Below are 69,264 nucleotides of genomic sequence, written 5' to 3'. Positions count from 1 at the left end.
AGGCATCCTAGGTGAGCCCCAGTCATAGCCAGTATTCTCCAGTGGCTGTGGCATTGAGGGGTGGAGGAGTGCTGGGTGGAGTACCCTAGCTCTGTGGTGTATGGGGAGTTGACAAGCTTTGAGCCTAGTGATGCCCTGGGTTTAGAGGGGAGAGGCGCGATGAGTGCAGGCAGAAGACAGGAATAGGGGGCACAGGCACATGGGCAGGTGGCAGGCCCTGTGGGTGGTCTGGCATTGATTCATCCCACTCGTGTCCTGGCCCTGGAGACGCAGTGGCTGGAGGAACAGGGCAGGGATGGGGCAGGCCCAGGTGCGGAGCACAGAGGAGCTTCCGATTGGGCATGGGGGGTTGCAAGGTGAGTGGAGGACAGGATGCTCGGAGCAGGGGGAAAGAAGGGTAGATGAGGGGCCCTGGGAGCTGGGCACGGGAGCACTGAGGTGGGAGCAGAGCTGCGGAAGGAGGCAGGCGGGAGCAGGGTGCCCCGTCAAGGGGGTTGAATTTTCTCCCAGTGCCGGTAGAGAGCCCTGGATGACTGGCAAAGCCAGGGAATGATGTGGTAACATTTGGAATGTCCGTCAGTGAGGCTATGGTTGAAAACACTGAGCCCCAAGTGTGGCTGCCTTTATGGGTTACTGGGGTTTGGGGGCTGGCCGAGAGTGTCGGCCTCACTGAGCATGTCATTCCCACAGCGGGCGAGTCCACAGAGGAACTGTAGGTTCCTGAGCATCTGCCCACCGTGTCCTTGGGAGGCTCCCGGCATTCTGCCCTGCTGAACACATGCACGATGCTTCTGGGGTCAGGAGAAGCCTTTGTGTGCAGAGCAGTGCCTGACTTTGGGGGGACACACACTGGACTGGAATGAGCCCCCTTAGGAAATCACTTGCCCTCAGTGGTAGTGGAGGAGGAGGAGGATGGCTTCTGCATTTGGGGACTGAGGATCTTAGGCAGAAACACCAAGTCCCTCATGTTCCTGGAGTCTTCTCTGAAGCAGCCCGGGGCGCCTGTCCTGTGGATTCTGACTCCCGCCAGCCATCAGGCCAGGACGTTCATGTAGAATCTGTTTTCCCAGGGGATCTAGCCAGGGCAGGGTTGGAACCTCCCGCTTGTTCTGGGCCACCCCCATTCCTGGGGTGGGGAATTGACCTTGAGCTAACCAGGAGGAAGGGTGACTTCAAAGCCAGGCTGGGCTTCAGGGGTCCCGCACTCTGACAGGCCTAGTGGAGGGCATGCCGTGTGAAGAGCTGGCAGCCCCTGGCCTCTCTGAGGGCCTCCAAGAGCCCACCTGCACATCCCTCCCAGGCCCCTGCAGCCCGGACTGCCAGGTGCTTTGATTCCGCTCCTCACTCACGGCCTCTGCTCAGAAAGGGGAGCTGGAAGGGAGCACACAAGCCCGGATGTGGGAGTCCCGCCACACCGCCATTGCTCACCAACATTTGGAACTCATCTTCTCGAGTTTGCTGGTGGTTTTCCACTTGATCCTTCAAGGAGCTCTTCCTCTCGGTGTTTCCTCAAGCACTGACTCAAGACTAAGGGGTTCTCTTTCCTTTCATTGTCTTTAGCCAGAAGTGGATTCCCCCATCCCACCAGGCAGGGGCAGGAGTCAGGAGTCGATGCAGAGCCAGCCCCAAGAGCCCGTCAGCATGCCCCAGACGCTGACCAGCACGCTGGAGCACATTGTAGGCCAGCTGGACGTCCTCACGCAGGTAGGCCGTGACGTGAATTCACCCCATCGTCTGCACTTGGCCTGGCATTTGGACCATTTGAAGTTGGCCAGCGGGTGCTGGTTTGTTTTTTTTTTTTTTTAATCTGTCAAAACTTTCAGTATTTCGTCTTTTTTTTTCTCTCTCTCTCTCTCCTTATCCTAACCACATTACTGTCATCACACCCAACAAGGTTAATGATAATTCCTCAATACCATCCAATATTCTCAGGGGTCACTTTTAACGGGTTCAGGACACACAGAGGGAGAAAGAACTATGAAGGTAAGGACCGAGGGGATGCAGGTGGCACATTAAAGAGCCGAGGTGACGTCGCTCCCGGCTGCGGCCCTGGATCAGGTGCCCAGCTCCCCGGGCCTCCCCGTCCCTGCTGTCATTAACTGCGCCAGGCCAGGTCGAGGCCCGCTCGGAGCCGTGAGCTCCTCGCCTCCTGGCTCCCAGGCGGCGACCCCAGCAGGCCCGGTGCAGCTGAACAACCCACTGTCCCCAGATACCGGCGAGTTCCTGGAGGGGAAAAGATTGACACAGCTGCCTGCACTGCGCCCCGGCCCTCCCCCACAGTACCTGCATCTCCTGGCAGGGCTGGGAGCTGCAACTGGCTTCCGAGCCCAGCCCACCCGGGTCCCCCGCAACCGCTCTTCCTGATGCCTGTTCCCGCACCGAGCTCTCAGCACCGTGACCTCCGGGTGCTGGATTTTTTAAAAATATAATTATAATATACCTATTTTCCAGCCCAAATTAATGAAATAGCAGTGCCTGCCCTGGGATCCTGGCTTTCAGAGCCATCCAATCCCTGGCCAAGCCACTGGACCCCAAAATCACCAACACTGAATCCTGCCAGGGAGTGCCCACCCAGTGCTGGCCTGGGCCACAACAGAGCTTTGAAAGAAACGCTGTCCGTTCATTTGACTCTTCGCTGGGTGGGCACTCGAGGGATATGCCAGGGAACAGCGTGCAGTGAGTCAAGGCATCCGAGAGCCCAGGCTCTGGGTTCGAGCTGGTGCTGCTTCTTATCCTCTGAGCGACCTTGGAGACATCCCTTCGGCTCTCCAAGCCCTGGTGTGTTTATCTGTGATGAGCCTGCCATGTTTGTGGTCAGGATTAAAGGAGATGAATCTGCAGGAAGTTTGACCTGTGCCTGGCCCTAGATAGCTGCTCAGTAGATGTTAGCTGTGGCACTGACCACCCTCATCAGGGAGATCAACATGGCCCCATCACCACCAGGAGCGTAAGTGCATCTGGCAGCTCATAACACAGACTTGCACTGCAGCAATTCCAGTGAGAGCAAAGCGCCCTGACGAGAGGTGGCAGCCAGCACTGTGGGCATGCCCAGTGGGGCATCTTCTCCTGGGGTGGAAGAGCAGTGCTGCAGAGGGAACAGCCTGCCTGCAGGTCTGGAGGGGTCATGGGCATATCCAGGCAACAAGCAGAGCCCAGCACAGCTGACATGGGGCATGTAGGTGGTGGTGGCAGCTGGGCCGAGGCAGGATTTAAAGGTCCTCAGGCCCCTTCCCTCCTGGGCTCTGGGTGCAGACCCCCCGCCCCCGTCTGTGCTGGCTCACGGCTAGAGGGGGGAATGCAGGAGGGAGGCCAAGGACCCTTGGGTCTCTGACAGAGATGGAGCTGAAGTGGCGTGGCGTCCCTTCCCTACCTCTGGATCTCGGGCTAAGTGTGAAAACCTCCCCAACATTGTGTCCCATGGTCCACGGCATGTCACAGCATCCCAGCTGGTACTGCACACCCTGGACCCACTGAAGGAAGGACATTTGAGGGGAAAGGTCAGGCATCGGTGACTAGGGGATGGTGGGACTATGCGCACATCATACAGACATTGCCGAGAGCCTCTTAGCCCTGGAGGAGGAGGCGTGTGCTGAGAGGGAGATGAGCAAAGACAGAAAACTTCTCCCACCTCAGAGCCGTCAGAAACTGCCAAGCCTGCCTCATGTTCTTCACAGCCTCGTCAAGTGAGAGTTCAGGGGAGGTGGAATGAATTAGAACTTTATAGGATAAAATTGGAAATTAAGTCTGAGAAGGTAGTTAAAAATAGCCTCATTGGATCCAGAGGAGTATAACACTAGAAACATTTCCTGTCACTGTGTTTTAAGGGTGTACATGGAAGGTTTTGTTATGTGTTAGCAGTCAGGAGTCTGGTAGTAACTTTGTAAGAAACTGGCATCACAGGGAATAAGTGAAACCTTGGCCTGTGGCCGGGGTCACACCGCTCAGCCCCTTTGCAAATCCAGACAGCACTGCCCCCCCACCAACGGCCAAGCCCATCAACCAGTCACCCGCTTTGCCAGACAGTGTGCGTTCCTGAAGGCCACAAAGTGTGGCGTGTTCCTGATGGAGTCAACATATTTTGAGGCAACTTGGGACCCACAGATGAAGCCCCCAGCTGAGACCTTAGAGTGCAACCTGTTTTCAAAATGGTGTGGGGAGGCGTCTGCACGAATTTGCACGCTACCTCGGGCTTGGTCGCCAGTTATTTTCTGGGCCCACATCCCCTCCTGGAGTTGGGGCCCTAGCTGAGGTGTTTAGCTCCAGCCAGAGCTACCCCTCCCGTTGGGACCAGCCTGGCTGCGGGCAGCCCCCTCTCTGGAGGCTCCCCTGAGGCCTAGAGCCGGGTGACCACCGCCGTCCTTCTCCCCATGCGGGTAGCTCAGCTGGGGCTCTGCGCCTACTTGGCCCGTGGGCGTTGGCCTCGGATGCTTTCCCCTCAGCGGCACGCCTCACTCTCCTGGCGCGCGCGCCTCTGCTTTGGAGGAGCAGGGGGTGTCGCGGCCACCCCGACACTGGCACCGACCTCGGACTTCTCTGTCTGAATCATGCTGTTCTCCGCCGTCCCGCCCCATCACTGCCCTTTCCCTCCCCAACAAGGAAGTCTATTTCTGAGAGGCCTCTGAGAGGGACACTGCCTTCTAGGTCCTGTGGGCCTCCCTCCTGAAGAGCATCCTTCAGGGAAGAAGCCCAGGGCTGCAGTGGGCAGCGGCCAGGATGTTTACTGAGCGAGTCACAGAGCCTCCAGTCCCGAGTGACAGAAGGCGCTCCGCTGTGGAGGTTAACTGTCTTCAGAGCCTGCCTTCCCGCTCAGCAGGCTGGATGCGGCCCAATGGTCGAACCCTCTCTGGAGGTGTGTGGCTCATTTGGCACCCGTCTGAAGGCTAAGGACCCGGCCTCAGTCCTCGTCCGTGGACGCTCTGTGCAAACCAGAGGCCCAGAGGTCAGGCGGCTGAGCGGGCCTGGAGGAAAATGTGGCTCAGAGCTTGTTTGGGTGCAAGTCCTGGCTTTCCCACTTCTAGCTCAGTGACCTTGGGCAAGTCACTTAACCTCTTCATGCCTCAGTTTCCAGATCTGGGACACAGAGCTGATAATTGCATCCACTTCACGGGCCTCTTGTGCGGATGGGGTGTGTCAGCCAGTGTGCAGCTCTTTGAACGGTGCCCAGCAACGCCATGTGCTGCTGATGTGCTCAGTGCTGCTCCTGCTGCTGACCTTGTCACTGTTCAGGGCCTGGCTGGCATGGGTGCAGGGGATCCTCACGACGGCACCAGAAATAGCTCCCCAGTTCCCCCTGCCTCCCTGCCCAGGAGATCCTTTCCCCCGCCCTCACAGCAGGTGTGGAGGGTCCCCTCCGTGCGCACACGTTCGCTGAGCCTTTTCTGTGTGTGGGGCCCTGAGCGAGACCCAGTCCCACCCTTAGGAGGGCCCAGGACTGAATCTGCTGATGTCAGAGCCAGGCCTCCTAGGAGGAGCAGGCAACCAGGACCGTGGGAGACAGCTGGGCAGAGTGCGCCAGACGGGAGTCCTGTGGGCCCGGTGGAGAGGGCCACAAGTCCTTTGGCCTGGGCTAAAAGAAGCAACGTAGGCATTTGCGCTGCTGGTGCGGCCACTGAGCAAGGCAGAGTCGGGCCACACCCATGCTGAGGGTCTGGCATGGAGTAGGGACAGGGACACAGAGAGGTTGGGACCTGGGCGGGGGGTGGAGCTGTCAGGGCCCTTCCCCCAGGAGGCGAGTTCTGCAGCTGCCCTGGCTCAGGTTCACCGCAGGAGGGAGGAAGGGGGTGAGGAGATGGGCAGGGCAGCACAGCAGTCAGCCCCTGCGATGCCGCTGGGCTCCCGAGGGAGTGAGGCGCTTCCTTTAGCCCCCATTGGAAAGCAGACTGCCCCAGGGACATGTGCGGCATCTGAATCCAGCCCTTTAACTCCTGAATTGGGGTTGTGTGGTTTTATTTTTTTAGGAATACCTTTTTAGTAAAGTGCATACATTGTTTTTCAGAGGTGTATTTATTCAGGGAAATAGGATGGGATGGCCTTGCAAGGTACACAGCCCTTCGTGCATCTCACGCCTGAACAGGTTCACTCTTCGGGCTGCCCCAGGCTGTCGGGTCCTCCCACAGTGTTGTTTTAGATGGGAAGTCCTCAGAGTGTGGGGATCACATCCTCATCATAATTTTCCTCCTGATGTTTATCGGAGGCCTGCAACTTTCCAAGGGCTTTCCTCTGCAGCCCTGTGTTATCCTCCTGCCTGGTGCTCACAGGTCACCTCATGCCCGGTGCAGATAGGGTGTTGTGCCTAGATACGGCTTGTGCCTGGACCAGCTCTGTGGTCCACTCAGCCTGGGGCTTCTCCAGGATGCCAGGTGATCCTGAGCTCGACCTGCTGTAGGTCAGAGCTTCCCCAGCTTCCCTTGCTAACCATTTCTATGTAGTTAGGTATGGCTTCATTGAGAAGTTTATCTGCAAACCAAACTTGACCTTTCTGAAAGTTAAGGCCAGAAGCTCTTGCTCAGCGCTCTGTGATCACAGAGCCCAGCAGGCCCGGCCCCTGAGGTCACCAGCCAGAGAGCACACCCCCTTGCCCTGGCCCTTCTTTGTGTGGGGGAAACCCCCCCTTGCCCCTGTGAGATTGCTGTTTGGGGCCTCACTGAGCTCCTCAGTACCATGATCCCAGCTGGACACTGTGTCCTGAGCTGCCAGGGGGTGTTTGGCCTTACACGTCCCTGTCAGCTGTGGGGAACAGAGGTACCTCCCTTGGGTGTCAGGGCTGCTCTGCTCAGCCCAGTGAGCCACTGCCCATTAGCCTGGGCATACTTGCCCTCCTGGTCTTGAGGGCCAACTCCACCGCTCATCACCTGGGTGACCTTGGGCAGGTGATGTTACTCCCCAGAGCCTCAGCTTCCTCGCATGTAAAGTGGGGACAGCCAAGCCTGCTCGTGTCCTCTGAGCACTATGGTGAAGCTCTGGGTTACCTGGGTGTGCTAGGTCGATGTTCTCCAAGGGTCAGTGTGGGAAAACACCAGGGTGGTCAGGTGACACAAGAGTGGACATTCCACGCGTGTCTGTAACTGCTGGAGTGCCAGGAATGCTTTTGAGCTGCCAGTGAGATCTAGTGGTCTGACTAGGCATTAGGATGGGAGGGAGACAAAGAGGAGGTCTTTCCCCATGTCCAGGAAGGAGGAGGGCCCAGGAGGTGACGAGAGGGACTGGGTGCCTGGGGACTGTTGAAAATCAGGGGTGGGTCGTGGGGCCCATTAGCTGCGGTCCTTGAACCCAGACCCAGGCATTGGGGCCAAGATTAAAGCTCTTCAAAGATGTATATATATATCTTGTGACAGCCATCCTCTGAATTGAGTTACCGTAATGGTTGTGGGGGAAATAGATGTCCTCACGATGGGATTTAGGTTTTCCTTTGGGTGACTTTTTGGTTTTTCAAAACCTCTCATGGGAATTCTCAAAAGCAACTAGGGCTGAGGTCACAAGTATGGGTGCTGGGAGCCGTGTGTGTGCCCCCCCCTTCCTCTCGGGAGCCTGTCCTGGGCTTCTCCCCTCCCCGTCTGGGGAGAACACACACCTGTCCTGTGGCCACCCTGGTCACTGTCCTGCTGGGCCTGCCCCAGTCTTCTCTTCCTGAGATAGATGGCTCAGTCCCAGAGGCCTGCAGGAGTCAGAGCAAAGCTCAGACCAGGAGTTAGAAGCCGCAGATGCTCTGGCACAGCCTTGCCTTTTTCTGAGGAAGCCATGGTTTCCTCCTCCACTGAGGGGAAACTTGAGGCCCTGCCCATCTGTCTGCCCTCTGGGGTGGGCAGCAGAGGTCGGCGTCTCAGGTGGGGCCAGGACTGCTCTCAGGGCCTTCTTTCCATGAGTCGCCCCTCCCCTCCACCCCTGGCCGGGCCTCTGCCCTTGCGGCCACCCCAAGAGGAGGGGCTCCAGAGTGGACCCCTGCCAGGCCTGCCTGCTTGGTGATGGGCATTCAGAGGCCCTGACCTTTCCCCTGGTGTTCTTCTGGGGGTTCTGCCAAGTGATTTAGGGTCCCTCTTGCGGGTGCTGGGACGCTCACCAGTGAGCAGGGAGAGGCTGTTTTCACAGCCAGAGTCCCCTGGGAGCTCACCTGCCACCTTGGCTCCCTTCACTTCCTTCACGGGCTCCTGAGTGACAGAGGTTGGGTGGTGTCTGGAAGTTGCAGGGGCCCTGGGTCTTCCTCAAGGGCGAGGGCCTGGGCGTGGGCGTGGGGCACAGCTCGGCAATGTGGGCGGTACCCGGGAGCTAGGGAGGCTGCAGTGAGGGGCCTGAGCCCTGCAGGCGGCCGGTGGTTTCGCCTCAGAAGCCCACAGCAAAGTTATTTTTGACTCCGATTTCACGTCTTGCTGCTTTTTAAAAATACCAAGCCATGAAATTCCTGCTCCAACTGTTTTCTCATGGCAGCTGTGCTTGAGGCTGGCCACAGCAAGGCTGTGATGTCACACATTCAGGTTCCTGTGACTCACTGGGGGCCGCTGGGCTCGGGGACCGGAACATGTGCGCCGTGGGAGCAGCCGCGGGCAGGCCACCCAGCCCTATGGTTTAAAGGTCCAGGTTGTTGCTTGCAACGCTGCTGACCAAACTCAACAAGGATAAGGATTTTGGCCTGTTCGCTCTGGGGAGTTGAATAGAGTGACTCATTGCTTCAAGACACCCTGCCCCTGCCCCCCAAGGTCCTGGCAGTTTCCTATCTGATGGGCTGCTCGGGTGAGGCATCCCACACAGGGAAGGTGGGAACACTGGGCAGGCCCGGTGTGGGCTGAGCTGCCTGACCACTCTCAGGGGCTCTCGGGGTCCCTCTTTCCCGGACGGACCAGCTGTTGTTTGTGGAAAGAGACTCCAGACTTTAGAGCAGTTCTGCCATTTTCCCTGGGGGCGGGTCCTCCCAGGTGTGCCCAGATGGAACTTGTCAGGCAGGTGTGCAGTGAAAGCACCTCCCCGCCCCCACCCCCAAGTAATCCCCTTTTGTGAGGTGTGTGCAGCCCTCCCGACGGCGGCGCTCGCACACCCAGGCAGGGCTGCAGGGGTGATTGTTGCTGGTTTCCGCAAGAGCGGGCCCTCCCTCCACAGCAGCCTATCTCGCCACTTAGCCTTGACCGTGTATAATGTATAATCCCAAGTGGGTTTAGCCAGCCTCCTCTTCCTGGATATTTAAGGGCTGCCCTTGGGCCAGAGTCGACTTCAGGACAGCCGGACCTCCTGCCACTTGGGGTTTGGAGACTTGTTTTTCCTCTGTTAAGAGCCTGCTTCCTGGGGACAAGGGACTGAAGACACTCTGGTCTGTTAGACACTTGGGGTCTGACTCTAGCCAGTTGCAGAGGGGCTGGGCCCTGGCCCTTCCCCAGCCCTGTTGCTCATTTTGACAGTTTATCCAGAGGCTTCTCTGGCTTTGCAAATGCAGAGGCATGGGGAGTACCAAGTCAGGGCCAGTGTGCTGGCAGCAGTCAAAGACGGGGCGAGCTTGTGCTTATTATTGCGTGAGGGGCTGGATGGCAGCTCCATCTTCTATCCTGTCTGCGGTTATGGCAGAAAGCACCCCCTCCCCAAAGAAGCTGCAGATGGAAGGCCCCTGCCCACCAGATGGGCTTGGGATGGCTGTGGTTACCTCTGGGGCCTGGGAACATTCACGGTCTTATGAGATTTCCCCTGTGAGGCCCAGAGCAGGCCTGGAGCTGGGGGCTGGGGAGCAGGGGCTGGAGCGGGAGATCTAGGAGAGCTAGGCCCATGCAGGGACATCTCATTCAGACTGACTCTGGATGATTCTGAGAGGAGGGAGGAAGGGGACCCAGGCGATTTGCTCTCACTGCTCTGAGGACCCAAGGGCCCTCCAAAGAAGGGTCAAGCACAGGCCACAAGAAGGGGCCTACGAGTCTTCTGGTTGTGACAGGCAGCCCCAAACGGGCCTACATGGCTCTGAGATTAACCAAGCCCCAGCTGCCCCATGGCCACTTGGCGCCCTCCTGCATGAAGCGCCGTGAGAGATGGGTCGGGAAAGACTGCAGTCGGGCCTGCCATTTCCCTCCGCCCGCTCTGCAGAGGGCCCTGTCTGGGCCTGGACTGTTGGTACAGACCCTCACTGTACCCATAGTAGCCTCAGCTCTGGGGGAGGAGAAAAAACGGAAAGGAGCTTTGAACTCAGCAGAGCGTGGCATTTGGGGGAGCGATTCTGTTCCCCCCGTTCTGATCTGGGCCTAGGTGGTAGCTCCAGAAAACCAGCCAGAATGAGAGACTGGGTCTCCCACTGTGACTCACCAGGCACTCCACAGGGCAGGGGGAGCCTGTGAGCCTTCGTCCCTGAGGTGGGCCTGTTGGACAGGGGCCACAGCCTGACTTGCCAGGCTGCACTGAGTTTTTCCAGGCCTCCAACAAGCTACCAAGCAGTCTCTCTGACTTGTGATGGTTGTGTTTTATTGGGTGCTGGCAAATTAACTATTTTATATGGATTGCTGAAAAAGTGAGCATCTGAAGAAAGGGGATACTGAAGGTGGTCAAGGCCAAGGTTCATGCCCCACTGTCAGCCCTGTTTGGACTTACCCTGGAGCCAGAGTACAGCTCAGCAGTGACTGGCATCCTGCACCTTGGGGCCTGTCCCTATCAGACACTTGCCTTCCCTGGTGGCATGCCCATGGCTGGCAGAGAGATGAGCTTGAACCCAGGCCAGGGTCAGCATGGTGGGGGGTGTGGCTCAGGTCTTCCTCCTGGTGTGGGTAGCACCCCACGGGTCCCCGCAGCATCCGGTTTTAATGGATGGTGGTGAGTGACCCCACTTTTAATAGCTTCTCCTTTGGGGGTAAGCAGTAATATGGAAAAGCCTGCGTTTATTTAAAAGGAGTTGCTATAAAGCCATAAGGTAAGTGAATTAGCCAAGATTCCTTAATGTCATAGCTAATCCACCAATAGAAAATAGTGTCTCATGCGCTTCCGGAAGAGAGCTAATCCTCGTTAGAGGTGGGGGCTGGGGGATGCAGAAACGCCCAAGAAATCCTATATCCCTGAGACAATGTGAAGCAGAAACATGGACCTCTGGGCTCAAGGGACAAAAGCTCATTTTGTGTTGTTGGCAGCAGACTGTGGGGTGACGAGAGGTGGTTAAAAAGACAGTTACTGAGCCCAGAGAGGTTGCGAGGAATTTCTGTAGAAACTTGTTTTTCTGTGCATCAGCTGTGTGTGATGCTGGACAAGTTAACATGTCAGACGTCAGCATGAGCGGGAATCTCCACTCCTCCCCCTCTAAAGTTTAGGCCCCGAAACTTTTAGTCCTCGTCAAATCGGCATGAGGTGGGGAGGGGAGGAACTGGGCTGCTTCCTGGATTCCTACCCCACTTTGCACACCCCTACTTCCTGCTGAGGCCAGGAGGCTTCCTCCCTCCCAAGGCCATCTGGCGGTGGCCCTTCGGGCTCCAGCCTGCCCACCCTCCTCTCCCTCCTCCGCCAGCCCCTCAAGCCCACCAGGTCCAAGGCCCAAGCTGGGGGGAATGTTCCTCACCAGCCAGACAGGCTCATCCCCAGTGCCCCAGACCCGGGGGACCTGGACTGGCTGGTGCAGGACCGGCCTCCTCTGCATTCCCATGGCACTCAGGGTCTGGCCTGTGTCCATCCAGCACTCAGTGTGCACATGTGATGCGCCAGCAGCTGGGCCTGGGAGCAGGAAGAGAGTGGTGAGCGAGAATAGACAGAAATCCCTGTCCTCGTGGGGCTGGCACTCTGATGGCTGTCAACAGGCCGCTCGAGGGCCAGCGTTTACAACTCTGACTCGAAGGCCCCTGTGCCACAGACCTTCAGGCGCTGGGCCGAGGCTGGGGCTGAGAGGCAGGGCCTTTGGTGGTAGGAAGAGCTGGGCCCAGACCAGCAACCCCAGGGAGATGGGCTGGCCCCTCCGGCCCCCATTCACCCCTGACATGTGGCAACGGGCTGGCCAGGGCATCATCAGCAAGCCAGGGCCCCGCGTGTGTGCACATACACGTGCACGAACACCGAGAGCCAGAGCCAGAGCCAGAGCTGCCAGGAGACCAGGCAGAGCCAGGCAGGCGCTGAGCCCAGCAGCCCCACTTTGTTTTGATAGCTCACAAGACCCCACAGCAAAGAGATTCCCCTTTTGTTGCATCTGTTTTAGATCTTTAGAATCTGAGTTAAGTCAAAACCCTTCTACAAGGGAGATTAATTCCACACTGTTCGATCTTTGCAGTGAAACCATAGGAAAGTTAGATATTCTGTGCGTCACTGTAGAGACAGGGGCGTTGAGCCAATGGCCAGCCCCTGGATGTTTCCTACAGCCTGGCACAAGTGCCCCCAGCGGCATGGCTGGGTGACTGTGCCCTCGCCCTGAGACCCAGGGCACCTGGGACCCCCTACCCCCCAGGAATCTGGCTCCTGTGTTGGGGGAAGGGCGCTGGGGTGCCCCAGCCCCTCTGGGGAGACCGCCTGGAGGAGCCAGAATCAACCATAAGCCTGGAAATGATTAAAAAGAACTTTCCATCACAGGAGAACTTTAAGAAGCAGCCAGACCACCACGTGCCCTGATGGCTCAGGCCCTACGAGGCCTGACCACAGGCCACCTTCTTTGGAGCCTCATCAAGCCCCATCTGTGTCTAGGGCCGCCCCCTCAAACAGCCCAGAGCTCAGCCATGGCCCCTTGCGAGCTAGGGTAGCCATGTTGCCCACGGTGTACCCCCTGCCCAGAGCACGTGCCATGTAAATAGTAGCTATTAATAAAGTGTTGGGTTGGCCAAAAAGTTCGTTTGGGTTTTTCCGTAAGATGTTATGGAAAAACCCGAACGATCTTTTTTTTTTCGCCAACCCTATTACGATGGCTCTACAAGAGATGCAGGGCACAGATGAGGAATCCGAACCCCTGGTCAGGTAACTTGCCCAAGACCACTCAACAAGTTAGTGATCAAGTTCAGATTTGAGCCCAGGCAGTACAGCTCCAGAGCCTGTGCTCTTATCACCTGGGACAAAGGTGGGGACCAGGAGTCACTCTGACAGCATTTTCTAAGGCCCACACCTGTGTCACAGCCATGACATGGTGAGAGAGGAGGAGGGCAGGGACCTGAGCACTGGGGGGTGGGGAGGGAGGGATGAGGAGGACTTCTTGGGGGAGCAGGGCCAGAGCGGGGCTTCGAGTAGGTGGGCTTTGGGCAGGGAGAGCAGTAGTGACGGGCAACGCAGGCCTTGAGTGCCATGCGAATGCCACATCCAAGAGTCTGGCCTTTCTTCCTGAGCTCTTGAACAGAAAAGGAATATAACAGAAGCAGCGTGGAGGGCAAGCGGGTGAGGAGTCACCAGGAAGCTGAGGCAAAAGGATGGGGACTGAGAAGAGGCAGTCACCAAGTGGGACATGCCTGGGGTCCTCAGCACTAACTGTATATTGTGGGCCCTGGGGTCCTGGGTCAGGCGAGGAGACTCCTTGGACAGAGCCCTGATGCGACCACTGCTCCCAGCCCGACACAGCAGCCAGAGCGGGCTTGGACATTCCCTGCACCCTCGTCAGCCCTTCCTGTGGCCTCCCCGACCTGCTCCAGTGCCCTTCCGTGCTCACCATTCCCACTGCCCTCCCCCGGCCTTCTCCCAGGTGCTGCCTCTGCCCTACACGCGTCCCTTCTTTCAGCCTGACCTTCTCCCCATGCTGTAGCAGGTGTGTGCTTGTGTGGCACTCCTACCCCCAACCGTTTCAGCCCTCTTGCCCCACTGACCCTTTTGCCCCATTTGGACACTGAGGTCCCAGTCTCCTGGCTTCCTGAGACTGCCATCCCAGAGCAGTTTTAGTTCCCCCTTGCCACAAGGCAGAGTGCTAGAGGAGGCACGTGGTTGGATGTCAGCTCTCTGCTTCCATCGTCAGTCTCTCTGGCCCAGTCACCCTGTTCACCTCTGTGCCACCTGTCTTCCATGTTCCAGGGAGGCCCAGGAGGGCCTTACAACCATAGAAACCAATACCACTCACCTAAGAGGGGCCCCATGCACCCTGTGGGGCTCTGCTTAGAGCAGGAAGTGGCCGTGGAAGTGCCCTGGCTTGGGGAGTGGGGTCTGCTGGGAAAAAGGGTTGCCCGCAGATCTGGACAGCGTTGGGGAGTGTGGTGGGAAGGCCTGGAGTGAGTGAGGCCTGCACACGTGGCAGCATTTCATAAGGAACTAGCCCAAGAGCTGAGAAATGTGGAGAGAACGGCTGGCTGGTCACCCTCATTCTTTTCCCTTCCTCCACAATGTTATTCACTATCAATCGTGGCAGCTTTGCCAAAAGCCCGCCCAGATAGGACTGGTACTGCATCCCCTCAGTGCCTGGAAGCCCCTCAGAGCCAGAGTCTCTCGCTGCTGCATGTGATGGGCACCTGACAAGTGTGAGAGTGGATGATGATGGCAGGAGGGCTCGTGAGGGTTCTGTGGCCCCTCAGAGCTTTGTAGAAGTTATGGCTCCAGTTTTCCTGCTACATTTGCACACCAGTATGTGCAAGAGACCTTCAGTAAAGGTGGCGGCAGCAGTGGCTCTGGAAGGAGCAGCAGCTGCCGGAAGGGACCTGGCTCCGGGGGTGAGCCTTGGTCCGTTTCTGAAGTGCCACTTCACTCCCTCTGGTTTCACCACCTGTTGTGAAACTAGGCAGCCATGATCAGTTCCCAGGCTGAGCCCCTTCTCCCAGAGTCCACTCTGGATCCAGTGCTTGGAAAAGTGGCCACGGGCGTGCAGGAGCACCATCATCCCTGGCTGTACCTCCTCGGATCTGTGAATCTGGTGAGGCAGTGCTAGGGAGTGGAGGCGTCCCATTCCTGGGTAAGGGCCCTGGGACCCCTCCTCCACCTTCCTTGTGACCACCATACTCTCTTCCCTGTTCAGTCACTCCAAACCAACCACACTGGCCTCCCGACAGTGCCAAGAGTGTGCTGTGTTCTTCTCTGTCTCAGGGCCTTTGCACCTTGTGCTTGGAACCCACTTTCTTTGGCCTGTCCTGTGCTATCTCCTCACAGAGGCCCTCTGGGCCTCCTGTCAGGGTTGGAACTCTCCTTCCCAGGTCTGCCAGCCCCAGAACACGTGAGCCGAGTCAGGGGCCTGGACTCCACGCGGAGCTCAGTCCCTGTGGGCCAGACCGACACACCCTGCTGCTTTTCTCTTTGCCTTCTCCCTAAACACAAAGTGAAAAGGGGATGAAAAGGGGGCAGAAATGAGTACTGGGGGGGAAAGAGCTGAGGAAAAATGGAGGACAGGCCCACCTCAAGAGGAAACCAGGCTGAGGAGAAAAAAGGTTGGCAGGGCTGAAAGGAGGGGAGGACACACCATGAGGAAGTGGGGGCCTGGGAAGTGGGCGGTCAACAGGAGAAAGCGGGGAGCAAAGGAAGGGCCCACAGAGCCCAGGGAGAGCATGTGGGCCTGAAAGAACTGCGCTGCTCCACAGGGCTGTGGGCAACTTGCACCGCCCCCTTCTGCTCTGTTCCACCCGTTCCGAGGGCGGGGGATTTATTCTCCCGGGGAGCCCTGGACTCCTGCCGCCTCCGTGCATTGCCCGCAGAACTCTTCCCTGGACCTGCGTGGAGCCCACGGGAGTATCGCGGCCCGGCCCCTCGCGGCTGTAGAGTCAGGCGGAGGCCCCGTGGACCCACTTTGCCTTCTCCCAGCGTCACAGATGCGTGAGGCCCCGTCACAGGACTCAGGGGTGGAGGCTCTCCCCTTGGCCACCTCGGAGGCCAGTGGAGATACACAAACCCAGGCTCTGTCCCGCGCAGGCCACTTTGGGCCCCGTGGGGTGCAGACACCTGATGACTCGATGCCAGTAGAGAAGAGGCAGCGAAGTTTGGACCCGTGGCTCTGTCAGAATGTCCCCTGTGCTGTGTTCCCTCCCACTTGGAGTTGGGGGCCCCAGGTACCAGACTTATCACTAAGGACAGGCATTTTGGTGCCACTTCTCCGTGCAGCACTACAATTCAGAGGAGACTAAAAATAAAAGCCTGTCACTTTAAAATTGGTTATTTTTACACCACTCAGAAGGCCCTTCAGGATGTTTCATAAAACGTCTTACACTGTTGAACTGTGAGGGGGAGAAGCCTCTCGCCCTGTTAATGTTGCCCCAGTAGGAGACAGATCACAATGTCTTCTCCCCCCTCGGCAGAAAAGTCAGGATCTGAATGAGATGCCCTTGCTGAGCCTCTCCCAGGGGGATTTTCCTCAGAGAGCTTCAGTGGCGAGTCATGCTGGGAACCCCGCCCCCTAGCCCGAGCTGGCCTCTTCCATGCTCTTGGGTTTGTTCCCCAATGCCTCCAGCATCCTCCTCCCTATTGGGTCCCTGGGTTGGGCCATCCCTCCATCAGTGCCCACTGAGGGGCCAGGATGCTTTCCAGGGGGGTTCAGCAGCATCACTGACATGGTCCTGAGCCCTGGCCAGAGCTCCCAGTTCACCCGCACCGGATTCTCCTCTCCAGTATCCAGGGGCTTGTGGATTCACTGCCCTCTCCCTCTCCCTGTCTTCCCCCAGCCCCCTCTCCCCCTGTTAATGAGGATGATCTGAGAAATGCAGAATAACCAGGCTTTTTCCGCCACCACCTCATGCCTGCCTGACCCTCCCACCCCCCTCAGAGGGGCCTCAGCCTGTCCAGTGTGGTGCCCTCGGCCTCTCCTGCAGGGCCCATCCTCAGCCTGTGTTCTCGGCCTCAGGAGCGTGTTCTCTCTTGTCCCCCATCTGACTCACCACCAGATGGTGGTGGTTCATACCTCATGGATATCTGATTTTGCCCACTTTCCTCCTTAGCCCCCTCCCCCAGTCCAAGCCACCATCATCCCCTCTCATTCTCTCTTGACTCCATCATGCCTAGTCACAGCCACACAGCCACTCCCCGGGCCATCCCCATGGAGCAATCAGAGGGGTGTCATCCCCGCTTGGCCTCGAACCCCCAGCACCTTCCTGCTGCTCTGCGGCTGAAGATGAGGCCGCCAGGTGTGGCCTGCAGGGCCCGGCCCCATCTCCTGCCTCCTCTGAGGCCCCCTCCTGCTCGTTGCCTTCCCTCCCACCTCGGGGCCTTCCTGCCCCTCTCTCCTGGTGAACTCCTCCTCAGTCTTAGCTCACTCCCTTCCTAGGGCTACCTCCCCTGGCTCTCACCAAGCAGCGCCTTCCATTTTCCCAGCGCACCCCGCTGGTCTGCTTAGCGCTTGCCTCTTCAACCCGCTGCACACCCTGCGGGCCCAGCTGAGTCTGTCTGCTCTGCGCCATTGTCACCCCAGCCCTGGCACAGGCCAGTACGGCGTGGTGCCTGGGGAGGATCTGAGTGAGTGAAGAGTCTAGGGCCAAGGTTGGCAAACTTTTTCTTAATGATAAATATTCTAGGCTCTGGGGGCCATAAGAGTCTGTCACAACTACTCAACCTGCCACTGTAGCCAGGAAGCAGCCATAGACAATATGTAAGCAAATGGGCACAGCAATAAAACCTTATTTACTAGAACAGGCAGCAGGCTGAGTGTGCCAACCCTTGGTCTAGAGAAACAACAGAATTCATTCAACAGCAAATGGGAGTGTTTCTAAGGAAACAATTTTCCATGAGAAAGGGCTGTGGCTTCCTGGAAATCACTGGTAACAGCAGGAGAAGGTGGTTCTGAAACAAGCCCCCAGGTGACCCTCCCAACAGGTGTGACTTTGAAGGTGAAACTTCTGGATCCCCTATGACCTTGCCCCAAGAGGCTCCCACATGGCTTGCAGGTGAAGGCCATGACCCTGGGAGGCAGACATTGTTGGGCGAGGGGTAACAGTGTCCAGGCGTGGAGTCTGAATTCTGCTTCCTGTTGCTCCCATTCAGGGAGGGAGGTGCCTTGTTTGAAGTCAAGCCCAGTCTTGGGAGGGGTGGGGCGCCAGCAGTGACTGGGGCGAGTACCAGAGCGTGTCTGGGGGCTGATCTCTTATGCTGTAGCAGCATAAGCACCCCAGTGAGAGAAGGCATCTGAAATTAAGGTGTTAGGGTCGTTTCTCATTGCATATCTACTAAAAGGTTCTTGTCGGTATGTCCCTTTTAACCCTATAATATTGCCTTTTCATAGCTCAGAATTGTGACTTCTGTGATAATTCCAAACCTAAATGTTTAGCCAGATAAAGAGACTCTACTTCATGGGCATTGGAGGTGTCTGAGGCCTGGGAACTGCCTTGGAGAGTGGCCTGATGGTGTGAGGGTGCTGCTGGGTGACCCTGAGGGATGACCCTTCCACTCCTGCTCATTTAATCCAGAGCCACCAGACCAAGTGGCTTGGACAGGACAGAAGGTGGCTGCCGCTGCGTGAGCACAGAGGTCCAGGAGCATGTTCTCAGGCTGCTTGAGCTTGGCCACAGGGTGGGGGACAAGCAGGTCTGCTGGGTCACAGGGCCAGTAGCCCTCGGGTGATGCCAGAGCGAGCGGGGGGGTGCGGCGGGGGAAGGAGTAGGTTAGGCCTCTCCTCATCCGTGGTGGATGGAGACAGAGCACAGGTGCACAGTTCCCGGTGCCTTAGCCAGCACTCTGAAGCCAGGCCACCAGGGTTCACAGTCCACGTTTGTCATGTATATGCTGTGTGACTTTTGGCAAGTTAGTATCACTTGGTCGGTGCCTTGGTTTCCTCATCGGAAAAAATGGGGGTGATACAGGCTCCCACACTGAGGGGTCATTGTATGGAATAGAATACTTGGCATACTGTGAGCACTCCGTGAGTGTCAGCTGTCAAGAGCAGCCCCTGGAGCAGAGTGTGTCAGGAATCAGAATGGCCCCCAGACCCCAGTCCTGGGTCTTCCCTCGAGTCTGGGCTTCACACCCAGTTACAAATGGGACCTCGTGTCTGGATGGCACAGGGCCAGGGAGAGGGCATGAGCTGCCTGGTTTCTCCAAGGTCAACAGACAGGAGGGCCCTCTGTGGAAGTTTGGACCCCATAATGAAGGAGTTCAGGCTAATGGCCGTCTTTCCCAGACACGTTGCCCAGACAGGTCTGCCCAGCAGCCAGAACCCTAGACTCCTCAGCCCCTTCTCCAGTTTCCCTTTGCCCTACTTAAAATTAAGTCAGAGGCCCACGGACACCCATGTCGGGCAGGGCTATTTCCTTTTTTGACACCTGCCACCACACGCAGCTTTCAACTCCTTGGGGGCTTTGTGAGAGGCTGGGACCAGGTCATTCGCCCTTGAATAAAAGGAAAGCAAGGTGACTGGGCTGGGAGCGAGGGCTTAGAGGGACTGCGGAGGTGTCTGCCTTTCCAGTGCTTCTCCTCACCTTCCAGGGCAGGCGGGCCTTGTCTCCGGGCCTGGGGAGCATGGGCACCATGTGGCAGGAGGAGAATTCCCAGGGCCGGGCCAGAGCGCAAGGTGGGGTGAGCCACAAGCTGCCTGCTTGGCGTGGCCCTGAGCCTCAGGAGGGCACAGCTGCGGGCTCTGCCCTGCCCTCTGGGTGCTGAGGCAGCACATACTCACGGAGGCTTGCTGTGCCCCTGACACTTGGTTGTGGGGATATTGCTCTGAACCAACAGGTAAAGGTCACACTGTAAACACAGCCACGTGACATGGCCTGGAATCGGTCCCTGCTAGCGATGCTGCTCCCTCCTCGCATGGGGCCCCAGCAGCTGGGGAAGCACGGTGGTGGTGGTGGCGCGCTGTGGTGGCCTGGCTGACTCCCTGCAGGTGGCCGGCCTGCCTGCCTTCTCACTGTGTGCATCGCCAGCCCTGAGCGTGTCTGACCTCTGCTACTTGGCTTCCCTGATCGGAGCCTTTTCATCACTGGGGAAGCCCTTTCCTGGTGGAGGGAAGGCATATCAGCAAATCGGAGATCAGGGTTTCCAGGCTTTACTTTATCAGGAGGGATACCGTTTCCCATGGAAATGAGGTCCCGTGCTTTAGTGGAATGGGATTATTAAGACAAATTTGTGAAGCAGAGACTGTTGTAATGCACAGAAATTCAAAGTGTCCGTCCTCCTCTCCCTGGCCCATCCTTCCAGTTCAAAAGGGGTTTGGGCGGGATCATATGTGATGGGGAAGAGCTGGGTGGACTTAATCTCTGGATGGTGGCTGCCACCGAGCATCTTGGCGGAGTAGGCTGGGGGCGCAGGGAGTAGGGAAAGTGGACACCAAACGCAGAGATGACGTGACTCTTCCAGAAGCTTGCCTGGGAAAGGGGAGAAGCTACAGGTTTGAGAAGGGTGGACATTTTTTCAGCCTGTTTGTCTCTAACGTGCTATGAAGCATCCCCTCATAGCTCCCAAAGGAAGGACCCCCCAACACCCTCCCTCCATTCAGGGGGCTGGTGGTGAAATAAGCGATGCTTTTCTATTCAAAGAAATTTAACATCATCAGATTTAATGCCATATTTCTACTGAGCTGAAGTATGGGCCCCCCATGGAACTAAGTAGAGGCCTCTACTTAGAAGTGAAATGCGTGGCACCCCTGGTATTGACATTGGCCCAGCACCCACTGCGTCCACATTTGGAAATTCTGTCCCTGTGAAGAAAAAAAAAGTTTTAAGTGTGTGTGTGTGTGTGTGTGTGTGTGTGTGTGTGTGTGTGTTGGGAGGGGGGATGGTGCTGGGCAGAAGAGGAAAAGCTGGCTGGCTCCCCCACTGGGGCCTGGAGTCCAGAGCCATCGGAAAAAGTCTGGATGAGGAATGATTTTGGAGCTTGGCTCAGTGTGAGTTTTGCAGCAGCCAGTGGAAACTTCCAGGAATGCTGCTCTAGGCCAGCCGGGGGCTGTTTCCGCCGCCACTTTTATGAGCTGCAGACCCCCTCCATGGCTGACCGGCCAGCAGAGGGGAATGTGACCGTCTCTTTCAGCTCAGCTCTACCTCTCAGGGTGCAGTTCATATTCCACAGGCAGCAACTTTTCAGGCTCTGTCCTGTGCCCCAGGGCTCGGAGCCTTTGCAGCCCAGCCAACTCATCTAGAAGGGGCCAGCCGCCAGGAGGAGCAGCCTCCATGAGCGGCTAACATCCATGCGGGATGCTGCAAAAATTTATAGCAGTCTTAGAGGGGAAACTCCCTCCCAAAATGTTTCAATGTTTTATTAAATATGTGAAAGGAAAGTTTCCTTTCTACTGGACCAAGGCCCAGAGCCTCCATGGAGCCTCAGGGAAGGTGGCAAAACCTCTTGGGAAAGCCCACAAATGAGTAAAATTAATAGAAAGTTTTGTTTCTTAATCTGACCCTTTTCTGATGCCGGTAGGCTGTATGGCACAGGAACCAAGCCTGCTTCATTCACAGTGGACTTGCCCAGGGCCTGGTGTGGGCCTGGACACCACTGCCCCTCTGTCAACACTCTGTCCAAAGCCAGAGGAAGGGGGCAGGTTTCTGCAGCCTTGTCTGGAAGCCAGGTTCATAGGCCAGCCGTCATGCTGGGTATGCAGGAGAGGCCAGGGAGCAAAGGCTCTGCCTCTGGAAGTCAACATGACAGGCATCGTCATGGTGGACAACATGGGCACCATGCTGTCACCTCTCAGTCTCCAGGACTGCTGTGAGCTTGGCATTATCCTTCCCATTACAAAGGAGAAAATGGGCTCAAAAACGGGGAATTAGGGCCTAACCCCCAAACAGCACATTCCTGCAATGGTCCTCAGTGGACTCGGACAGGCAGAGGCCCTCCTGGGCTCAAGGGACTCACCTCCAGCCTGGGAAGCCCCTCCAGGTGTAGAGATAAAGGGCCTGAGGTGTGGGCAGGACCCAGGTGGGGTGCCTTCTTTTGTGGATGCAGTTTTCTCACCTTTGGAATGGAGATGCTTGATGGTCTCTGGTTGGTTATGGACAGAGCCTGGCCCACATGAGCAAGTGGTCCTGCTCTGGAACTCCAGTCTAAATGCCAGACCACCGGGGCTGGGGATTCCTCACCCTTGGCTGTCTTGGGCAATGACCGAGGACTATGGGACCTGCTGCCTACTTTCCCTCACTATGTCCTTCCCGCTGCCCAACAAACATCAGAGAACAACCATCCTGAACCAGCAGGAGTGGACATGAAGACCAGAGACAAGGTGCCAGGAAGGAGCCCTGGGTGGGAAGAGCTGGCATTTGTTCAGCGGGCTGAGACAGCTGAGCAGGACTGGCTGAGGGCATCCCCAGGGCAGGCCGATGGCCTCTCCATCCTCTGAGCTTGATCGTTTATTTTGCAGACAGTCTCCATCCTGGAGCAGCGGTTGACACTGACAGAAGACAAGCTGAAGCAGTGTCTGGAGAATCAGCAGCTAATCATGCAGAGAACACCACCATGATCAGGGGAGCAAGAATCAAGAGCTCAGTCGATTTGGTGGGTGACAGGCTGGAGATTTGTACTGGGGAACTTAGGTAAATAAATAAAGGGGATTCAGCTCTGGGAATCACATCCATCCCGGAGCCCCAGGGGTCCTGCACCTCTGCCCTCCACCCAAGCTGTCTGCACCTGGAGACTCTCCACTTGGCTGTGGGAGGCCCCACATACCCACAGATGACCACGTTTAGTTTAATGTGAAGGAGCCACTTGAAAATGTTTGCTACCTTGGAGTCCTAAGTGGAGTCCACTTTTCCCTTACGAACCTTTCTGCCGTGTGACTGGCTTCCCCCCACCGACCTTTCCCAGCATAGAAATGGACTACTCATTGGTTGGATGAGCCAGGAGTTTCCTATAAATCTGACAAAAGGCCCAAAGTGGGCCCATCTGTGTCTGATTTACCCAGGAACGAGCACTCTGGAGAGGGTGGTAGCTTTGCAGTGGCCTTGATTTCTGCCCCACACATGTTCACTGGGGCCTGATGGCTTCCTCCTCTGCATGCATGAGGGCAAAGGAAACTGAACATTAAAATGGACTTGATGGAGCTCGTCAGTGAAATGGCTTGTTCTGAGTGAGACCTAGTCCCCCCACCCCCAGGACCTATAAAGGGAGAATGAAAATGGCTTCCTGGGAGGGCCCCTGCCAGGATCACCTCTGAAGCCCAGCACACCCTGTTTGCAGCCGTTCGGGGTCTTCAGGAACAAGGACAGCCAGAGCCCCTGCCTACACCCTGTCCCTCTGGCTGGCCTGGCTGGCTGCTTCAGCTGGGACCTGGAGGCCTCAGGCACCTGCCTTTCCTCTTGCTCATGAGGGTTCCATAGGCAGCTTCCCCTGCATCCTTGCAGGAAAGCCAGGCAAGTGTTTCCCATATGTCTGGGTGTCCTCCATGCCTTCTGCATTCAGCTTCTTGGGGCCCAGCCAGCCAGAGAGGTATTTACCCTCCAACACACCTGCCCTGCCCTGGGGCCTGGGGGGAGGGCGGTGTTAGATCTTCCTGGGAGCTGTCAGTACCAAGCAGCTAATGAGGTTCCCAGCCTCTGCAGCTTCCAGGTGGGCGCAGAGTCTGAACGCCTAAGAGCTTGGGCTGACAAGAGGTAGCCTATGTTGAGTACCGATGAACGACAAGCCTGGAGGAGCTGCCTCTTCCACCTGGGTGGGGAGAGAGCTGTAGTCTGCAGTTAGGCCTCAGGCTCTGCCTTTGGTCGAGCTGTGTGACCTCAACGTGGTGACATAACCTCTGAGCCTCAGGTTTTTGTGTCAGGTGGTGGTGGTAACCACCCCACCAGGTGGCGATGAGGTAGGTACTTAACAGAGGCCTGTGGCTCCCCGCCCCCATCAGTGCCTCTAGGACGATGGGGGAAGAGGCTGGAGGCCCCCAGGAACCTGCTGCAGTCTTCCCACGTGGCCCTGCTAGTGTGTAGAAGAGCCTGGAAGTCCTGCTGGTCTAAATTGGCAGGTAAGACCCTTGGCTGTCTCGGGAGGTCATGGGCTCCCCGTCCCTGGAGGCTTTTAGGGAGTCTGGGCAATGCTAAGTCAGCTTGCTCAGAGGGGACACAGCCTGGGGGCCAGGCTTGTCATCCCCACCCATGCTGGCTGCCCTGCCACTGATGAGACATCGGCTGCCGTGTTGCAGCCAGTGGAGCTGGAGCTCCCAGGTGTTGGGGCTCTGGTGATCCGAGCAGCCAGCCCAGGCGAGAGCCTCTCCAAAGACACAGATGGTGCAACAGGACAGGAGCAGGGTCTCCAAGGCATTGTGTAGCAGCTCTGCTCATAGGCCAGGCAAGGGTTGCCACCCATTGTGTCTTCAGTTTACACCAGGATCAAGTTTCGAATTTTTCTCTGAAATCTCCCTTTCTCTGTGGGAGAAAATGAGGATTTTTGAGGGTCTGGTAGGGATTTGGGAAATGGCCTGGGAAGTAGTGGTGTACTGTTTTCCCCTGGAAGTCCCACCACCATTGTCAGATGTAAACAGTCTGGAGAGGGGTACTCACCACCACCCCCCACACACAGCACACCCCTTGTCTGGTAGGACAATATCGTCATGTCCTGGGACAGTCCGACCTGGGCCCTCCCAGATGGAGGCGGGCCAGAGCCGTGGCCATGGGCTTCTGGGAGAGCTTTGCACGAGTGGCCCGGGCCAAGCCCTCCTGAGGGGTTTCCTGCCACTCACACACCTGCCTTGACGGAGCCACCAGATAGATCTGGAACTGGGGAGAAGGATGGTTCTTGGACAGCTGCATTTGTCTTTAAAACAGCACAGAGACCTGCCATCTCCAAGCCTGGGGGTCAGTGTGTATGACCTCGCCAAGGCAGAGCTGTGAGGGCTCAGGCTCACATTTGGCCATGTTCTTCCCCAAAGAGTTCCTTTTCTTGCTCATGTGGGGCCTGACCCAGGACCTCACTGCTCTGAGAATCTAGGGGCCAGGTTGCTCCTGGCGGGAAGGAGACAGAAAACCCGAGGGTGCTCTGACCGCTCTGGGGACTGTCTGTCTAGCCTCAGTTCCAAGCCCCGCCCCCATGAAGGTGCTGCAGGCCCCTGAGCTGGGCAACACGGTCTGGGCTGGTGGCAGGCAGGACTGGCTCTGGGGGGCGGGAGGGAGGGAGGGCCCTTATAAGCACAGGAGGAGTGGGGGCTAGCGGGGCTTGAGGTGGCTCGGCCCAGTTGGGGGCCACATGACAGGGCCTTGTGGCGTCTCCCCAGATGACACTCCCCGCTAGCCCTCCCAGGCAGCTCCCCTGTGGCCAGGGGCTCTTCCTCATCCCCCACCCATGCTGCCAAGCTCAGAAGCAGCCCCTGGAAATGTAAATGCCTCAGCTCAGCCGTCATCTCTCCTAATTTTGGATTTTGGTAACAGCTCCCAGAAAACCAAATTGCAAATTTTTTTTTTTTTTTTTTTTTTTTTTGTGCTAGGAAGATGTGCTTAGGTTAGTGGGGTTTTGTTAGGAAGTACATGTCAGTGGCAGTTCCCAGCCCCCACCCCCATCCCTTCATCCCCTAATTTTCCTAACATGTGAAGTGAAAGAACAGGTGTCTGTGATTTAAACTGCAATCCCCCACCTACCCTGTGCCAGATTCTCAAGGTTCCAGGGATGAATCTGTACTCCCTGCTGGAGAAACTGAGGGAAGCAGGTCAGGTGGGTTGGACGACCAAGCCAGAAGGCAGCAGCTGAGTCCAACCCCTGCCCGTGGCAGGCCTGCCGCCCTTCATTCCTGAGTCACCACTCCCAGGGATACCTGACAGACTAAGTGCTGATGGGTCCCTGCAGGCCTGTGTCCCTCCAGAGACTTGAGTGGCATGAGCCAGCCTGTCCTGGAAACTGCCATTCTCCCACCCAGCACCACCTTGTCCTCTGTCCCATGATCTCCAGGGGGGGCGCGTTGCATGATGGCAGGCTGGCAAGAGGGCGGAGCAGGGGGGTCCGGATCGCCCTGGGAGTCAGGGGCACCGCCAGAGTCCAAATCCCGGCTCTACCCCCGCTAGCTCCATGACCTTGAATGAGCTCAGTAACCTTGTGGAGACCATTTGTGAGCTAGTGCCCGTCTCATCAGGCACACGCGCTCAGAGGGAGAATGTGCTTTGTGTGTGACTAGAGGGAGACTTCTGGCGGGTCCGACCCCTTCCCTGGGACTTGGCCTGTACGTCCATGGGGATGGGGTCTGATGGTCCCAGAGTCCTTCTGGCTCTGAAATTCTCGGTGGCCAGGGTTACAGTCTCTTGACACCATGGCCCATGCTACGGGGATCCCCAGTGGTAAGGAGGGAGTTGGGCCGGCAGACAGCCTCGCCCCACCTGAGGAGGCAAGCCCTCCAAACCCACCTCTTCTGCTGTCACCAAGGCCGAGGCCGCCACTAGGGCCAGCACAGGCTTGCGGGTGGGTGTTTGTGATTGCCGGGAATCCCGGAAACCCAGCCCGCTGAGCAAGCGCAAGCATGGTGAGTCACACTATCCCAGCTCCCTGTCACTAACCTCACTTCCTCAACGATCTGCTCAAGATGGGCCCCTGATGGCTCCAGCCTTAACTGGTGGGTGGCCATTTAAGCGGGACAGAACTGGGCCCCGGGGTTTTCTCCAAGCACCCCCTCTCCACCCCACCCCGCCCCATGCTGCCGAGGAGGGAACCACTTTGCCAAGGCGGCAGTGTCAGGCTGGCGGGCCCCAGCTCACTTCCTGTGAGCATCACCTCCCTGACACAGGGCCTTGTCCTGTTGCTGAGTGGCCTCCAGCCCTCAGTGAGAACCCCGGGCTCACTCTGGCAGCCACTCTGGGGGAGGTCTCTCTAGAGGCCCAGAACGTGGGGCGCTCACAGCCGTGCTTGAGATGAGACCGGAGTCAGGCCAGACAGCCTGGGGCAAAGCCATGAGGAAACTTTCTGTGCCGGCCCCTCCTCCGCTGGCAGTTGCTGTGTGGAAACGCTCTCCCCAGACCCTATTTACAGAGCAAGGCTGGGGAGTGGTTTCACTTCAGGTGAGGCCACCTCGAGCCCCTTCTGCCCGGGCGCTGCCTGTAGCAGGAGGCCTCCCCCCGCCCCCACTGTCTCCTACCACCCATGAGAAATCTGAGCACTGTCGGACGGGGACCCTGGACAGGAGAGGAAATCGTCTTCCGGCAGCTTTCCTTTCTCAGTCCTAAGCTACTCTGGCAGGCACAAGTGCCCCTTCCTGCAAGTGGGACTTTGGTGTCTCTCATGGGTGCTCCGTGGGCAGAGGCTTGGCCCGTGTCAGCAGTGTCACTCAGCCAACATACTGACAGCAGCCCCTGGCCATCTCCATCCTTCCTCAGCTGGGCACCTGGACTCAGCTTAGGAATGGAGACTGACTTCAGAGCTGTGGCCGTCCCTGAGCACCTGGGGCCCACGTTCACCCAGTCCATGTTGTTCTCCTGGTCTCAGTCCTGGCCAAGGGCACAGGTGCCCTGCAGCTGCTCTGCTCAACTGGCCTCTCTTCCAGATCTCTGCCCTGCCCCTGCCCTTCCCCGGCTAGGCTCAACCCAGGGCCTTGCCTTGACCTGGCAGGCCTCCCTGGAACCATCCAGCTGCCCCAGAAGCCCCTGTGGTACCCCCCGCCACCTCTGCACCGAGCCCCTCAAACTGACCCCAGCCAGAGCCGCCTGGGGACATGCCCTCATGCCCACGGTTGGGATGGGAGTGCTGATCGTGTTCCCCGGGGCCAGCACACCCCCCACCCCTACCCTCGCCCCCAGGATCATTCTCCATGACAGCTGCTGCTGGATTGGCTCCCCCAGAAGCCTCTGGAACTTGGAGCTAGAGAAGCAATGTAATTAGTCTTCCCAGACCCTCCAGGCAGCAGCTCACATGTGCCTGCTAACTGGAAACAGAAGGTGCTTTCTGTTGCAGAGGCCTGGGCTGGCCCGCGTCTGGGCTGCTGCTGTGGGACTTCTTGGCTGCAACTGTGAAGTTGACCTTTGCTCCCAGGATTGCCCTGGTTCTGGGGTTGGGTCCAGTTCCCCTCATAGTTGGGGTGTGCTAGGGAATAGGGCCGTTTGTGAGGTTCTACAAGGATGCCCATGCCCTTTGAGACATGTCCCAAAGTCTCCTTTTTTTCCAGTTTTAATATTTTTTTATTGAAGTATAGTTGATTTACAGTGTTGTTAATTTCTGCTATATGGCAAGGTGATTCAGCTATACATGTATATATACATTCATTTTTTTTAATATTCTTTTCCATTATGGTTTATCATAGGATTTTTGTTGTTGTTGTTTGGGGCTGTGTCAGGTCTTAGCTGCGGCACGCGGGATCTTCATTGTGGCATGCGGGATCTTTCATTGTGGCATGCAGGCTTCTCTCTAGTTGTGGCCCACAGGCTCCAGGCTGCACGGGCTCTCTAGTTGTGGTGCATGGGCTCCAGAGCACACGGGCTCAGTAGTTGCGGTCCACGGGATTAGTTGCCCCGTGGCACGTGGGATCTTAGTTCCCCGACCAGGGTTCGAACCCATGTCCCCTGCTTTGGAAGGCAGATTCTTAACCACTGGACCACCAGGGAAGTTCCATATCATAGGATATTGAATATAGTGCTCTGTGCTATACAATAGGACCTTGTTTATCCACTCTCTATATAAAAGCTTATATCTGCTAACCCCAAACTCCCACTCCATCCCTCCCCTAACCCCCTCCCCCTTGGCAACCACAAGTCTGTTCTCTGTGTCTGTGATTCTGTTTCTGTTTCATAGATGGGTTCACTTGTGTCATATTTTAGATTCCACATATAAGTGATATCATATGGTATTGGTCTTTTTGTCTGACTTACTTCATTTAGTAGGATAATCTCTAGTTGTGTCCATGTTGCTGCAAATGGCATTATTTCGTTCTTTTTTATGGCTGAGTAGTATTCCATTGTGTATATGTACCACATCTTCTTTATCCATCCATCCATCGATGGACATTTAGGTTGTGTCCATGTCTTGGCTATTGTGAATAGTGCTGCTATGAACATAGGCCTGCATGTACCTTTTTGAATTCTAGTTTTGTCTGGATATATGCCCAGGAGTGGGATTGCTGGATCATATGGTAATTCTATTTTTAGTTTTCTGAGGAACCTCCATACTGTTTTCCATAGTGGCTGCAGCAACTTACATTCCCACCAACAGTGTGGGAGGGTTTCCTTTTCTCCACACCCTCTCCAGCATTTTTTTTTAATTTAATTTTTTATTTTTGGCTGTGTTGGGTCTTTGTTGCTGCACCGAGCTTTCTCTAGTTGCGGCGAGTGGGGGCTACTCTTCGTTGCGGCGCGTGGGCTTCTCATTGTGGTGGCTTCTCATTGCGGAGCACGGGCTCTAGGTGCGCGGGCTTCAGTAGTTGTGGCACGAGGGCTCAGTAGTTGTGGCTCATGGGCTTAGTTGCTCCACGGCATGTGGGATCTTCCCAGACCAGGGCTCGAACCCATGTCCCCTGCATTGGCAGGCGGATTCTTAACCACTGTGCCACCAGGGAAGTCCCTCCAGCATGTATTGTTTGTAGACTTCTTTTTTTTTTTGCGGTACGCGGGCCTCTCACTGCTGTGGCCTCTCCCGCTGCGGAGCACAGGCTCCGGACACGCAAGCTCAGCGGCCATGGCTCACGGGCCCAGCCGCTCCGCGGCATGTGGGATCTTCCCAGACCGGGGCACGAACCCACGTCCCCTGCATCGGCAGGCGGACTCCCAGCCACTGCGCCACCAGGGAAGCCCTGTTTGTAAACTTTTTTTTTTTTTTTTTTTTTTTTTTTTTTTTGCGGTATGCAGGCCTCTCACTGTCGTGGCCTCCCCCGTTGCGGAGCACAGGCTCCGGACGCGCAGGCTCCGGACGCGCAGGCTCAGCGGCCATGGCTCACGGGCCATGGCTCACGGGCCCAGCCGCTCCGCGGCATATGGGATCCTCCCAGACCGGGGCACGAACCCGTATCCCCTGCATCGGCAGGCGGACTCTCAACCACTTGCGCCACCAGGGAGGCCCCTGTTTGTAGACTTTTTGATGATGGCCATTCTGACTGGTGTGAGGTGATACCTCGCTGTAGTTTTTTCTTTTTTTTTTTTTTTTTAATTTATTTATTTATTTTTGGCTGCATTGGGTCTCCGTTACTGCACATGGGCTTTCTCTAGTTGTGGTGAGCAGGGGCTACTCTTCGTTGCGGTGTGCAGGCTTCTCTTGTTGCGGAGCATGGGCTCTAGAGCGCGGGCTCAGTAGTTGTGGCACGTGGGCTGCTTAGTTGCTCCACAGCATGTGGGATCTTCCCGGACCAGGGCTTGAACCCGTGTCTCCTGCATTGGCAGGCAGATTCTTAACCACTGTGCCACCAGGGAAGCCCTCGCTGTAGTTTTGATTTGCATTTCTCTAATAATCAGCGATGTTGAGCATCTTTTCATGTGCCTATTGGCCATCTGTATTTCCTCCCAAAGCTCCTGTTGGGATAATTGCCTCTGGTTTGGGGGAACCTCAGCTATGGAGGCCCCTCTGGTGAGGGAAGGGGGCTTAGGCTGGGTCAGGTCAGGTGACAGCCCTTCTAATCTGCCCATCACTCAGGCCATCCCAGAGCTAGCCCCCCAAGGAGCCAGGACCTGCTGAGATGTTGCCTGCTCCTTTCCTGCCTGGTCTGCTTCTGCCCTTAGCCCACTCCCTCTGTTCTCAACATAGCAGCCAGAGTCGGCTAAGCCGTAAGATTAAAAAATAATTAAAAGTGAATTTGTAAGATCGTTCATGCCATCCCTGCTCAACCCCTTCCAGCAGTTCCCCAGCCTCCTTCAAGTATAGGCCACAATGCTCACCACAGCCAAGAGGCCCTACTCAATCCTGCCCATTCCCCCACCCCCGTCTCCTACCACCCTCCACCCTCCCTTCATGCCCCTCCCACCACACCAGCCTCCTGATTATTCCTTGGACACACCAGGAACATTCCAGCCCCAGGGCCTTTGTACCTACTGTCCCTACTGCCAGGAATGCTCTGACTTCACCTTTCCATGCCTTGGCCTCCTCATCCACAACATGGGGAAAGAGTAGTACTGGCCTCACAGGGCTGTGGGAAAGATTTGCTCTCACAATTCACACAAAGCTCTAAGAACAGCCTTTGTGCCTTCAGGGCTCCGATCCATGGCCTGGGGAGGTGGCTGGAGGTGGGTAGGGGCTGAAGGTCTGGGCCCCCAGCATCAGAATCCTACAGGCCAGCCATCTGGCTACAAGGCCTACTCCAGGCTCAGCCTTGGTCAGCTGACTAGAAACCTGGGGTTCAACCAGTGTTCCTGGGAGGGACAACCACTGTACCCCATGAGGCCCTCAGTCTGCTCCCTAACCGCCATGGGTCTCTCACTGGACATCCCAATCCGCATGCCAACATGGCTCCTAGACAGCCTTTTCCTAATGAGGCTTCCAGCCACCAGGCCAATCTGAATGGCCAGGCACAGCCCCCACTGGACAGGGAGGGAGGGTGGGGCAGCCAACCCACATGCCAGGCTTCGCTGTCCACCCGCTAGCCAAGAGGGGCAAAGGTGGGGGTCAGGGCTGACAGGTCAGTGGCCTCGCTGCATCCAGGGCTCTCTGATTGGGTAGGGGTAGCTGGGCTGGATCTGAATGTGGATCTTGCTGCTGGTCAGCTGGCTGGCTGTGGAGGGGCTTCATCATGCCCCCATGGGCCCTCCCACCCACCTGGTTCTATCCTGCCTCTAATGGCTCAGAACCCCAGTCAAGCAGGGCCAAGGATTTGGGGCTTTTTCTGCCTGGAGAGGAGTGGGCCCTCTAAGGGGTCTCCCCCCAAGACTGCTGGCCTGGGGGCCTCCTGCAGGGGCTGGGAGCCTGGCAGCCACCTTGTGGGGGTGGGCACAAGACTTCTGGGGAGAGTCTTCCCTCCACTCCCCCTCCCCCTGGCTTCCTCCTCCAAACACATGTTTCCAGTCCCCTCTCAGGCCCCTCTCCCCCTCCCCCAGCCCCTTCCCATTTCCTCTCAGAGGCCCTCACTCGCATGTGGAACTCATTAGGAGACCCTCAGAGCTTGTAACCCAACTCTGGCCTGGGCTTGAGGAGGGGGCCCTGTCCACAGCCCCCATGCTGAGAGGACCAGCCTCCCCGTCTGGCCCGTCTGGCCCTGTGCAGCCTTGAGCTAGAGACTACAGGAGCTGGTCATGGCCAAGAGCTGGCTGGTGCTGGTTGGGGGAAGCTGGTCAGGCATCCGGCTCATCTCTGCCCGGTGCCCATTTAATCGTCCTAGCCTCCCCAGGAGCCAGGCTGGGATGGCAGTCGGACCTGCTGGTGAAAAGCAGACCTCAGGGTACCTAGAGCTGGCCAGAGGGAGGGTGTGGGATTCTGAGCAGCTACTTGATGATCCTCAGCTTCTCATCTGGGAGTGGAGATTATGCAAAAAACTGATGCTATGGTCACTAAAGTTTGGGAAATGCCAGATGAACAAAATTAAGCCAGCTATATCCCTGCAGGACTTCTCAGAGCCTTTAACACACTCCTATGCTATGCAGCTGGGGCCACAGAGTTCACAGTGTTTTTCAGACATTTGACCACATGACCCTCTTTATGAGGTGGGCCTAGCGTTCTGTGGGTCCCACTTTGGACAGTTCTACAGGAAGAGCCCTGAGGAGGCAGGAGCCATGGGTCAAAGCCCCCTGATGGGAAAGGCTCCCTGAGGGTCAGAGCAGGGGCTGTTGTCTGCTGGGTCTGAGCAAAGGGTGGGAATCGAATGGTGGTGACAGCTAAGGAAGGGTGAGCAGGAGGCAGCAGGGGGCTGGCGTGGCTGAGACTTGGAGGTAGGACCAGGCTGGAGCTGGGCCAGGGCCTGGTGACTCCACTTCCCTCCCTCATGGCAGGTGGGTAGGCAGGGGTGGACACAGAGGCAGAGGCATGAGGCTGGTGGGCAGGGCCTTGCTCCATGGGGTGTTGGGCATGTCCATGGCCCCACGTCAGCCTCAGGACAGGGCAGCCACCCGCTGCAGGGTCAGAAGAGTTGCTGTCTCCTCTGTCGCTGTTTCTCTTCCTGTTAGAACCAGCCTCTCTGCTCAGAGTCCGTTCTGCCCACACTCCCCGGCACAGCTGCTTACAAGCCCCCTTCCCAGGCCTCCCCTCCAGGACCCCTTCCCACAGGGGTCACTGCCTGCCCCCGGGGCCCTCTCCCCACTGTCCAGGCATAAGAGGGCTCAGCAGGGGGACATGAGCTCAGCCCTGGACTGAAGCCTTCACACAGCATGTTTCCTCCTGCCTCAACCAGCCTCGCATGGTGTACAGTACCCCATTCTATAGAGGAGGAAACAGGCCTGGAGAGGGGAGGCCGGTGGTGGAGTCAGCATTACAGGCAGGCTCCCCAGTCTCCACCTCTCCCATCTTACCCATGCCCTGTCCCAACACACATGGCACACTCACACCTTGATCATCTGAGGGCCACATCGGGTTGTCCTGCTATGTCCAGCGCAGGGTCTGGCAGGTGGTCAGCACTTGACCTCGTCTGGTACAGGTGTCAGGCCAAGGCACCCCTGCAGTGCATGGGGGTGGTTGAGAGTCTGTGCCCAGCCCCTTAGGCCAAAGAGGCCCTTCCCTCTGACAGTTCCGAGGCAGAACCTGCCTAGCTGCCCCGCAGCTAGGAGTTAGGGTAGGCAGAAGGTATTGCCCCACTTTATAGATGGAGAGGCTGGGGCACCTCCAGGGGCCACCCAAGTCCACAGCAGCACCCCAGATCCGGGGGTTCCAGCTCCCTCCTACGTGGGAGCTCTGTGTCCCAGTAGTGCTCATGGCCTGGGGAATTCAGCCACTCCCCAGCCTGAGTTCTTGGGCCTGGCCTATTGTTTCTGGGGAGGTTTTGACAGAGAGCTCCATCTCTGGCCAAACTGCCCTCTCAATGCCTCACCCCCACCAGCCCCGGTCTCGGAGCCACCCCTATGGCTCAGGCCAGAGGGCTGTCCCATCTGGCAGTGGGGGTCAGGGCAGTGCTGGCTTCTAATGGGAGACTGTATAAGCCATGGCAAGGGGCAGGGAGGTGGGAAGGGGGCCTTAAGCAGAGCTGATCCCTGGTCCTCCCTGTAACAACCTCAGAGGGCCCCACTAGGAGCCCTGAGAGTTCACTGGTCCCTCTCCTCTCCCAGGGGACCCTAGTCTTTGCAGGGAGGGAGTATCCCAGGTTTGGGGGCATGTACCCCTGTGGCAGGAATAGGGCTGGGTGAGGCCACATCAAGAAGGGGCGTTCCCCAGACTGCTTCCTAGTGCTGCCACCCGTGCCTGCCTACCTGGGAACATGGCACATCGAGCTCCAGGCGACCGCTGGACAGCTGAGCCCATACGGGATGGTGCTGGGCATGAAACCTAGGATAGGGCTGAGCGCGGAGGCCTCAACACAGCAACCTCATGTCAGGGCCAGGCCGGCTGGCTCCCAGGCCATTTCCCCAACCTCACCGTGGTCACATGCTCACCATCACTGTCACCATCAATGCCTTATAGGAGGAATTCCTGAAAAACGGCTGTGTGGACTGATGGGGAGGGGACCAGACAGGCCCAGGCTGGCAGTAGGCAGATGCTAATGAGGCAGTTAGGCCTGGCAGCTACAGCGAGACCTACCAGGCACCGCCCTTTGGCCCACCCGAAGCAGACCCAGCCCAGACCCCTGGCACATCCGCCTGCCAGGTGCCCTGGGAATTCCCAGCCTCCTTCGCCCTCCCAGCCTCAGAGGTTGGATTGGCTTTACTGTCAGGAGTCTGCCACTGCTTGCTCTCCTAATCAAAACACCATAGCTGGTTTGGCAAAGACGGACCAGAGCACCACCCCAGACTCCATCATTGCTCCTTGCCTTTGCTCTGGCTGGGAATCCCTGCCCGAGTCACCCTCCTGCACCCCACCCCTGCTCAAACCACTGGGGCTCCAGGCCCTTCCTGGCAGAGGTGGCTTCAGAAGGATCAGAAGCTTCAAGTGGGAGGCCAAGGGTGATACGGTTGCCAGAGGCCAGCAGCTAAGGACCCCTGCTCCCCTAAAGCCCTGGCTTCCATCCCTCAGAGTCCCAGGTGGGCTCATGAGGTGCTGCCCACAAGCCCTAAAGTGTCATAAAATGGAGGGGAGATCAGCCCAGGGCAAAGATTCTGGGGAGCAGCATACAAGAGGAAAGGGCTCGCCTTTACCTACGACTTTGGGGCAGGGAACCAGCCCAGCCAGACTTACCTGAGTCCTTTTCCTCTCTCCTCTGCCTTCCTCCAAACCCCAAGGAAATCAGAGCCAGCTGCCTGGTTTCTTGGGTCTGTTGAGCTGTTTCTCCTGGCCCTCTAGGGATGACCTCAGTGTCAGCAGATGGGGCTTCCCCCACCCATCCCAGCCCCTCTTCCAGGCTCGAGAGTGGTGGTATGCAGGACTGGAACCCAGGCTTGGGACATGAGGGACCCTTGGGTCCACCAGGAGGTGGGAGTTTGGGCTCATTCTGCAGAGGAAGTATAAGCTGCACCAGAGTTGGGGGTGGAGTGCTCTCTCTGAAACAGGGAAATTGAGGCCTGCAGCCCAAGGACAGGGATGAGGCCCTGCCAGGCATGGTGGGAGCAGGGAGCCATCCCTTCATGGTAAGAAGCCTTCTGACTCTGGGCAGGTCATTCAGGACTGGCTGAGGCCCAAGTGGAGAATGGAAGTGAGAGGTTTCTGGAATCCTCCAGTGTGGCAGAGAAGGGCCAAAGGCATTTTAAATCACAGGACCATGTGCTCATGGCTGACAACACAGAGTCCAGAAAGAAGGCGGGATCCCAGTTCTGACTCATCCACTTCCCGTTGCCCCCCCGCCCCGGCTCTGGAGGATGAGCTGGTTTGGGGGGAAGGATAAGCAGGTAGTCAAAGGAAAGAGCCAGGACAGGAGGGCTCCAGCAGGCAGACCAGTGAGTGCAAAGGCCCTGAAGAGAGAGCAGGCAAGATGATGTAGGGCCCTGGGCTGGGCAACCAGAGAATCCTGGACCCTGATGGGAGGCGAGGAGGTGGGGAGAGGGGCCGTGCTGGCCTGTGCCGGACGGTGGGAAGCTTCAGAGCAGGGGAGGACCAGGTCTGATTCTCAAAAGATCCCTCTGGCTGCTGGGTGGGGAATGGACTGTGGGGATGGAACAGGGGGCTGTGAAGGAGGCTAGGGAGATGGTCCACGGGAGAGAGAGGAGGGCCTGGACTGTGTAGTGACAGTGGACAGATTCTGGGTAGGGAAGGCTTAGCCATGGAAATAGAAAGAGCATTTGATAGCACACATGCTATGTGCAGGATACAGCCCCCTCTCCTTATGGGACGAGTAGCTTGACCATGCCCCCACCCTGCCAGTGTTGGCCCCCTTCCACCCCAGTGATGGGAAACAGCTGGTAGAGCAAGGGGTTCCCTGTAGAGCCTGGAATCAGGTAAGAGCCAGCTGGAAACCCCTGGGCTGGGGGAAAGGAGCTCTGGGTTCTTAGTCTGGGGCCCAGCCCCCTGCCACAACTGGGGTTGTAACCATGGGCCTTAGTTTCCCCACCTGTCAAATGAGTTGACAGCCCGCCCAGGGCTGGTGCAAAGCCTGGACATGGGGCCAGAAGGAAACAAAACTTGAAACTGTCAGGTGGGCTCCTGATCAGTAAGACCACAGGGGCCTGTGTGTGGGAGCCCCAGGCCGGCATATCCACCCTCCTACCAGACCGTCCTTCCCACTTGCTCGTGTTTATATGTTTCCTTCCCATCACCTGGGCCACGATGACTCACCCCAGGCCCCATGGGTAAGTGAGTAGCTGGCTGGGGCTGGAGCCAGACCCTTGGGCAAGATATTTCCCTTCTTAGGCCTCAGTTTTCTCATCTGTAGAATGGACAGACAAGCCCTGCTCTGCTCACCTCACTGGGGCCTCTGGGGCAATGCGGGGCTGAGTTGGCGAACACTTCACTGGCATGGGGGCCATGGGGTAGGGCCTTTGTGCTGGGATCAGGCCTGCTTGACATCAGTCCCAAGTCAGCCAGCCCCGAGCAGGCCTTGAAATGTTCACTTGCCCAGGCTGACGCCCAGCAGACCCCCATACTCTGAGGGGAACCCCATGCCCAAGAGAGCTTGGAACAGAGGGCAGCTGGGGTCATGAGAAAGGCCTGGCTGTGCCCCAGGACTCTGCGTGACCACATGGGGACTCCAGTGATGAAGGGAGGCTCATACAGGGGAAGTCGCAGAGGGGAGGCTCCACTGGGTAGAGAGTGGAAAATGCTGGGCCCTGCAGGGGAGGACTCGGAGCAGGGGCAGACTCTGCTGAGGTTAAGCAGGGCAGGCTTCTTGAGGCCATGGCCCCTCAGAAGCTGGAGATAATTTCGGGGGTGGGCATGGAATGAGGAAGTGTGTGGAGGCAGGGGTGCTGTGTCTGGGGCACCGAGGAGGAAGTCAGAGTGAAGTGACCTGGGGGTGGGGACAGAGAAGCATAGCTGGTCTGGCTATGAATTGAGACGTTAGCAAAAAGGTTTTACCTACCGTGTCTACCACAGTTGATCAACTGGTCCTGCCTGTTTGGAAGGGTTTTCAGGCCAGAGGATGGTTCAGCAAGTCCTGTGATTGACTAGTAATGCCTGCCAGGGATGAAACGTGGCTGAGTGGCGAGTCTTCCACACTGAGGCAGGCCCCAGTGGGCTGGTGTGTGGCTGGGAAAGGCACACTCTCAAGTGAGTAGCCCCAGGGAGTCCACCTGGGGAGGTTGGCCAAGGGCCTGCAGTCACTGCTGGGTGGAGAGCAGGGAGAGAGGAATTACATCTGTCTAGTTCCCCCTCTGAGGTCCCACTTCACTACCCTGCACACTCCCTTGCCCAGGGCAGGTGCTCAGAAAATGAGCCTGAATGAGAGGGGAGGCTCCTTCAGAGGCAAGGCTCTCTTCACTCTTCCCCTCCACCTTCTCCAGGTGGCTTTGGGGAGTTCCCAGATCTTCTAGGCCCTGGCTTCCATCCTGCCAGGTCTTGTTCTCTGATTTTCCTGGGTGTGGCCCTCTCTCTCACCTGCTCCCCAGGGCCCTGACCTCCTACCCCCTCTGCCCCAACACCTGGGCAGGGCAGGGAGAGGATGGATAGGCTGGGCCCCCAGCAGCAGAGCTGTCCCAGGCAACAGCTTCCCTGTGCCATGCTGCCATCACCCAGGGCCTGGCAGCCCCCTGCTGGGATGCAGGCTGGGATGGACTTCTGTTCCATCCAGAACTAGTCACCGCGGAGATCCCAGCAACGGCCAATATGGAAGGGTGAGCCCAGGTGACTGGAAGGCTGTGGGAGAAGAACATGGATTCCATCAGCCTGTAACAGCCTCTCTGGGTTATCTGTCTGTGGGCACCCCTCCAGCAAGACTGGCAAGTGCCCACACATACAGGGTCTGTTTGCATGTGTGCATATCACAGTGAGTGTGTGTGTACATGTGTACTGTACATTTCTGCACTCGTGCATAGGTCTGTATTTGTGTATTTCTACATACACACTTATGTGCCTGTGAGCATATATGCATGTATAGGTAGATCTATGGGTGTTTGGGCCTGTCTTATGTGTCCTTACGTGTGTGTGTGTGTATGTACACATGCATGGATGTGTACAGCCAGGAGTTCTGTGCAGGGCAGGAGAGTTGCCAGGCTTTTCACAGTCCACTCCTGGCCTGGCTTAGACACTACTTGTTCTGACCGTAACCCAGGCAGACACCTCACCAAGGGATGCAGGAGAAGCTGTCCCAAGGTTCAGGGGCAAGCAGAGTGACCCCTAGTCTGGGTTTCAGGCAGGGCTCTGATGGCACATCTCCCCAGCCTAGTGGAGCTGCCCTTGGCAGAGACTGGCTCTGTCACCAGCAGCAGGCATCATGGACTGGAGTGCCCTGCCCCAGCCCCTGCTCCAGCCCCTGCTCAGCTCTCATAGTGGGAAATAGACCTTGATTGGAAAGCTGCCCTCCTGGAAGCAAGGAGAAGCTCATCCCAAATTTGTGCTAGCCTCCTTAGGGTAGGAGGGCAAGAAACTGACCCTCCTCCCCTCCTGCCCCTCCAGCATATGCCATTCAAACATGCTGACCCATCTCTAAGAAATCCAGGGGCAACAGTGGGAAAAGGAAAGTCTGCTTCCAAGATGCTTAAACTATTCTTGGTGACACAGCTCCTGGGTCACCATGCCATGTGGACGTGTGTTTGGGGCGGGGGTGGTACACACCAGTTCATATATCTGTTCAGTTCACATCAAACATCCCACCATCACAGCTAAGCCTTGCCGGGCTGGGAAGCCCCCTTCACTGTGTGGCTCTGGGGCTGGATATGTGCAGACAGGGTAGGTAGCTCCAAACGTGCCTCATGGGTTTGGGCCTGGCAACTGGGGGACGAGGGATGAAACAGAGACAGCAGGAGGAGAAATGGCCTTGAGGAGGGGCAGGCATACCATTGGACATCCAAAGGGAGAAAGTCTGGTGGGCGGTGTAACCATGACTGTGATAGAGTTCAGAGCAAAGTTGGGGGGCAGGGGTCCTGAGATCATGGATCAGGGGGGCTAATCTAGCCTGGAGGATCAGAGGAAGCCTCCCTGAGGATGACACCTGAGCTGGGATATTCTAGAAGGCAGGCAAAGGGTGAGGGCAAAAAAATGTCCTGACTGAGGGAAGAGCGTGTGCAAAGGCCTGGAGGGGTGTGGGAGAGGGGTACAGCCCGAAGAGTTCAAACACACCCCACCCGCAGCTCCCCTCCTGAGACCCAATCACCCCCAGGGACCCACACCTGTTCTGGGGCCCCCCTGCCCCTCAGGGAGACCCTAGTGAGTGGGGCACCTCTCCCAGGGGCTGCAGGTGAGGGAGGGTCTGAACCTTGAAGGGCAGGAAAGGCCACATTCCTGAGGAGGAGGAATGTCTTTGATCCCAAGCTCTCGCCCAAGGTACCAGGTCCCCTCTCCCAGTATCCTTGAGGGAGGGTCACAGGTGCAGAGCAAGGCCCTGGGCAGGGGCAGCTCTGGCCTCTTGCGGTCTGACCATAGGCAAGTTCTTGTTATGCTCAAAGGGTTCTGTGTCTGTCCCTTGCCCCCTCCCCTAACACCCAAGGGCAGCCCTGCTGGGATCCACTTTACGCGTTGTGTCTAGCGGTTCAAGACTGGAGGCAGGGCTTCCACTCAGAAACCAAGGCTTTGGGGCTCTTCTCCAGCCAGGGTGATGGGGGCCCAGGACCACTGCAGCATCTCCCATGGCCAGGCTAATTCTCTTCCACCCCTTTGCTCACCCTGTCACCCCCTCCCCAGATGCTCTCCTTTCTCCTGTACTCAGTCAAACCCTGCCTCTTTTTACATCCCTGCGGGAGGATGCCCCCCACCCCCCCAGGGAGTCTTCCCAATTCCACACATCCTCACAGGTCTCTCCTCCAGGGTGGCTGTCCCCGCTAGAGGAGTCCAGAGGGTGAGGGAGACTAGGGAGCCATCACAAGCTAATGTGAGGGGTGGTGGGCCTCCTGCCCTCTTCCGGGAGGGGCTTCCTAGAGCACGGGGGATGGAGACTGGGGGGGCACAGTGGAGGGTCCCTTCGCAGTTATGCCCCCACTAGTGAGAACAATGGTCAACTCCTCATCAGGCACTGCTGTAGGCAAAGCTCCAACAGGCCCCCAACAAGCCCGTTGAGGAATGACTCACTGGCCAGCAGGTCCCCTCCCTTGTGGGTCTGCTCAGGCCTTTTGAGTGAGGTGCTGGTTGTCTCCATCCCTGACAACCAGCACCTGGACTAGCAGCCAAGGGGCCTGGCTTCAGAGAACCACCCTCCCAGCCTGACAGATTTGTGATGGACTGGTTGGGCACTGTCCAGACCAGCACGATCCCACGTGGGGAAAACTGAGGCCCAGAGAGGTGGGAACCATACTCGGGCCACACAACACGTCAGCAGGTGGCAGGGCAGAATCCACATCTGGGCCCCTCAGGCCCCGCCCGGGAGCCCTTTCCACTCGTCCTAGGTCCTCAGGGAAGTAGGCTCTGCCCAGCAACCCTAGGACAAGCCTGCGCGGGAGGCCAGAGACCTGATTCTCCTATCACCTCTCTGGGCATCGAATCTTGGGTGATAAGGCCACCTATGATTGCAATGCTGTCATCTTTCTGGGAGTGTGACTGGGGGAGAGATCCCTGCTTCTTTTCGACACAGCCCTGCAGTGGGATGAAACCCTTCACGTAGACTATCCTTCGCATGGACAAAGGGGGGGTGGAGGGAGGGAGGTGGGCAGCGGGGACTAACCCAGGGCCGCCCCTCTTCGTGCCTTCCTGTCAGCGGAAAGCTCAAATCCTGCGGGTTCCAGAAGCACACTCCCTTCGGCAAATCTCAAGCGCCACCGCCCTTCATCTCTGACGCTAACCTCCCTCCAGCTGGGTGTAGGGGCAAGGTGGCGGGGAGCCGACCAGCCTCGGGCAGAGTGGGAAGGATAAACCCCAAGGATGTGGGAGCACTCCGCCCAGCAGGGAACGGACCAGACGAACCGCAGGATCAGCCGCGAGCTCCCTCCCGACGCAGACAACCCTGACGGTAGGGAAAGTGCGGCAGGCCCTGCGCACGCGCACCGCTTGAGTCGAGCCGCTTTGTTCCAGCGCTACCTGCGGATCCATTCACCTACTCCGCCTAGGCAGCCTGCGAGCCGATACACAGCGCTCGCTGAGACCCCGCCCACTTCCCGCGCTGGGTGGAACTTTCGGCGGGCCCCGCCTTCCTCTCTCCGCCCCACCGTCTCCTTCGGCCGCGATTGGCCACCTGCGTGGCGCACTCCCGCCTACCGCGGAAGTTGATTGGTGCGTTGGGAGGTGGGAGGAGGAGAGCCGATTAAAGAGGATCCCCCAGCACCCGCTCCTGTGGAAAAGTCACGTGGCGCTTCACTCGGCGCCTGTCACCACCCCGCTTGTGAAGCTTCCTTAAAGGGCCCGCTCTCTCTTCCCAGGTCCTTTCAGGATTTCTTCACTGAAAGGAGGGTGGAGGGTGGCACGGCCTTGGGCCGTCCTACTCCGCCAGTCGCCTAGATGCTGATCTCCCCTCAGGCCTGCTGGGGTGAGACTACCTTCAGGTCTTCAAGCGTGTAGCCCTCATTGGGACTATGCAAGTTGCCAGAAACGGTGACCGCCTAAGCACAGGTCATGGCACGTAGTAGGCGTTCAACTTCCATTTGTTGAATGAACTCGCTGAGAATGAATGAATGGAGTTGACAGGAGGAGGGGGCTTTGGCTCAGCCTGATCGCCCCTTCCCTCCGCCCCATCCCCGGGGAAACTCTGCTTCCGTGAACGTAGGAAGGGGATGCCACGCGCAGGACGCCCCCAGGGCAGCCCTTCAGGGTAGGGCACAGAAGAGCTGGGAGCGCGGGATAGGGGACGCGAGAGGGTCTTGGCCGGGCCCCCAGGCGAGCATAATCAGTTCTGGGCCAGGCGAGACGGCGGCAGCGCTGAGGCGGGGCGAAGGCCGGGGCGCAGATCTCCGGGCGCACGGGACCGACCGCTCGCGCGCCCGCGTACCCCGTGGGGAGGGCGGCGGAGGTACGGCGCCTTTAAGCTCGGGCGCCGGCCCCGCGGCCCCGCCCCGCGGAGGACGCCTCGGCGCGCGGCCGTCCGAGACGCCGTTTAATTGGGACTGTCAGGCCGCGGCGCGCGCGGAGGGCCGGGCGGGACGGAGGCCGGGAGGCCGGGGCGGCGGGCGTGCAGCTCGGCGGGAGGCGGGCGCCCGGAGACGCGGCTGGGGCCCGCGCGGCCGGGGCGCCGTCCCAGGGCAGGGCTGCCCGGCCCCGGCCCCGGGCCGCCCGCGCTCCTCATGAAAAACCAGCTCCGCGGCCCCCCAGCGCGGGCGCACATGTCGGCCTCGGGGGCGTCGGCGGCTGGGGGCACCGGGGCGGGGTCGGAGCCCGGTGCGGGGTCTGGTTCCGGCGCCGGTACCGGGGCAGGCGCGGCGGCGGGTGCGGGGGCCATGCCTTGCAAGAGCGCCGAGTGGCTGCAGGAGGAGCTGGAGGCGCGCGGCGGCGCGTCCCTGCTGCTGCTCGACTGCCGGCCGCACGAGCTCTTCGAGTCGTCGCACATCGAGACGGCCATCAACCTGGCCATCCCGGGCCTCATGCTGCGCCGCTTGCGCAAGGGCAACCTGCCCATCCGCTCCATCATCCCCAACCACGCCGACAAGGAGCGTTTCGCTACGCGCTGCAAGGCGGCCACGGTGTTGCTCTACGACGAGGCCACGGCCGAGTGGCAACCAGAGCCTGGCGCTCCCGCTTCGGTGCTTGGCCTTCTCCTGCAAAAGCTGCGCGACGACGGCTGCCAGGCCTACTACCTCCAAGGTGAGGGCAGCGCCGAGACCCTGTCTGGGATTGGGGCTCTCCCGCGGCTCCCGGGTGCCCCAGCCGGAGGCCGCTTTCTCTCCCCGTGTCCAGCCTGCCCGGCCGGCGCCACGTCGCCCCCGGCCCGCATTCTCCTCTCCCGGGCGTCCGGCCCCAGCTGTGCGGGTTTAGGCTGACACGCGGGCCTCCTCTACACCCCTTTCTGGGCACGATCTAAGTGGGTCGAACAAACTTCTCCCTGCCTGGGCTTTCCTTTTTTCGTGTTGTTGGGGCCATGGCAGCTCCTGGGTTCCCCGTGAGCCCCTCAAAGGAGGGAGGGTCCCCTCCTGGGCACCCAAGTTCAGCTCCTACAGCCTGGAATGCGTGTTCCTGGAAGGCCACGGTTAGGACAGGAGCTTTTCATAATCGTCCCTGCCCCCGCCAGGGAATAGGGATCATTTGGGTTGGGGGACTCCGGGCATCCCCGCTTGGGTCTCATCACTTGGGAATCACCGCCTCTTGGAGGCGCTTGAGGCAGGGCTGTAAGCAGTGTTCCTTGCCCCAGCTCTGGTTTTCTGGGACCCCCAAGTCCTTAGCCTGCCACCCCAGAGATTGTGGAAGGGGGAGGCAGCGCTGGGAGGCGAGTGGCTGCAGCCGGTGTTTCCAATTAACATTCCAAAATGGCCTCTTGCTGGCAGCGGGGCGGGCAGGCGGGAGGGGAGAGGAGGCCTGCGGCACCCTCGGGCGCAGGGCCCATCCTTAGCTGCAAGGCGCTCCCCATTTCTTGTCCCTGTAAAGCCCCCAGCAGCCTCCCCTTCTGTGGGTCCAAGGCTTGGGGGAGACCTTGTGTTATAAGGGGGTGGGTTCTGGAGAGGTGGAATTGGGATCCCCTTTATGAACTTGCCCCTGCCGTGGGAAGGAGTCAGCAGATACCTTCACACTACTTCCCGTGTGGCTGAGAGTGGGGCTCAAGCACCCGATTCCCAGTCAGGGGGCCCAGGCCCTCTCTGCCTCTAGCTGACCCAGATGCAGCTCTGGCCCCTGCGGTCTCATCTATAAAAGGGGTTTGCAAACCCACAGGTGTTGGCCTGAGATGGGGTTGTTTGGTCTCCTTTACCGCTTAGCAGTTACTGAGCACCCATGGGTGCCAGGTGTGCATGGGAGCTGTGGAAGAGGAATGAGCTGGAGTCTGTCCTCAAGTGCCCTAAAGCTGGTTGTATGGGTGGGGCCCTGAAGCCCTACGGGTAAGGGTATGGAGCTCAGGCATGTTACTTTATCACCTGGGGCCTCAGTTTCCCCATCTGTGAAGTGGGTCGTAGGATAGTTGTGGAGAAGACAGGGGGAGGTACATGTGTAAATACGTAGCACCGCCCTTGTTGTCCATTGTTGGTGTTACGGTGCTTGCCGTGGGGAACCCTGGCTGCTGTTGGTCTTGTGCAGCCTGTTTGGTCTGGGGGCACTGGCATCGTCAGTCTCTCATCCAGTCCCTGTCTCATCCTGGCCACAGGTGGTTTCAACAAGTTCCAGACAGAGTACTCAGAACACTGCGAGACCAACGTGGACAGCTCGTCCTCACCGAGCGGCTCACCGCCCACCTCAGTGCTGGGTCTGGGGGGCCTACGCATCAGCTCTGACTGCTCAGATGGTGAGTCGGACAGAGAGCTGCCCAGCAGTGCCACCGAGTCAGACGGCAGCCCTGTGCCATCCAGCCAACCGGCCTTCCCTGTCCAGATCCTGCCCTACCTCTACCTCGGCTGCGCCAAGGACTCCACCAACCTGGATGTGCTCGGCAAGTACGGCATCAAGTATATCCTCAACGTCACGCCCAACCTGCCCAATGCCTTCGAGCACGGGGGCGAGTTCACCTACAAGCAGATCCCCATCTCTGACCACTGGAGCCAGAACCTCTCCCAGTTCTTCCCCGAGGCCATCAGCTTCATCGGTAAGTGCTGCTGCGCTTCGGGCAGGGTGGGCGGGCTTGCGCATCAAGGTGCGTATGGGACTCTGGGTGTTGCCCGTGCCTGGCTGGGTATCTCTGGGCCTGTCAAGACCTGTGTGTGCCCTGCATGTGCCAGCGTGAGTCACCAAGGCCCTCGGGGCCTGAGCAGTCCCCCGACTCCCAGGCTCCCCGCAGCTGTTGGAGCCTCGTGGACTCTGCTGTCCAGCTTGGGTTTTTCTGGCTGCGCTGTTTCGGGCTCAGCAAGCTGAAACATCCCAGCACTCAGACCTCCCACGGGTCTTGCTTGCTTTGCGTCACGCCTCAGTGCACATGTCTCTTTAGGGGCTGTCACGGAGTCTCTTTGGGCTTTACTGTGTACCTGAGGGGGCTAAAGTGTGGCCTGGAGCCAGAGGCCTACCCCAAACTGGCAGCTGTTGGAACGTGATGACCCAAAGGGCCTCGGCGGGGCCTCAGATGCTCCCGGCAGCCTGTGGGGCTTGCTTGGCATATAGGGGGTATTCAGAGAGTATGGGGAGAGGCTGAGGAAGCCCTCCCCAGAGTAGTGTGTTCTGCTGTCTGGCTTAGCGCCCTCTGAGCCCCCTGCATCCGCAGCCTCAGCTGACTCGGGTTCCTTATCTTTGACCTCGCATCCTGCTTTCTCCTTGGCCAGCTGGAGGCTGTTTAGATGGCAGGTCGTCTTTGGGTTCAGCTCTCACCCAGGATTCAGGAAAGGGATACAAGATCAGGGTGAATGTAAACCCTGGGCTCTCCGAGCCTGGTGACCCAGCGTTCTGTCCAGCCTCCGGTGGCAGGGAGGGGGTGGCCCGGCAGTCTTTTCCCTCTGGCGGCTATGTCCAGTGGAGGGCGTTTTGGTGTCAGCTGGGCTGGGCTCACGTTAATAACAGGAAGTGGGAGGCTTCCCCGCCTCATCCGCTTACTGGGAACCAAAAGTAGGTGCCTGGCTGGGAGGAAGGAAGGAAGCTGAGGCCTGGGGGAGGGGCTGTGTCGGGGGCTATCCAGAGCTTCCCAGCTCTGCTTGGGAGGACATGGCCCAGAGGGCTATGGGTGCCGCCTCAGCATTCGTGCTCTCCCCAGTGAAGAGGGGGGTTAAGAGGGGGCCCCCGGATTTCCCAGGGCTGAGCCTGGTTTGTAGGTGTTTTTATCCTTCTTGGAGGTCCCTTTACATCTGGGGAGGGGGACAGAACAGGGTGTAGAGGTGGGAGGAACCATACTCCCTTTTTGACAAGTGAAGGAATTGAAGCCCAAGCATCCCATAGACTCAGTGGGGCAGGATCAAGCACCAGCACCCCCAAGGCTCAGCCACACCCTTAGAGGGCTAAAAATAAAGCCAGCGGAAGTGGTTTTACTCTGGATCACCCAGGAGTGGGTTTGGGGACCAGGCCTTCCCCTTATCTTGATGTGTCACCACTGAAGGCTTGTCTCCACTATCTCCTTCTCCTGCCCCAAATCTAAAGGTCAGACAACGTGGTTCCATGTGAATCAATGACATCGGTCTCTTCCCCCGCTGGTCTGGCCCCCAGTTGGTCCCCGAGTCTGGATTAAGCACCTACTGCATGCTTTGCCCTGGGAACCCTCATGTGGGCTTAGGGAAGGGAAGTCCTGCCAGGCCAGAGGCAGTGAGCGCCATATGAGGAACAATTTGTGAACCTGTGGCATTTTGTAGGAGTGCATCTTGAAGGAGTGTACCTGGCTCCCAGTGAGCTCAGGCGGGGACCTTGGGAACCCCAGGCCTACCTCTTGTTAATCTGTGCCCCTGGCACAGCTATGGCACGGAGATGCAGCTGTGCTCGGGTCTAGGGGAGGAGAGATTACAGGATTGAGTTGGCCGGTGGCTCAACCAGTATTTGAGCTCCTACTGCGTGTCAGGCGTAGGAGTCTGAGCACCGCACTGGGGGAATCTGGGAGGAGCGGTGGAGGGGAGAGTTGGCAGAACTTGGTTGGCTGTGGTGGGAGATGTCGCTGGCACATGGGCCAGGGAAAGGTCTAGTAAGTGGGCTGGGTAGGCCCCACATAAGCAAACCCCACTCGTGAAACTAGGCGCGGCCCTGGTCCCAGTCCCTGGCTATTCCGGAGCAGGACTAAGGCCCCGGGGACTGGCTGGGCCCAGGGCAGAGTTGAGTGCTGCCCGCCGTTCCCTTGTGGAGGAGCCTCCATGAGGCCTGCTTCCAAGGAGGCTCTCGGGGGCACCTATGGAAGCTGCCCCAGGAGAGCAAGCTCAGCCCTGAGCCCCAGCTCGTGGGCTAGCAGGGGGTGAGTGCTACGAGCTAGGAGGAACCTTTGTGTGACCTTGTGCTCGTCATTTGGTCTCTGTGCCTGTGCCCTCATTTATAAAATTAGCTTGGTAGCCATGGTGCAGATGACCTGAGAGGCTGCAGGTGACACCTTGGCATGTAGCAGCACACGGTTATAGCAGCAGTAGGACTAGCAGTGATCACAGTGTTTGTGGCGCCCTCCCTTGGCTCACGTCCTTCTGAGAGCACTGTGAGTAAGCAGGCCCTCTGACAGAAGGTCGAGGTGCAGGAATGTCCAGTGACTTGGAGCTACTGTATGGCAGAGCCCTCTCCATATAGTCATGCTCTTGACCTCGACCCCAAGTTGCTGTCCCACCCACCTGGGACTTCACCAGGTCACTTGAGAGTCGGGAGGCACCAGCCAGTCACCATGCTGCCCCCAGCCCCACCCGTGCCCCAGCCCCCACTGCGGTGGCTCCCTGGAGGAGGTGCTGCCCTGACCCGTGCCTGTGTGTTTCAGACGAGGCCCGCTCCAAGAAGTGCGGTGTCCTGGTGCACTGCCTGGCAGGCATCAGCCGCTCGGTGACGGTCACGGTGGCCTACCTGATGCAGAAGATGAACCTGTCGCTCAATGATGCCTACGACTTTGTCAAGAGGAAAAAGTCCAACATCTCACCCAACTTCAACTTTATGGGGCAGCTGCTGGACTTCGAGCGGACGCTGGGGCTGAGCAGCCCGTGTGACAACCACACCCCCAGCGAGCAGCTCTACTTCTCCACGCCCACCAACCACAACCTGTTCCCACTCAACACGCTCGAGTCCACGTGAGGCCGGGGGCACGGGGCAACGGGCCAGCCCCTCCCGGGCCCCCACAGGGCCCGCAGGGAGGGCCCACGCCTGCTGCCTCTGGCGTGAGGAACCCGGACATCGCCTGTGCCCAGAGGTGAGCGTCCCTCACCATCCCGGGGAGGGTGCGGCCCACAGCCAGGCCTCCCCCGGCAGGACTTTCCGGAGGGGCCCTCAGCTCTCAGACTTTGGGAGTCCAGCGGGGCCTCGTCCTTGTCCCAGGACACTCCTTTCTGCTGATGGCCCAGCCAGTTTGGCTATTTTTTTTTTAAAGACACATCCATGGACCTGAGTTTACTTTTTATTTTTGGCAGGTAAATCCGAGCTCCCTGGAGCAGAGAGAGTGTTCAAGCTCTTCTTGATTTTTCTTTTTTAATGAAAAGTGTTATTTTCAGGCTACATGCAACAGTGGATTGTATAAACCAGTATTTCATCCCTTTCTTGATCCTGCGAGAGAGAGAGAGAGAAGTGTTATCAGTTTGTTTTTCTTCTTATTTCAAAAAGCAATTCTTGGGTTTTTGTTTTTAATGGAAAAGACAAACCCCGCGTTGATCTTGACCAAAAGCGTTTTGCACATGTGTGAAGCCTCCGTTTCCGCAGCGGCCCTTAAAGGGGTGGTTCGCTGCTCTCGCCAGCTTTGGACTCCCAGGCCTGCCCACACCTCCCACCTCGGCCCAGCCTGACCTGGCGCTGCATTTGCCTGTGATGACTGCCGCGAGTGGTGAGTGGTGGGCTGGACAGGTGGCCTTTGCATTCTCTGCCCACCCAACTGCCCTTCTGGTGGTCCCTGCCAACTGCCCCAGGCAGCAGAGGGAGGCCCTGCCGCTGTCCTGCTGGAGGTGGGGCCACAGGGGGCTGCCATGCAGTAGCATTAACCCTCTGGGCTCAGCCCCGAGGGGGGCCTGGGCCCCAGGCCCTTTTTATATGTACCCACTACTTCTGTCTCTTCCTCTCTCTGTTTGTAGCTGAGGGTGCAGGCCCAGTGGCTCAGGGGGCGCCCAGCCCTGCCTCCCCCAGGTCTCTTCCCTCACCCTGGTTGTTGCTTTGGTTCAGCTGCCACTCCCAGCCCCCTCGACCCGTGAAAGCCTGCCCTGTGCTCATCTTGCCCCTGCCTTCTATTAAGAAACTCGCAGCCATTTCAATCCCAGGGCAGGGGTGGGCAGCGAGGATGGACAAGGAAAGGGGTGTGAGGCTCTGTCCATCCCTCCACCCCCATATCCACAGAACAAAGCCACGGATTCCGTTATCCTCCTCCAGTTTTGTTCCTTCTCCAACCTCAGTTCTCCCAGGTGTCAGGACTGCATGGGGCCCGGGGTGGGGTGAGCAGTCGGGCTGGGGTCCCTGAGCGAGCCAGCACTCAGCATGTGAGCAAGGCCACGGAAACTCCGCCCCCACTGCAGCTTACCTCACAGGGGTGGTTTTCAGGGATTCTTTAAGGCAGCAGATTAAAATCTTGCCACAGTCAAGAAATTGACAAAAAGCTTCCATGCTGTACATGGTTCTCTCTCTTTTTTACCTTTAAAAAGAAAAACCCAGAAAGATGCATCAGATTTGTGTAAATGAGGGTATGCCAAGAGGGTGGCCAGTTTTGCTTTATGAACTTATGAAGGAAAATTTGTGACCCTACATATATATACACACACATACATATATATATCCCGATCCAGCAACGGGACTTTGTTTATATTGCAAATAAATATTATTTTTTCTTTAAAACGAGTTGTGTCTGATAAGGGCCAGGGGTGGAGGCAGTGAGGAGGGGCACTGTGGCCAGTATCCCAGTGCCTGCTCTGAGAGAGGCAGCAGCCTGATGATCCTGCCTGGGGCCTGTTGGGCACTTGCTTTGACTGGTTGGAGGTGCCCAAAGCTGGGAGGAGCGGCTGGGGTGTGGGCATTTCCCCAGCCCCTCAGGCGCAGGCAGGCAGGGGCATCTGGGCTTTCTCCATGTGCTTTGGCCCACTGGTTGACAGATCAAGGCTTGGAGAGGTTTTATGGACCAAGGTTACAGAACTGAGCCTCTGCTCGCCCAGAACCGCCCAAGGCTGTCCACTTGGACATTGCCCAGACTGCCCAAGCGCTCCAGGCTCCTGACCTGCCCCCCTGCGGCCCCGGCACCCTGACCCTTTCTCTTGCTGCTCTTGTGGACGGGACATGGGGTGTGCCTTTATCAACCTCCCTCCTTCCCCCTCTGTCCCTGGGGTGCCTGTAGGACGTGAAGCCTGGTCAGTGAGCAGGCCAGCCCTGCTTTGCTCCTCAGGAGCTGGGTGGCCTCAGACAGGTCCCTCAGCCTCCCTGAGCCTCAGTATCCATTTCTGTACAGTGGAGCCAGTCACACCCAAATACCCAGTGCTTTTCACGTTCGGGCACGATGAACACCTGATGTTCATTTCCTGGTCTGGACCTGGGCCTGCAGGGAGGGCTAGGCTGTGCCCAGCTTCTCCAGAGCAGATGAGCGTCAGCCCTCCCTGCAGGCCCCTCTGGAGGCGTAAGGCCAGGCCCTGCGGGGAGCAGGGGGCAGGCAAGGGTCCTGGAGAAGAATGATGGCCGTGGCCTGGGGAGCGAGGCCCCCAGTGGGCCCCACAGCCCCATGTTACAGGTGGGGAAACGGAAGCTACGCAGGGGCTTCACCTCTGGCTGGACTGCGTGAGCCCCAGTCATGAACTTAGGGGGACCTGGGTGCTGACTCCATTTCCCCATCTCTGCCTCTCCCCTGGCTTTATCCCTTCTGCTGTGACCAGCACTGGCCTGGCCCTGGGTGGCAGGTAGGTGGGCAGGGCTGGAGAAGCGAGAGCAGTTCAGCCCCTTCCCCAGCACTCCCCTCGGGGCCATCTAGGCTCTGCCATCTCCGTCCCTGCCCCATCTCTCCCCGTGAGTTACGTCCAGCCAGAACAGTCACACCCTCACGCGTATGAGGAGGGCTAGGTGGGCTCGAATCCCAGCTGTGTGGCTGCCAGCTCCTCAGCCCTCTCACTCAGCCTTCCCATCTCTAGAATGGGGGACACTGCAGTGCGGCCAGGGAGGGGGAGGAAGGGGGTTCTCACAGTGTCGGCAAAGGGGCGGGGGCTGCTTTGGCTCTTGGGCTCCCTCAGGGCCCTGGTCCTTCTGTGCCAGGGGCGGGCAAGGGGGTGGGGGCCTGAGCAGGCAGAGACTGGACCTTTGTTCCCTCGCTGCCCTCGGCCAGGGCTGGGGAAGCCCGCGGGTGCTGGGCGGGGGGCTGGGCCCTCGACAGGCCGAGTAAGTGCCTGGCAGTGCCACCGTGCCCAAGCACAGGCTCGGGGGTGGGAGCAGCAGTCTCCTCCTGAGCCGGCCCCTCCAACCAAGCACGGAGGGGCTTTACCTCCTATGCAACCTTAGGCCAGGTGGCCTCTGACCCTCGGTGTCCTCGTCTGTAGAAACTCCCACCTCACTACCCTGCCTGGCTGAGGTTCCCTGCAGCTTCCTTCTGGTGGGGGCAGAGGGATAGGTCATGGCTGGGTGGCTGGGGCCCTGGGTCCTTGCTCTGACCTTGGTCTAGGTCATGCTAGACTGCTGTCCCCACCCCGGGTCCCAGGTTCCTGCCTCATGGTCCCTCTCTCTGAGCTCCTGTTATTCCACCTTGTTTTGGCCGTGCTGTCCCCCCCATGGGCCCTGTCCGTCTCAGGCCATCTTTGGCTGAGGCCTTGCATGCCAGTGGAGCTCGAGGACACCTGGCTCTTGGCTGCATCTGCTTCGTCTCTGTGCCCTCAGTCCCATCTCTTTTCTCCTGACCCTCTTTTTGCCTCCCTTTGGGTCTGTCTCCATCTCAGCCCAGGCCCCCAGGACCCCCTCATCCACTTCTTAGCCACTTCTTACTTAGCATTCTCATGGGAGGAGGATCTGAGCCACTCATTCAGCCACTCACTCACTTGCACATTCATCCAGCAGCCATTTCCTGTGCCGACTGGGCTGTCCCAGGAGTGGGAACGTGCCCGAGGGAAGTTCAGTGATGTCAGACTGGGTGGCAGGATAATGGGGCCCTCAACTTGTCCTCTGATAAATGAATCAGGTGCAACAGCAAGAGTGACTAAGGCTGGACACGAGAAAGAACTTGTAGCGCTGTGGAGGAGTCACCCTGGAGGAGGTCTGACAAGGACACCACAAAAGAGATGAACATTTCCCTAGAGTGGTCCTGCTCCGAGCCTGGGGGAGGGGGGAGGCTGCCCTCAGGAGAGGGGCCACCTCCACAGAACCCCTCCCCAGAGTACAAACACAGTCATCCCTGATGAATGGGGCAGGGCGGGGGCAGGCAGCAAGCCGGTGCTGGAACCTGCTCCCACCCCTGCTGCCGCCACCACCTGGCACACGCAGGCCTGCCCCCGGATAGTATGTGTGCAGTGGGCAGACCCTCTGCCTCAGCACGGATGTGGCCGGGAACACCAGCACCCACACCCAAACCCTTAACAGAAGCCAGAGACGCTGAGTAGAAGCAAGGCCTCCCCACCCTGCTGCCCTGAGACTTTTCACCCAGGTCCTGCCTCCCCCATCAGGCTGGGAGCCTTCTCCCTCTGGCTGCATGAAGGACCAGATACATCAGCGCACACACACTGCCCCCTCATTCCTCAGACAAGACAAGCCCAAGCAGGTCTCACGGCAATGGAGGAGCCGCCCGCCTCTGACTCCAGCCTCCTCTCATCAGGGTGTGGCCCGGTGAGGTCATCCCTTCCCAGGCAAGGCCATTAAAGACCATCATTAGCAACTCCCCAGAGGTAAGATGAGGCCTCAGCCCCATTGTCTCTGGCTGGGCCAGATGAGACCTGACAGGCAACAGGGGACTCCAGCCCCTGCCAAACCCCCTTTGCTCAGGAAGGCAGCCCCCTTCCCAGGTCTGCTTCGTCGCATACCTCCAGGGGGCATCATCTACCCTGTGGCTTCTGTGCATCTGTAGGATCTCCATCCGCCCCTCTACATCCACACCTCCTCCTCCAGTCCCAGGGCCCTTCCATCCCTGCTGCAAGCAAAGAGGGGCCGCAGCCCCTTCTCCAGGGCTGGATGGGCCAGGAGGGGGTGGAAGGGGGTGGTCCAGAGGACAGGGGAGCCCCTAAAGAGCTTTAAGCCCATGGCTGGCAAGGTATAGTTGTCACTAGAAAGATCCCCCAGAACGTAAGTTGGTGCAGCCACTGTGGAAAACAGCATGGAGGTTCCTCAGAAAACTAAAAATAGAACTACCATATGATCCAGCATTCCCACTCCTGGGCATATATCCAGACAAAACTAGAATTCAAAAAGATACATGCAACCCCATGTTCATAGCAGCACTATTCACAACAGCCAAGACAGAGAAACAACCTAAATGTCCAACAACAGATGAATGGATAAAGCAGATGTGGTACATATACACAATGGAATACTACTCAGTCATAAAAAAGAATGAAATAATGTCATTTGCAGCGACATGGACACAACTAGAGATTATCACACTAAACGAAGTAATTCAGACAAAGGAAGACCAATACCATATGGTATCACTTATATGTGGAATCTAAGATATGACACAAATGAACCTACCTATGAAACAGAATCACGGACACAGAGAACAGACTGGTGGTTGCCAAGGGGGAGGGGGTTGGAGGAAGGATGGAGTGGGAGTTTGGGGTTAGCAGATGTAAGCTTTTATACAGAGAGTGGATAAACAACAGGTCCTACTGTATAGCACAAAGAACTATATTCAATATCCTATGATAAACCATAATAGAAAAGAATATTAAAAAAAAGAATGTATATATAACTGAATCACTTTGCTGTACAGCAGAAATTAACATAGTGTAAATCAACAATACTTCAATTTTAAAACTATTGATTAAAATATTAAAAAACACTAGTTTCTGAGTGGAGAATAGGCTGAGGGTCAAGTGTTCAGGACAGGGGACATTGAGGAAGCTAGCATGGTCACAGTGGGTGGTGGGGACTGGACCATTGTAGCATGGGAGGAGAGGCAGAGAGAAGGGCATAACCGCAGGACCAGCAGCACTTGAGCCTCATGGGAGGCAGGACCCATGGTGCGAACACAGGGTCCCAGTGTAACTTAGCAGGACCCTATGGGGCCTTCCTGGGACAGACTCCTCCTCCATATCCTCTGCTGTAGCCCCTCTCTGAAGTACCCAGATAGCTTTGCACAGTGGCAGTATCGTAGCCAATGAGGTTTATCCGAGGTGCAATTATCGCTAATTGAAGTACCCAGATAATGGTATCCGATGCGCATTTCTTGAGTTGTTTTACAGATATGAAAACCATGACCTGGCTATTGTAAACAGAGCTGCAGTGAACACTGTGGTACATGATTCTTTTTGAACTTTGGTTTTCTCAGGGTATATGCCCAGGAGTGGGATTGCTGGGTCCTTTGGTAGTTCTATTTTTAGTTTTTTAAGGAACCTCCATACTGTTCTCCCTAGTGGCTGTATCAATTTACATTCCCACCAACAGTGCGAGTCCCTCTGGCTTTACATGATGAACTCATTTAATCCTCCCTGCAGCCCTAGGAGGGGGGTGCTGATTGTCCCCAGTGGGCAGACGAGGAAAGCAAGTTGAGAAGGGTCTGCACTGGGGTCTGGGTGCACACCTGGCTGACTCTGGAATCCTTGCTCTTGTCATAGTGAAGAACAAATATGCCTCCATATTGGACCTGTTTCTTTTACTCTAACCTTTGTCTTCTATTACTTTTGCTATAAGTTAAGAATGTTGCCTGTAGCCTGAAATATACAGGACGGCCCATTCTCAAGGCTCTGACTTTCAAAGGTGTAACACTTTTCCATTCATGTAGAGATAAAAGGTTGCAAAACAGGGAATAACATTTGTCTTGTTGGAGGTTTACAGGAACATCATGACCCGGGCTAAGTGGACAGACGCAAGAAGGAAGGATTCTGACACCAAGAAGTTTGCACCAACCAACCACACCCTCTCCCCCTTTTAACATGAAAGAAGCCTGAATTCCAACTCTGGTAAGGTGGTTCTTTGGGACATTAGTCCACCATCTTTTCAGTATGCTGGCTTTCTCAATAAAGTCATTATTCCTTGCCCCAACAACTTGTCTCTCGATTTACTGGCCTGTCATGCAGTGAGCAGTACAAGCTTGGACTCAGTAACACTCTCAAATATCCCAGGCATGAGAGGTCCATGGTGGCTTTGGGGTCTTTGACCCCTCCCAATCCCAACACCACCTAGGCTCCCACCGGTGCCAACCCTAGGAGCAGCATCTTGAGGGAGGGAGCCTGTAACCCCCTTTCTGAAGGGATTACAATGCATCTGTGGGTTCCCTGGGCCAGGCTGGGCAGGGGAGGCAGAGGAGGAGAGTTGGCATCACCTCGGGAGGCTTGGGAGGGTGTGTTGAGTCCGGGCTGTCCCAGAGTGCAAAGGCTGGAGGGGCAGAGACTCAGGGACACCCAATTCTAAAAGGTAAGGTGTCAGGGAGGCTTCCCAGAGAAGGGGACATCTTGTGGTGAAGATGGAGCTTCTGCTGTTCCTGCCTCCAGGCCTTTGCCCCTGCTATTTCCTCCCCTTGAATGCTCTTCATCACCCACCGCTCCCTTCAAATGGCTACCTCTGCCTACTCTTTCCCTGAGCTTGGCTCAAATGCCTCCTCCTCCAGGAAGCCCTCCAAGCCTCTTCCCCCAGCTGAGGTTCTGGCACCTCCTCTGGCTCCCATGGCCCTCTGTGCAGCCCCATTCCCTGGAGGCTTTGCTTGTCAGGATGCTGGGTCCAGCTGGGCATCATCATCCCTCTGGCCACTGTCTGAGGTACCTCTGGGAACTTGCCCAGCTCTGGATGTCAGGCCTGCGTGACCTGTGCACACAGAGATGTTGCATGTGTCCCCAGAGTACACGTCCTCACATGTCCAGGTGTTGCTGATTCTGCACCTGCCTCTAGAGATGCTGAGGAGGTGGGACTGACAGGATCTCTGGCCCCTGCAGCCCCTGTTCTCTCTGCCTCTGTGCCCACCATGGTCGCCTGCCCTCCCCTCTAGTTCCAGCCAGAGCTCCTGTTTATAAATATCTGCCACCACGTTGGCTAAGTGGAGGGGTCTGGAGGCCACGCTAATTGATTAATTAAACCCTCTCGGTTAATTAGCTCCGTCCCTCCAGGGAAAAAAGCCTAGAGCTGGAGCCAAAGCCTCCTCTGGGCTGGGGGAGGGTTTAATTAGCCTGGGTCAGGCTGAGCCTGATGCCAGCTGCTGGGGGCAGTGGAGAGCCGGGGAGGAATTCTGGGCACTGGAGCCAGCGGGGCCACCTGGGGTGGGGATAAGGGGCCTCCAGCTTGGGCCTGAACCAGCCATTGATCACCCTGCCCAGCCTCCTGGCTCTTCACCTGAGCCCCAGAGGCCAGGGGCAGTTGGGCCCAGAGGAGGAGGGGAGAGGTGCACCGGAGGGGGCAGGACCTGTGGGAGCAAAGCAGTGGAGGCTGACCCCGGGAAGATAAAAGGGCCTTTACTTGGTTAGCATCCCCACACGGGCTGAGGGAGACTCCAGTCTCCACAAAAGGGCCTCTCACCCTTGGCTGCTATAGCATAGTGAGGGCCTTGAATGCCAGCACAAGAGCTGAAACTTTCTCTGGATGTGGGAGGACAGGCAGGTTTGAAGGCAAGGAGGGGCCTGATCAGGTTTGGGTTTTGGAAAGATCGTGGGCTGGGGTGGGGGATGGATTGCTCAGGCGAGAATGGATTAGAGGGGCAGGAAAGGGGTGGGAGCTGGCAAAGAGGGAGCTTCAGGTGTCCAGAGAGAGTGGAGGTCCATCAGGTGTAGGGTCTTGTGGGGAGGTAGGTCTAGCCTGGGTGTTAGCAGACTAGCTAATGCTGTGTGGCCTAGGGCCACCCAGTTCCCTTCTCTGGGCTTCTCTCCCCTAATCTGCAAGGTTCGGGGAGGGGTCCCCGAAGGCCAGAGCCTTGGGATGTGAAGTCAGGCATGTTTCCTCGCCCCAGGACAAAACACCTGCTTTACCCGCAAGCTCTCCTGGCACCCAGGCATCCTGCCCAGCAGGGCTCACGTGCATGAAGAGCAGAGTCCAGCCCCCAACACTGTAACATGATGGTTCCAGACCAGAGGAGAGAGGGGGAGGGAGGGGAGGGAGGGGGACACCTTTGCTGGGTACCTGTGGCTCCGGATGGCCCCAGGGAGGGAGCTGGCCATGGGTAGGAGGCCAGGAGGCCAGGAGCCCAGGACACCATGACCGCCACAGCAGCAGGCAGGGCTGCAGCCTTGGCAGGAAGCCGACCCTGGGCCGGTCCTCCAGCTCCCTGAGTGGCTGCCCAAGTGGGAACAATGACCCTTTCACGTCACGCCTCCTCCAGTCACAGAAACTTTGGCGCCGCGGGACAAAGGGGCCATTTCATCATTGTTGGGCTGCCGGCCTGAGCCCTGCTGCCCCCACCCAGCCCAGGCCCAGGCAGGGAGGCCGGCTGCCCAGCCCGGCCAGAGCCCAGCACTTTCTCCCGGTTCGGCCCAGCCACATCCATCCGGAGACCCTCCTCGCCTTCCTTACCTTTTGAGCTCAGCAAAAGCTGGGCCAGAGCCACGCTCTAAGGACCTACGAGGACAGCAGGCTCTGCCCCCGTCCTTCCCCTCCTGAGTCCTGGTCTTCCTATCTGTGGGAAGGGGGCTGGGTGAGATGATCTGCTACCCTGACCCTGAGGGGTAAAACTTTCCACTTCCGCTCCTGCCCTCAGCCAGCGCCGGCCCCTAGTGAGAGCACCAAAGTGGGGAGGAGCCCCTGGCCCATGGGGTGGGGAAAGCAGAGGAGGTCTCTTGGTCTGAGTCCTCTCCAGGCCTCTGCTTGGCCTCTGCTCGCAGTGACCTTCTGTGGTGGAAGCTAGCTGAAGGCCACTTCTGTTCATCCTTGAGCTACCTTCCCCCGGCAAGAGCACTTGGCCAAGAGGCCGGGGGGCCAGGGCTCTACCCAGGGCAGACTCTCCCCACACACAGCCCTGTCTTCTGCCTCCTCCTGTTAGGGACTGGGGAATTGGAGCCCTGAGCCGGCAGGCTTCCTCCCTTCTCCACTTGGCCAGCGTTTGCTGGGACTTCCTAAGAGGGAAGCAGTGGAGCCTTAGGGAAGAGGTCCCAGTCTGGGGATCAAGACAGAAACTGCACCTCCTACCCCCTGAGGTCAGAGCTGTCTCAGAGAGAAGCCCGAGAATCCAGACACCAGGGGCCCCAGGCACAGCCTCGGAAGCAGGGCTGTGGGACAGGGTGGTGGCCTCGTGGCGGGTGCCCACAGGCAGCCATGGTATTGGTAACTCATCCCCCAGTGGAGTGCAGTGGGGCTCCAGTTGCTGGGGGCCACCAGAGGGTGGGGGGGGGCAGGTAGCACAGCCAAGGCCAGGGGGCTTGGGGGGTCACCCCTGGGGACTTGAATAAACCATTCAAGCAGCCAGTCTGGGACTGGAATGCCCCTTCTGCTCAAGGAGGAGATAGGCTCTACCCTGGTGGGCTCCTTGCCCAGGACCCAAGAGTGGGACAAACTGGGAGGGTGGGTTCCTGATGCTGGGGCGGGAGAAAGTCAGGGGCACGTGGGTACCACAGTTTTCCCCACTCCACAGATGAGAACCCTGAGACTCAGGGTGAAGTGAACAGTCTAAGCCACACAGCAGGTGATCGGCAGAGCCTCAGCAACTGGGGAGGAGGGAGCCGGAGTCTGGGGCTGGTCACCACCGGGGTCTGGTCTCCAGGTGACCCTACTTGGATGCTGGGTAACAGGCTGGCTGTCGAGGGCAGATCCTGTGTGTATGGCTGCAGGGGACCTGCAGGGCCGGGCCTGCTCCCTGGTTTCTACAGCTGCCTGTCCGCCCAGCCCTGCCCCACCGGCCCGGCGGCCCTGCTCACACACTGCCCATGTGCCCTGCCTCACTTCCTCTGACTAAGACTAAAGAATCACCCCTTCAGAGGACTGGAGCCTGGCACCCGGCAGCAGGAAATGCCTGGCCCCGCCCTCCCCAGAGCCTGCCCGCCCTGCACACCACCCACCCCAGTCTAGACTCCCAGGAATATGTGGGGGTGGGGCCACTGCCCTGGGTAGAGGCTGCCAGGCTCAGTCTGGGAGTAGAGGTGGATGTTCTCCCTCCCAAACCTGGCCAAGGGCCCCTTCTGTCCCAGCTGCCCATCTTGTTGATCTCCAGCCTCAGAATCCCTGGTCCCCCAGCCCACTCAAGCCCAGGACCCTGGGAGGGGCTTAAGCGCTGAGCCCCTGCTATAACTCCAGACCGAGACCTGGGCTCTGATCAGTTTCAACCTCCTTCGATTCCAAGGCAGCCTCTGAACTGTGTCCCTCCAGGGAACAGAGGTTGAGGCTGCCTCTAGATGCCTGAGGACAGAAGTGGGAGCCTGGCCTGATGACACGGAGGGTTCCTAGGATCCCTAAATGATCTGCTGCAGCTGCCATCAGGGTAAGGCGGGGGTCGGGGGGATGGGGCTTCAGGCAACTTCTGGCTCTCGGTGGGGTCGCAGCTCCAACACAGCCCCCGGTCTCCAGGCTCTGCCCCAGGCTCAGGCCCCAGCAGTGGTCAGCACCTGCCCCAGCTGGGCCTGTACTAAGCTACTGAAGCTCAAGGGAGAGGCACAGCTGCCCGAGTGTTCCTCAGCAGGGCTGGGAGGCTGAGGCTCTGGATTCTGGCCCCAAAGGGCAGCGGGCCTGCAGCTAGGTTCCTGCACCCTCTGGACCCCAGTCTCCCAGCTGCTCACACTGGCTGGACTCACTGAGGGCTGCTCCCAGTTCAGACACCCCAAGTTCTTGTATAACACCTGCTAGGCCAGACATACTATGGTGTATTAGTCAATAGGCCCCCATCTGACTCAAGGGTTCTGGGAGGGGACTCCACTCTGTCCTCAGCCTCTGACCTCCCATGAAGGGTCACTCTGAGGAGGACACACAACGTTCTGATAGCACCATCCCTCGGCCCCAAGACTCCTGAGAGCCTCCATGTAGGTGTGCACCCACTGCTGCCCTGGGCTTGGTGAGTGGCTCTAAGCTGTGTGATCCAGGGCCAGCTCTGTCCTCTCTGGGCCTCAGCTGCCACCTCTACACCATGAGTCCATTCCCTCCTTGGGGGCTGTGGCCAGGATCAGAGATGTCTCATGAACCATAGCTCTGGTAACAGCTGAGCCAGGGTGGGTATCACATACAGCCACGTCCCAGTGGGGTGAGTTCTGTGGCCCAGCAGAGTCTGGCTTTGCAGACTGGTTTGCAGTCCCACCTTCAGAAGTGGGGAGTCCCACCCTCACTTCTCTGAGCCTCACTCAGTGGGGATAATAGAGATACCTGTCTCACCAGGTGTGGGAGCGACTTGTCTGAGCCACCAGGCCCCGGGGAGAACAGGAGCAGCAGCTGTTATTGTGTGTGCCCGCTGGGCAGGGCAGGGGGTGGGGGGAGCTCCCAGACACCCTCAGAGCCGCTGGTCCTGGGCTGGGAGTGGATTCCAAGGACCTCACCCCACTGGGGTAAGGCCCCCGGGATGCACTTTCAGGCGCTGCCTGCAGGGTGTGCCCCAGCCGGAGGAGGACCGAGGGGGTGGAAGTGCTGCCTCGAAGGTGGTGACCCTGCAGGTGGGTGCGAGGAGCAGGGTGCTGGGTCACTCTGCCCCGGGGCTGGGTCTCAGGGGACAGAGGGCAGACAGAGGGGAAGGGGGTGTGGGCAAGCCCTCAGGAAGGTGGTCTCAGGCCTCTCTCCTCTGACAGTACGACTCTGAATGCTGCTATCTGAGCCTGAACTCTGGGTTGGGAGGAGTCCTAGGGCCTCAGCTAGCAGCCAGTGGGCTCAGCCACGCTCCCCCGCCAAGGAGAATTCTGCCTCCTGGGTATCTGGGGCCAGTAGTGACCCCTGCTCAAAGCTGAAGACCTCACACAAGCTCTCCAAACTCCTCTACCAGGTTCCCATTTTACTGTGAGTGTGGAAACTGAGGCCCAGAGAAGTTTATAACTTGGGTGTGGGGAGGGGCCGCCCACACCCCAACCCTTGCCTGGGAAGGAATGATGGAATTGGAGTGCTTCGTTCTGGGATCAGGCTCAGCCCCAGGGAGGCTTCAGGACAAGGACTCTCCCTTCTGTCCCCAGCCAGCTGCCTCCTACCTGGCCTAGCATTGCCTCTTCTGGGAAGCCGCCCCTCCCCAGACTGACGTAAGTACCTTTGCTGGCCCACTACCCCCTAACCAGTGCTGTGAGGGTTTGTCTACCTGTTGGGGCCCCCATGAGACTACAGGAGGGCAGGGCTGGCTTGCCTACCCCTGAGTCCCCGCAGAGGGAAGGGTGAGGCTTGATGTGTGTACAGGTGAGTCCTTCTATCTCAGGGGGATTCCAGAGGGCTTTGTCCCAGGCCACAAGTATAACGGCTTCCAGAGTAGGGCTGGGTCACAAGTATAACTGCCTCACAACCCGCCAAGGACGTGGACCTGGAGATGCTTTCTGAAGGCCTTTTACCTGCTTATGTTAAAAGGCCTAAAAATATGCATAACCTTCAACCTGGCAGTCCTGTTCCTGGGAATTTGCCCTAAGGAAATCACCACTTGAAGGAAAGGAGAAGCAGTTAGTATCTAATTTGCTCTGTGGTCTTAGGAGAGTTGCTTTCTGGACCTCAGTTTCTCCGACTGTACAACGAAGGGCTGCAAACATACAGCCATCACACGTCATCTGTCCCATGTTCCACCAATGGCAGACATGGCCAGCTGATCACAGAATTCTTCAGTGGTCTAAATCCTGTGTCTTCAGGCTTCCCTGGTGGCGCAGTGGTTAAGAATCCACCTGCCAATGCAGGGGACACGGGTTCGAGCCGTGGTCCGGGAAGATCCCACATGCCGCAGAGCAACTAAGCCTGGGCACCACAACTACTGAGCCCGCGTGCCACAACTACTGAAGCCTGCACACCTAGAGCCCGTGCTCCGCAACGAGAAGCCACTGCAATGAGAAGCCCACGCACCACAATAAAGAGCAGCCCCTGCTTACCGCAACTAGAAGAAATCCCACGCACAGCAACGAAGACCCAAAGCAGCCAAAAATTAAATCAATCAATCAATCAATGAATCCTGTGTCTTCTAACGGGCTCCACATGACCCCTACCAATGGAGCAGAATCCCCCTCTTATTTACAGGATAGTCCCTCCAGTGCCCTGTAGCTGGGGTGACCTGCGAGGTCTAGAAGCATCTGGGGGACTCAGCAGACCAGGCCTTCTCTGGGGCTAGCTCTGCAAGCTATGAGAAGAAAACTGTCCTTCCGGAAGCTGCCTCTCTCATGCTCAAAACTTAATTCTGCAACACCCCCTTGAGGGGGTCTATCCACTGAAGTACCTAGCTCGTCATGACATCCTAACCAAAAATGTAGGCAACTACAAACACCCCAAAGAACTCCCCATTAGGATGCATATTAGCTAACTGGGGTGAATTTAGACAGGATGGTTTAAGAAAAAAGAAATTAATTTTCTTTTGCAATACTCCATGGCCCCAGTACAAACTGGGGGATCAAGAGATCTGGCCAGAAAATGGGTCACTGAATTACCATACCATCTTAGGACTTCCCTGGTGGTCCAGCGGGGAAGACTCCGCATTCCCAATGCAGGGGGCCCGGGTTCAATCCCTGGTCAGGGAACCAGATCCCATATGCCGCAACTAAAAGCCCACATGCCGCAACTAAAAATCCGTCATGCTGCAACTAAAGATCCTGCATGCCACAACTAAAAGATCCTGAGTGCCGCAACTAAGACCCAGCACAGCCAAATAAATAAATATTTAAAAAACAAAACAATACCATCTTGCAGCTGGATGTATTTTGTAAAAGGAATGGTAAATGGGGTGAAGTCCCACACATCCAAATGGTCACGACCCTATTCCAAGATCCAGATCTAAAAAACTCCTGCTGGGTGTGCCTGGCTCACACCCCTTCAAAGTGCTTTATTTCCCCCACAGGAGTTCGATGTTTTAAATGATTCCCTTATGAGTCTACCTCCTCGAGGTCCACAACCAGGAACTCCTACCCACCCCACCCCCCAGTTCTGAGAGGGGACATTTTCCAGACCATCTGCCCCAAGTGCCCCTCCTGGGCTGCTGGAAATCCCACCACTTTATCCCTCTAGCTTTGCCCTGTCCTCCATTACTGGAGGTGAGTCCTGCCAGTACTACATGAAGCAGGGCTACCTACCAGCCTCCAAATACCAAACTCTGTCCATTAAGCGAAGTGCCAGCTGGTGGTGGAGGAACAATCAGAGTCCACGTCCCTTTTCCTATGGCTGACCTAGCTACTTGCAAAGAGAAATTTGGACGTTTTTCCAAAGGACACCAGTTGGTTCGTAGAGGAATTCACCAAGCTGACAATGTTCTATGAACTTACCTGGGGGGACACACAGGTCCTCCTTTCTACCTGCTGCACCTTTGGAAAGCCGGATCCTTGGTGCAGCCTGGGCACATGCCAACAAACTGGCAGCCCCAAATCAAGGATATATAATCTACCTTACGGAGGGGACGCAATCCCTGACCGAGATTCCCACCGAGACTACCAACAGGGAGGTAGAGGGCTTGAACACAGGAACCACATGATAACTTGCTTCATAGAAGGGATGAAAAGGTGTGTTGTTAAGACTGAAGAACAACACAGGAAGTAACACATGGAAAAGATGAAAAACTGGCGCTCTTCCAGGGCGGTTTGGTGGAGGCCTTTAGAAAGTATACCAATATTAATCCCGACTCCCCTGAAGGGCAAGTCCTAGTAAATACCCATTTTATCACTCAATCTGCCCCAGACATTAGGAGAAAATTACAGAAGGCAGCTATGGGACCCCAAAAATTCTCAACAAAATATTAGCAAACCGAATCCAACCACACATAAAAAAGATCATACACCACGACCAAGTGGGTTCATCCCAAGTTCACAAGGATGCTTCAACATACGCAAATCAATGTAATACACCACATAAACAAAGACAAAAACCACATGATCATCTCAATAGATGCAGACAGAGCATTTGACAAAATTCAACATCAATTCATGATAAAAACTCTTACCATATTGTGTATAAAGGGAACACATCTCAATATAATAAAAGCTATTTATGACAAACCCACAGCCGATATAATACTAAATGGTGCAAAGCTGATAGCCTTCCTGCTAAAATCTGGCACAAGACACTTCTATTCAACATAGTATTGGAAGTCCTAGCCACAGCAATCAGACAAAAAAAGAAATAAATGTACCCAGTTGGGAAAGGAAGAGATAAAATTGGCATTACATGCAGATGATATGATACTATATATAGAAAACTCTAGAGACTCCACACAAAAACTACTAGAACTTATAAACGAATTCAACAAGGTAGCAGGATACAAGATTAACATTCAGAATCAGTTGCATTTCTTTACACCAACAATGAAACACTAGAAAGGGAATGTAGTGCTCGCTTCGGCAGCACATATACTAAAATCGGAACGATACAGAGAAGATTAGCATGGCCCCTGCGCAAGGCTGACATGTAAATTCGTGAAGCATTCCATATTTTTAAGAGAAATTAAGGAAACACTCCCATTTACCACTGCAACAAAAAGAATAAAATACCTAGGAATAAACCTACCTAAGGAGACAAAAGACCTGTACGCAGAAATCTATAAGACACTGATGAAAGAAATTAAAGATGATACAAACAGATGGAGATATATACCATGCTCTTGGATTGGAAGAATCAACATTGTGAAAATGACTATACTACCCAAAGCAATCTACAGATTCAATGCAATCCCTATCAAACTACCAATGGCATTTTTCACAGAACTAGAACAAAAAATTGCACACTTTGTATGGAAACACAAGAGACCCCAAACAACCAAAGCAATCTTGAGAAAGAAAAACGGAGCTGGAGGAATCAGGCTCCCAGACTTCAGACTATACTATAAAGCTACAGTAACCAAGACAGTATGGTACTGGCACAAAAACAGAAATACAGATCAATGGAACAGGATAGAAAGCCCAGAGATAAACTCATGCACATATGGTCACCTTATCTTTGATAAAGGAGGTAAGAGAGAAAAGACAGCCTCTTCAATAAGTGGTGCTGGGAAAACTGGACAGCTACATGTAAAAGAATGAAATTAGAACACTTCTTGACACCATACACAAAAATAAACTCAAAATGGATTAAAGACCTAAATGTAAGGCCAGACACTATAAAACTCTTAGAGGAAAACATAGGCAGAACACTCTATGACATAAATCACAGCACTTTTTGACCCACCTCCTAGAGAAATGGAAATAAAAACAAAAATAAACAAATGGGACCTAATTAAACTTAAAAGCTTTTGCACAGCAAAGGAAACCATAAACAAGAAGAAAACACAACCCTCAGAATGGGAGAAAATATTTGCAAACGAAGCAACTGACAAAGGATTAATCTCCAAAATATACAAGCAGCTCATGCAGTTCAATATCAAAAAAACAAACAACCGAATCCTAAAATGGGCAGAAGACCTAAATAGACATTTCTCCAAAGAAGATATACAGATTGCCAACAAACACATGAAAGGATGCTCAACATCACTAATCATTAGAGAAATGCAAATCAAAACCACAATGAGGTATCACCTCACACCGGTCAGAATGGCCATCATCAAAAAATCTAGAAATAATAAATGCTGGAGAGGGTGTGGAGAAAAGGGAACCCTCTTGCATTGTTGGTGGGGATGTGAATTGATACAGCCACTATGGAGAACAGTATGGAGGTTCCTTAAAAAACTAAAAATAGGGCTTCCCTGGTGGCGCAGTGGTTGAGAGTCCGCCTGCCGATGCAGGGGACACTGGTTCGTGCCCCGGTCCGGGAAGATCCCACATGCCACGTAGCAGCTGGGCCCGTGAGCCATGGCCGCTGAGCCTGCACATCCGGAGCCTGTGCTCCGCAATGGGAGAGGCCACAACAGTGAGAGGCCCATGTACCATGAAAAAACAAACAAACAAACAAACAAAAAACCCTAAAAATAGAATTACCATACAACCCAGCAATCCCACTACTGGGCATATACCCTGAGAAAACCATAATTCAAAAAGAGTTATGTACACAATGTTCTTTGCAGCACTATTTACAATAACCAGGACATGGAAGCAACCTAAGTGCCCATCGACAGATGAACAGTGTGGCACATATATACAATGGAATATTACTCAGTCATAAAAAGAAACGAAATTGAGTTATTTGTAGTGAGGTGGATGGACCTAGAGTCTGTCATACAGAGTGAAGGAAGTCAGAAAGAGAAAAACAAACACTGTATGCTAATACATATATATTGAATCTAAAAAAAAAAAAAAGGTTCTGAAGGACCTAGGGGCAGGACAGGAATAAAGACGCAGATGTAGAGAATGGACTTGAGGACACAGGGAGAGGGAAGGGTAAGCTGGGATGAAGTGAGAGAGTAACATTGACATATATACACTACCAAATGTAAAATAGATAGCTAGTGGGAAACAGCTGCATAGCACAGGGAGATCAGCTCAGTGCTTTGCAACCAGTTAGAGGGGTGGGATAAGGAGGGTGGGAGGGAGACGCAAAAGGGAGGGAATATGGGGATATACGTATGCATATAGCTGATTCACTTTGTTATAAAGCAGAAACTAAGTGGGGATATACGTATGCATATAGCTGATTCACTTTGTTATAAAGCAGAAACTAAGACACCATTGTAAAGCAATTATACTACAATAAAGATGTTTTTTTTTTAAAAAAAGGGGGAAATGTACAAAAACAATACCTTTTAAAATTGTGCCCCAAAAAATAAAATACCTAGGAATAAACCTGACCAAGGAAGTGAAACACTTATACACTGAGAACTATAAAACATTAATAAAGGAAATTAAAGAGGATTCAAAGAAATGGAAAGATATCCCATGCTCTTGGATTGGAAGATTTAATATTGTTAAATGGCCATACTACCCAAAGCAATCTACAGATTGAATGTGATCCCTATCAAATTACCCATGACATTTTTCACAAAACTAGAACAAATAATCCAAAAATCTATATAGAGCCATAAAAGACCCAGAATTGCCACAGCAATCATGAAGAAAAAAAAAAAAGCAGGAGGCATAACTCTCCCAGACTTCAGATAATAGTATAAAGGTACAGTAATCAAAACAATGTGGTATTGGCACAAAAAGAGACATATGGATCAATGGAACAGAACAGAGAGCCCAGAGATAAACCCATGCACCTACAGTCAATTACTCTTCAACAGAGGCAAGAATATACAATGGGAAAAAGACAGTCTCTTCAGCAAGTGGTGCTGGGAAAGTTGGACAGCTGCATGTATATCAATGAAGTTAGAACACAGCCTCATACCATACACAAAAATTAATTCAAAATGGCTTAAAGACTTAAACATAAGATATGACACCATAAAACTCCTATAAGAGAACATAGGCAAAATATTCTCTGACATAAATCATACCAATGTTTTCCTAGGTCAGTCTCCCAAGGCAATAGAAATAAAACCAAAAATAAACAAATGGGACCTAGTCAAACTTACAAGCTTTTGCACAGCGAAGGAAACCAACAAAACAAAACAAACAGCAAAAAAAAAAAAAGAAAGAAAAAGAAAAAACACCTATGGAATCGGAGAAAATATTTGCAAACAATGTGAACAACAAGGGCTTAATTTCCAAAATATATCAGCAGCTCATATAACTCAACAACAACAACAAAAACAAACAACCCAATCAAAAAATGGGCAGAAGACCTAAATAGACATTTCTCCAAAGACGAAATACAGGTGGCCAATAAGCACATGAAAAGATGCTCAACATCACTAGTTATTAGAGAAATGCAAATCAAAACTATGAGGTGCCACCTCACACCGGTCAAAATGGCAATCATTAAAAAGTCTACAGGGGGGACTTCTCTGGTGGGGCAGTGGTTAAGAATTGGCCTGCCAATGCAGGGGACACAGGTTCAAGCCCTGGTCCCGGAAGATCCCACATGCTGCGGAGCAACTAAGCCTGTGCACCACAACTACTGAGCCTGCACTCTAGAGCCCACGAGCCACTACTACTGAGCCCACGCACCATGATGACTGAGGGCCGCGCACCTGGAGCCCGTACTCCGCAACAGGAGAGGCCACCACAATGAGAAGCACGTACACCGCAATGAAGAGTAGAGAAAGCCCGTGCATAGCAATGAAGACCCAACACACCAAAAATAAATAAATAAATGATTAATTAATTAAAAAAAAAAGTCTACAGGGGACTTCCCTGATGGTCCAGCGGTTAAGAATCTGCCTTCCAGGGCTCCCCTGGTGGCACAGTGGTTGAGAGTCCGCCTGCCGATGCAGGGGACACGGGTTCATCCCCCGGTCCGGGAAGATCCCACATGCCGCGGAGTATCTGGGCCCGTGAGCCATCGCCGCTGAGCCTGCGCGTCTGGAGCCTGTGTTCCGCAACGGGAGAGGCCCCAAAGGTGAGAGGCCCGCGTACCACAAAACAAACAAACAAAAATCAAAAAAAAAGAATCTGCCTTCCAGTGCAGGGGATGCAGGTTCGATCCCTGGTCGGGGAACTAAAATCTCACATGCCACGGGGCAACTAAGCCTGCGTGCTGCAACAACTGAGCCCGCGTACCGCAACTAGAGAAGCCCATGTGCTGCAATGAAGAGCCCACACGACACAATGAAAGATCCCACATTCCACAACAAAGATCCCATGTGCTGCAGCTAAGACAACCAAAATAAATAAATTCTTTAAAAAATGGATAACACAGGTACCTCTGATTAAAAAAAGAAAAAGTTGGGCTTCCCTGGTGGCGCAGTGGTTGAGAGTCCGCCTGCTGATGCAGGGGACACGGGTTCGTGCCCCGGTCCAGGGAGATCCCACATGCCACAGAGCGGCTGGGCCCATGAGCCATGGCCACTGAGCCTGCGCGTCCGGAGCCTGTGCTCCGCAACAGGAGAGGCCACAACAGTGAGAGGCCCGCGTACTGCAAAAAAAAAAAAAAAAAAAAAAATGTCTACAAAGGGGATTTCCCTGGTGGTCCAGTGGCTAGGACTCCATGCTCCCAGTGGGGGGGGACTGGGTTCGATCCCTGGTCTGGGAACTCGATCCCACATGCCACAACTGGGAGTTTGCCTGCTGCAACAAAAAATCCTGCATGCCGCAACTGAGACCTGACGTAGCCAAATAAATAAATAAATAATTTTTAAAAGTCTACAAATAACAAATGCTGGAGAAGGTGTGGAGAAAAGGGAACACTCCTACACTGTTGTTGGGAATGTAAGTTGGTGCAGCCACTGTGGAAAACAGTAATGGAGGTTCCACAGAAAACTAAAAATAGGGATTTCCCTGGTGGTCCAGCGATTAAGACTCCCCACTTCCACTGCAGGGGGCAAAAAACCCC

The 69,264-nt window shown here is 56.4% G+C and overlaps 2 protein-coding genes, 1 non-coding gene and 1 pseudogene across 3 annotated transcripts in view; all 4 read left to right on the top strand.

Moving 5' to 3' along the window:
- Positions 1-22,278, top strand: part of POC1A (POC1 centriolar protein A) — a 73,572-nt gene extending 51,294 nt beyond the window's left edge. The window contains exons 10-11 of the mRNA XM_060109581.1: positions 1,561-1,704; positions 22,085-22,278. Of these exons, the coding sequence (XP_059965564.1) occupies positions 1,561-1,704; positions 22,085-22,183 (243 nt within the window). The 3' untranslated portion in view covers positions 22,184-22,278. The remainder of the gene's footprint in view (positions 1-1,560; positions 1,705-22,084) is intronic.
- Positions 22,279-42,317: 20,039 nt separating this feature from the next.
- Positions 42,318-49,644, top strand: DUSP7 (dual specificity phosphatase 7). Its single transcript, XM_060110745.1, has 3 exons — positions 42,318-42,912; positions 44,399-44,833; positions 47,603-49,644. The coding sequence occupies exons 1-3, from the start codon at positions 42,396-42,398 to the stop codon at positions 47,908-47,910; spliced, it is 1,260 nt and encodes a 419-aa protein (XP_059966728.1). The 5' UTR covers positions 42,318-42,395; the 3' UTR covers positions 47,911-49,644.
- A 4,406-nt stretch (positions 49,645-54,050) lies between these two features.
- On the top strand, positions 54,051-54,174 carry LOC132498084 (U4 spliceosomal RNA; annotated as a pseudogene).
- A 10,118-nt stretch (positions 54,175-64,292) lies between these two features.
- On the top strand, positions 64,293-64,399 carry LOC132498089 (U6 spliceosomal RNA). The gene has a single exon (XR_009533701.1). It is a non-coding gene; the product is annotated as a U6 spliceosomal RNA (small nuclear RNA).
- The last annotated feature ends 4,865 nt before the right edge of the window (positions 64,400-69,264 follow it).

This window comes from Mesoplodon densirostris, chromosome 10 (genome assembly GCF_025265405.1).
Source record: "Mesoplodon densirostris isolate mMesDen1 chromosome 10, mMesDen1 primary haplotype, whole genome shotgun sequence".
NCBI lineage: Eukaryota > Metazoa > Chordata > Mammalia > Artiodactyla > Ziphiidae > Mesoplodon > Mesoplodon densirostris.
Note: the sequence above shows the minus strand (reverse complement) of the source record. Positions and strands in the feature narration are given on the sequence as shown.

Bases quoted from the DNA above. Each gene is read 5' to 3' on its own strand.
- DUSP7 (XM_060110745.1), top strand. From the start codon at position 42,396: ATGAAAAACCAGCTCCGCGGCCCCCCAGCGCGGGCGCACATGTCGGCC. The intron at 42,913-44,398 runs GTGAGGGCAGCG...TCCTGGCCACAG, and splicing joins CCAGGCCTACTACCTCCAAG to GTGGTTTCAACAAGTTCCAG. The intron at 44,834-47,602 runs GTAAGTGCTGCT...TGTGTGTTTCAG, and splicing joins CGAGGCCATCAGCTTCATCG to ACGAGGCCCGCTCCAAGAAG.